Source organism: Helicoverpa zea, chromosome 14, assembly GCF_022581195.2.
Source record: "Helicoverpa zea isolate HzStark_Cry1AcR chromosome 14, ilHelZeax1.1, whole genome shotgun sequence".
Taxonomy (NCBI): domain Eukaryota; kingdom Metazoa; phylum Arthropoda; class Insecta; order Lepidoptera; family Noctuidae; genus Helicoverpa; species Helicoverpa zea.
The window spans coordinates 5,977,131-6,038,437 of record NC_061465.1 but is presented as its reverse complement, the minus strand read 5'-3'; the positions used below and the strand labels follow the sequence as shown (position 1 = coordinate 6,038,437).

Genomic DNA, 61,307 nt, shown 5'->3' with positions numbered 1-61,307 from the left:
GTAGCTGTTAAGGTGGTTTCAGTTGCCAGAGGACTTGAGATTACAGAGAATTTAATACACCAGTTTTGGGTATTGGTTAGTGGATAAATTCATAATTAGTTAAGTGCCACGCGGGTCTTGCTTGGGTAGTTAATAGGTATTTTTTGCATAAGATAATTTGCTCTTAACAACTTACCATCTTGCATTAGTCGCGAAGGAAGAAATATTCTATGTCTAATTAAGCTACACTCTGATGAAAAAAATAACAGATCTCAAAACGATGCCCCCCGAAACGATAAATAAAAGCCGCTTACATCACTCTCACACTTTATCGGTAAAAAAACGGCGACATTTTTAACAAAAAATATCGAATGTGTCCTCGTTACTAAAGCTTTGGCGTAAAGCAATACTTGAGCTGTAAATCCCAAAATAAACGTTTCCGATGTCCCTTTGGTTGGTAAGCAAATCCGGATTAAATGGTTCCGAGAGCTAATTGAACCTTCATGCGGAGTGTCCGTATAAATTTGAAAAACATGACCATTGATGTTGGATACACGAGTATCGAGACAATTTATGTATACGCGATATTGATTTATATTTATGGCGAAACGTTTCACATTTTGTAAATGTGTTTTTTATTTAATGCTATCGGGTTTTAGATCTGTTTTGTACCATAATTTGTTGCTCAAGATATGCCTATTGCTCTGCCTACTGATCTTGATTTTACTTTGCAACTAATATATTTTAGAATATGGTACCAATTTATGAGACGTAATGTCTTTGCCATGTGCCATGCAATGCCTAAGACCATACCAACTACAAGTCATCAAGGCTTTCAAGGCAGCATTTCCAATCAATTTACGTGTAACGGAGTAGCAGAGAATAGCTTTTCATGTCACAGTGACTCGGAACGGAATGACAACAGAAGGAATATACAACTTCAGTTATTGCAACAATATTTCCCGGAAATCATGATCTCAAAGGAAATAACAATTATTTAATTACGTTAACAATAATCTGGCGATTAAAGTAATAGACTATTCGATAATTTTCAAAGAGTCTTATTTCTAATCGACTATAATCAAGACACGTTTCAAAAATAAATAAATAAGATTGAAGGAAGACATTCGTACTTCTCGACGTCGACGTATTTTATAGGAATTGCAAGAGAAATAAAAGCTAGCTGAAGTCAACCTCGAATCATAAAAACTAAACCCGACAAGGACGACACTAAAACATTTATTATCCTGACAAAGATTTTAATAAAATAAGCAAATAATAAAATGCAGTGTTGGTTGACCTAGAAAATTGTCGGCTCATCCTTAGGGAGCGGTCTTGTCGCTTTGTTACCCGATTCTGTACTGTAATTTAATATGAAACGTGATGTAATTTTAACAACGCTTTTAAGTAATCCTCACAAGACTTTTATATTTGAGAAATTGCGCTCTATTGTTTAACGTTTGACGCCATTATCTTTGAAGGATGTTGCGATGTGCTTTTGTTTCTTTACTTTGTGACGCTTTTCAATATGGCTTCACATTTTGTTTTCTGTCATATCATCATCGATTTTGTGACCACATAATTATAAAAGAATAAAAATATACGTTATAAATATACAGTTGTCATGTGTGTTTTTTTTTCACGTAAATATTTCAAAAGCCTTGTATAGGTATTATATATTCAGTATTCTCTGTCACTGAGATTTTCAGTATTCCTGAATCACAGCTGTTCTAGTAACGTAGCATTAATATTTTATTTGCGTAACGTTTTTCGTATTTCCTACATCACTGAATCGTTTATACCGTATATAATGTTTATTTCAGCCTGGATCACGCTCGTAAAAACAACATTTTTACAAATATTCCTTTTCGTTCGTCCGTATCTATTTTTTTGCTTCGTAATGAAATATGCGATAAATTGAGACATGAACTGGGAAATTTAGCGTTTTTTTGTTGCGGACAAAATTAAGGGATCTACTAGGTTCAACCTTTATATCGGGTCTTCGGATTTCTTTAAGCTTTTCCTAAACATAGGTAGCTTCGTTGGGAAAATCGGATAGCAATGGTTTATAACAAGGTCAGCGATATCTTGCTTGTTATGTATGGATATTGTATGCTTACTTATTGCCTATTCTTATGTCTATCCGCTTTGGGCTTATCTGTATCGCAGACTCAGCTCATTATTTTTTATTCTAGTTTACCTAGGTATATAAATTTTATATTTACGCTCCTTGACTGATGATCATCGGTGATCTAAGATTAAAACTAACGAACATCTTTTACATGTTCTATTAAAATAAGATATAGCCCCTGCATGGGTATGCTCAGGTAAGTACTCGTACATCACACCGTGAATGTGTCGGGTAGTTCACAGGGCAGTGGCCGCAAGAGACCGCCGTGAAGGTAGACGATAACAAATTGCTAATGAAACGCCATCCTACGTACGAATAAATGGCTTCCATGCTCCCATTGAACATTTCGCCGACGCATCGTCTATGGCGGTGTTCATTTGTTTTGAACGCCATTGTTTGCAAAAATTCTAAACCGAATCACTGATAGCTACGGTAGACAATACATAAATCGAGCTCTGTTTTTGTTTCGCGACTATTCACACCTGGCGCGCAGTTTAATTTTTCATTGTGTATTCTGAATTTACGCGTCTATTGTTATCAATGTTTGTTTGAAAGTTCTTGGTGTTAAATGCCTAGAATTCTGGAAAATATGATTCGCATAAATTTTAAGGGGACTTTTATACGTTTTTTATTATTATAAGCAGGTGCGTTCAGAGAAACCAAATGAATCATAAGTTGACACGCTTGGAAATAAATCCATCATGTTCGTGAATATTTTGAATCTGTTCGACGACCCCATCCACAACATTTGAAACTGAAAATCAACTTATCGGCTCTTGCCGTGGCATAAGGCATATCCTGACTGTAGAAGATGAAACAGATTAAAACATTGAATTTATGTTCAGTGGTCCCGCTTTACATTCATAAATTATTATTTGCATAGACAGACAAACCCACGGGCGGCTCGACGTTAAATGATGGCTAACTAAGTACTTATAAAATGTAAAGGCAGAGCGCCGAGATTGCCCCAGTTGGAAACCGGCTCGGGCGGCGCAAGCGGGCGGTACTAGCACTCATCTTGCAATCGCTGTTGCATTTTATTACTTTTCCATTTCCACTGGGGTTTCAATTTCCTTTCTCATAATTAATAGCCTTTCTGCGAGTTGCCTGACGTTTTCTATTGCCGCACCGCAGAAACTTTAACGTTCAATTTGCGTGCCATCTAGGACCTTATTACGTCATCGTTGCCACAACTTTTGCTTTACAAGTTTTTGTAACGGTTTTCTGGGAATTTTGATAAATATAGGTTAGACAAGAAAGTAGGAAGATTGGATTGGAAGAAAGTTTTGTTTGAGGCTGAGATACACGAGAGGAGTATAGAGGTATATAGATGAATTTAATTCGATTTTGTAAAAGAGTACTGAAACAATGTATATATCTAAGGTCACCATTACATCGTCAAAATTCCGTCTAGTGACAAAAATGAAGCTAATAAAACAATGGAATTTTACGGTTTATTAGAAAATTTATGGGTCGTAAACACATTGTCGTTATTCGGTGAGATATGACGTGAAATGTGAAAAGAAAGTTCAGACTTTTACGCGTTATGTACGCTTTTTGATTCCGAATGCGTTATAATGTGATTTATTTACCCCAACGTAAATGGCGCATAAATTGTTTGTTTTTCTTACATTGGCTTCTATTTAAGTTATTTAATTTGATATCACGAAGAATACCTGATGTTTACTTTTGAATACTTCATAATATTTAGTATCTATCTAAATATTTATTTTTTAAGGAGATAAAAAAATATATGCAAAATATCTTCCACCCCAAGGAATAAAATGGGGACGTGATTGTGCACCAGTGAATACTATTATCAAAATATTATCAATTACGTGTAATTCGAGTTGCGCCTCAATAAAGCTTAATGGATTGATAAATTGCTATCGGAGGATATATTTCACGGGAAATCACATTATTTGCACGGTTCGTAAATAATCTCGCTTGATACTGTAATTTACGTCATATTGTTTAACAAAAGTTAATTAAAAACTAAAGAAATATTTATCGCAGATTTAAATTATGTTGACGAAATTCGGAATTTTGTTTAATTTACGCTGATTTTGAATGAGGTTAATTTTCACTATAAATTCGTTCCCGAATAAAAGCACTCACCTTTATATGGGTGTTTATTTTCACTTGAATAAACAATTTTCTTGTTAGGCAACAACGCGTAATCCTAGTATTGATGATGATGATGATGTCCTCCTAGCCGATTATCGGCTACGGCGGCTGTTCTCATGTAAGGAGATTAGCCAAATGCGCAGGACATATTATAGTGCACAAGCATTTGCGCAGACACAGGTGCACTCCCTATTCCTTCACTCTCATAGCCCGATGGGACGGCAATCCGACACGACCGGAAAGAGATCAGGCGCAGGACCGACATTTACGTGCTCTCCGATGCACGGGTGAATCAATCACCAACTTCCAGGCTTCGGGCTGCTTTGTGAAAGTCTTCTAAAACCCACAAAGCGATTTCGGCCCGACTCGGGAATCGAACCCGAGACCTCGTGCTCAGCAGCCACACTTGCGACAGCTAGACCAACGAGGCAGTTAAAAATCCTAGTATTACTAAGTTAAGGTCATTAGTATGTAAAGTGATATATTAGAAATCCAAGCTACACAGTCCAAGTTAGACGGAGCTGTGTAAGTGAATTAGAAAACTGAATTCTAGCGTAATACAAGTTTGTTGATGATCTAAGTAAGTGAGTAAGCATATGTTGAAGTACAAACTGGCTGTGAGCTTGAGAACAGGCGCGTTCCTATTAACGTAACTCCGTAGTCGTGAATCAGTTGGAATGGGGGGCTATTCCACCGGCTTTTATAGAGTTCTCAAGCGAAGATCGCACGCCTTAATGGAATTTGATCGCGTTGATATTGACACGAGGTGCCGCGGGATATTTTCACACGTTATTGGCCCGTTTACACGAGTGTGGGCAGACGAGATAGAATCCTAATCTTTGGTAATGCAGTAAGATGTGTCATTTCGATCTTTGACGCTTTTACACTGAATTATGAGTGTGAATCGGAGGTGAGACGTTATTAAATTGATGTTAAAACACATTAATATACAAAAAGCACAAAATCATAAGAAGATCAGAAATACTTTGTATGTTTTTATGTAGCGTCATGTTAGCTTTCTATATTTTAGTCAAGATAATCTGATCACATAAATACCATTTTCCCAGAGCAAGCAAGAGCTCTCGCACAACGTCAAAGAGATCTAAATTCGTTTTTATTTTAGATGTTGATATGCCTCCATTACTCCGTGTTATTAGGAACACGGCGAAGAGGAGGAGATCCCTCGATCTACTCGAATATTATTATCTACTAATAGGACGTGGAACGGTGTAATTTTTAACGAACATAACGCTACATATCGTTATCAATAATGGCAACAACTTCGCTTAAAATTGAACAGCAACTTCTTAATGAGGCCAAGAAAATTCGTGCGCGCTGAGTGGTAGAACTTAAGGAGCGTGTAAACTTTCATTCGTCGTCATTAAAAGTTTCGAGTTTGAAGATTTGTGCCAACACTAATTAGCTAGACACTTATGAAAAATTCTTACGTCTCGGGTCTTAAATGCTGGCCAAATAAACGAGACCGATGATGGGATGTCCCCTCCCTAGTTCAATTTAAGTTTCTTCAATAAAAACCTCTCTTTGTCTAGATGCGCTCGCTTTTTGTCCGACGCTACTTATAGGTTCGTGAAATAAATCGCTTTTTATTATATTTGACATCTTCCGCCCTGCTTCCTATTATTTACACTTCCGAATTTATAACATTTTATTGCTATCTCGAGTCTTTCGTTGTTCAAGTGTTATAATTTCGTAAACGTTAAGGCATTTTTTTTCATTCGGTTAGAAACAATCACTAAAGTTTGTGATTAACAGACTATGATTCAATATGAGCGAGAGTCAATTTTAAGGTCAAATAAAAACATAAGGATCCTATTTACTCTGACGAGAAAAGAATTTGATGAAATAAATAAAAAATCAAAGGCCAGAGAGAACATTTCCTACGTTCATCGACAATATTGCGTATGAAGTCCATCGACAATATTTTAAGATAGCCAATAATTATCCGAAAATATTCATGAAGTTTTCCCAAGTAAACATTAAAGAGAATGTTGAGTGCGATGGTACAGCCACGGTCACGACCGCCTCATAACTCGAGCACGTGCTGCGGATGCACTTCCCGAAGGAACGCAAAAACTTTAATTGCGACGCACGCCGCGTGGTGGCGCCACCAAAATATTTCTATGAAATTCGTAATCGTTGTGTCTTTCGCTGTGTGAATTTGTTGTATTTTGGATAATTGTGATTATTTGTTTGTGTTAGTGATTTAAGATTGTAATTTGTGTGTGTGTGTAACGTCCAAGTGCTTTAGAGAAAATAGGAAGCATATTTGATGTAACTACATACTTATGTAGGTATATTTTCACAACTTATATGAAATAGTTTCAAGATTTTCTCTTAAAAATCATTTTCGAGATTGATAAATAAAATTATGTTATGTTACTTGTAAATATCATATTGTATAGCATCTGAAAATCGCTTACAAAATACTTTTAGTTATATCACAGTCCAAACACTAGTTAGAGAATGAGAAAATTCTTAATTTAAAAGCACTGAACTAACATTTCTACGTTAAAAATCTCGTTTGTAACACAGTCGCAGCATTTCAGGCGTTCCAATAGTCGTTAGCGCAAATGGTGCAATACCGAAATGCCGCAAGAAAACAATTTAGCGACGCGAGGGGTAAGGATGCTGGGGTAACGCAGGGAAACTACGGGTGTTTCCCAAGGTGCAAAAACACTCTGTGAATGCGACAGCTGACCATCTCGACAGGGATGGACTTGAGACTGTTTACGACCACACACAACTTAAATCATCCGAGTTCCGACCATTTGATAACATCGTTTCCAGAATACTCGCAATACCAACTTATTTCAGCGAAAGTAGTAATTACTGTACAGCAATGTCAGATCGGAATATGCTTCGAAAGAGGAAACGGAAAATTATATGAAAAGGGGACAATAATGATCTACGATGTAGCGATATAAAAATATGTACTTCATTTCTCTTTTATTTAATGTTGTCGTTTGGAGTAATAGCGGTTAACATTTAAGAAGACTACTAAAGTAGACTATTAAGTATAATTTTATAATAGTTTGTTAGTAGTTCGCTTTGTCGTCTAAAAGCAGTTATCTGCAATCTTTTCCGCTCTACTGAGTTTTATGCTAGTTGTTACACTTCATATCTCTTGAATCTAAGTTATAATCTAGGTCAATTTAATTCTTAATAATTCCGGTTTTTGCTGATACTGGATATAACTACTTTGCTACTCCCAAATGGTGTTTATGGAGTTCAATTAGTTGAACTCCATAAACACCATTTGGGAGTTGTGATTAGTCACACATTAAGTATTTAGCCTGAAAATATAAGTAAGTAGACTCGTTAATGAACACGAGCTTACACGAAACATATATATAATGACTTGTTAGTTTAACCCAACACAGTAAGTTTCCCCTTTAAAATTACGAAACCCGCCTTAGCTAGTCGCTTAACGAAGCGCTTATGACCGGGCCAATGATTTATTGTCGTTATATTTTCCATGTTATCGCGTATTACCCACATTCCGCGCCTGAGCGTGGCCCAAACGACGGGGATTAATGGCTAAAGCAATTAAAGTAGTAAACAGAAGGTGCAGTGAGACGTCGGTGCAAACAAAATAGTGTGGGAATCCGACCGTTGGCGCTGGTGGGGCAACTAAATGATATCACATATGGCACCCCCGTAGTGCCAGCGCGCTGTTCTTACGGTGGCTGGCTTACTGCCAGTTAAACGTCGACCGTTCCTTAGTGCTATCTATTTCTAAGATACTTATTGGTGTTCCTAGGTAAATGGATTATGGAGGGCTTTGATAGAATTCAGCTTGGGAAAGAGCAGCGTTAAAATATTAAGGCAAAGCTAGACTTCTTTTAGAATTAGTTTATGGAAATTTTGCTGGTCCTAATCACAGTATTTGTACGTAGCCTATAGTATACATATTATTAGGTATACTCGATCTGGTTTGGCGTTATTGGTTTCGACACAGTAATACAGTTATGTAGAGAGTATCGTTTACATTTTAGTTGCTTTTGTCATAAATAAAAGGGGTTTTTACGACATGTTTATTTATTTGCTCAATTCGTAGTTACCTCTTCTTCCTGAGTGTATACAATTGAGTTAGAGCGTCGAACCAATTGCAGTTTTCTTAGTTGGCTATCGGTCCAGGCACTGCGTCACATAGGAAAGTAAAATGAAAGCGGAACAAGTAGGTAATTCCAGTGGGGTTCAAACTACGTGTGTCGTGGTAAGACGATACTGTGTGCGCAAGGAAATAATCTCCCCGAGTAAACAAACGGTGCACTTTATTTGAACCCAAGTGTACGTGCAGTGACTTGCACTGTTGCGTAATGATGAATATAAACTGATCTAAGTTATGAAGTACTTGCGTCGTGTGTGGGCTGTTGTATTTACGTACTGGATATTGTAGTGGGTGGGTATTGGTTACCAGATATTTGACTCCCGCAAATACAATACCTACATAATAAATGTGTTTGGTTTAATGTTCTTGATTGTTCCAAAATCTATCAGCCTTACTTATAATCGTGAATTAAATAATAAGTAATACTTAAGGGCTGTTTAAGAAAATTCTTACTTATAAACGTTGCTTAAGCAAGTCTTAATTAACATTTTATCACTACTTAAGACTTTAAGTAGTGATTAGTTAAAATGTTGCTTAGAAGGTGATTAAAGATTTTTATAAGTACCTAACGCTGTATGTTTCTAAGACAAAGATGTCACACTGAGGTTTTTAAATGCAAGTTCTCAATACTCACATGTTAAGTATATCAGGTGTGTCGTTCATAATCACATTAAATTCTATCATGTACTTCATGATATTCTATAGCGAATTGTAAAAAAAATAACATAACCCATTCAGTGGTTTAGCCACAGGACTCATTTTTCGTTTTCATAATTTACAACATCATGTGTAAAGCAGAGATAAAGTTAGGAGTATCGAATGTTTTGATCAGTTGACAGCTGTCAGTTTTCAAGGGAGAATTTCAGCTGTTTGTAATGACTGACTTCTATATGGTGTTCTAATTTTCGCACATTTTTGTTCTATTTACTTTGTTTGAAAAATGCATTTTTTTATTTTCACGTATTTTTCTTTTTTCTTGGTGTTAATCGACATATACATATTAACCAGTATATTAACGCATTTCATTTAATATGATTATGAACGACACACCCGATATATAGAAAATCGTAACAACACGATGCATAAATAAAAGTATCACATAAGATTTGAACATAAAAATAAATCAAATCTTTAATATTCATGTTTTAAGAATTGAATTAATACAAAAATTAAGCTGCAGCCACAATTATTTTATTACTAATAGAATTTTCAGAACCGAAGCGTAATTAGAGTTAATTATTTACAATTCGTAACAGACAGCTCAGTGAAGGTGAACTGACTCAAACGATAGCTATTCCAAGGATTGGTGCGAACTTGACTTTATACAACATCTCATTAATGAATACCTGGACTTAATAAATGGAATTTATTTACAAGATTATTGAGGGCTAGACCAGTTGCAGCTAGATAAGATGTAAATCCAGTATTTATGCGTATTTCTGTGTGATACTGCATATTATTGCCGGTCTAAATAATAATGGCGTCCACGGAAGATTTCGGCCACGGCGGCTGTTCTCATTTAAGGAGATCAACCAGCTGCGCAGGACATATTATAGTGCACGTGCATTTGCGCTTGCACAGGTGTACTCCCTATTCCTCCACTCTCATAAGCCGATGGGACGGCAATCCGACACGACCGGAAAGAGATCAGGCGCAGGAACGACATTTACGTGCTCTCCGATGCACGGGTGAATCAATCACCAACTTCCAGACTACGGGCTGCTTTGTGAAAGTTTGTCGAACCTGAGACCTCGAGCACAGCAGCCGCGCTTGCGACCACTAGACCAACGAGGCAGTTAAAATAGTTAAGTGATATAACTGTATCTAACTAAAGATAGGTAAGGTAACTGTTTGTAATAGAGGTTATTGGTTATAAAAAGTATCAATACTTAAATGTGTATTAGTTTTTTAACCAACTCCCCTAAAAAGATTGTGTTATTTGAAAAACGTTTTTACAAAAAGATATCTGCTTCACAAAACACTGAAAAATTTGTTATTTTAATGATAACTGCGTACGTATAGCACACATCACTGCAAACACTTAATTTTGACGTTGTTTACGGTATAATAGTTATTTGTTAACACAAGAGTGCAAAGTTGCTTTTTAACTGCGGGCTTAATTTTGATGACCGAGCAAGCGAAGGATTCTAAAATTGAAACACGAGCGTAGCGAGTGTATATAAATATTGTACGATGTTTTTTTTATAAGATAGTACGTAAGAGAGTACATAAGAGAGTACATAAGATAGTACATAAGAGAGTACGTAAGAGAGTACATAAGAGGGTACATAAGAGAGTACATAAGAGAGTACATAAGAGAGTACATAAGAGAGTACATAAGAGAGTAAATAAGAGAGTACATAAGAGAGTATATAAGGGGAGTAATATAAGGGGAGTACATCAGAGGAGTACATAAGAGAGTACATAAGAGAGTAAATAAGAGAGTACATAAGAGAGTACATAAGATAGTACATAAGAGAGTACATAAGAGAGTACGTAAGAGAGTACATAAGAGAGTACATAAGAGAGTACGTAAGAGTACATAAGAGAGTACGTACGATAGTACATAAGAGAGTATATAAGGGAAGTATATAAGGGGAGTACATCGGAGGAGTACATAAGAGAGTACATAAGAGAGTATATAAGGGGAGTATATAAGGGGAGTACATCAGAGGAGTACATAAGAGAGTATTTAAGGGGAGTATATGTAAAAGGGGAGTTCATCAGAGGAGTACATAGATATTGTAAATAAATGTATATAAAATGTATACAAATATTGTACGATGTTTTTTTCTTTATAAGGGAGTGCAAAAGAGAGTACATAAGACAGTACATAAGAGAGTACGTAAGAGTACATAAGAGAGTACGTAAGAGTACATAAGAGAGTATATAAGGGGAGTATATAAGGGGAGTACATCAGAGGAGTACATAAGTGAGTATATAAGAGAGTACGTAAGAGAGTACATAAGAGCGTACATAAGATAGTACATAAGAGAGTACGTAAGAGAGTACATAAGAGAGTACATAAGAGAGTATATAAGGGGAGTACATCAGAGGAGTACATAAGAGAGTACGTAAGAGTGTACATAAGAGAGTACATCAGAGAGTATATAAGGGGAGTATATAAGGGGAGTACATCAGAGGAGTACATAAGAGAGTATATAAGGGGAGTACATCAGAGGAGTACATAAGAGAGTACGTAAGAGAGTACATAAGAGACATAAGATAATACATAAGATAGTACATAAGAGAGTACGTAAGAGAGTACATAAGATAGTATATAAGGGGAGTACATAAGGGGAGTACTTCAGAGGAGTACATAAGAGAGTAATACACATAAGGAGTACATAAGATGGCTTGTATAATGTGAAAACGATTGGACCGTTTTCACAGAGTTTTCTGAAGTTTTTATTAGGTGTTAAACGTAAGAAATAAACGGATCTTGACCTCATCTCAATTCAGTAACACTCCATAAACGAAACCTCAAGCACATTACCGTTCTCATAAACACTCGCAGCTAAAAAGGAAACAACAAAAAATCGGATCCGGTTCAAGTGACGTCAGACCCGGATGGCGCGCTAATTTCCCTGTTACCCGGTTCTTGGTCCGGATATGTTAGGGATAGCGCCGGTATCCCCGTCTACCTCCCGGCTACGGGCTGGATACAATACGTACTGTGTCATAAGCTGTCGTACCTAAGTATGGTATAATACACCCGTTTGTGGAAAATGTTCTTGCTTTTTGAGGAGTCATGTCGTAGGTCAATAATATGATAATTTGGTACGTTAGTACTTTGCTTATGAGTATAGAAACTAATACTAAAAGTAACTAAATAAATATATAAATATGGTGAATAGAAAATTCTGGGAAATAAATTCCTTGGCGTCGAACTGTCGATAACATTAGGCTTGTGTTTGAACACCACCCAAAAAAGTACCTATTTTACTACCAAAAAAATTCTAAACGGTTACCAAAATGGATAAATGGTCACCAAATAACGTTTCCAAAAATATTATTAGGTAAAACCATTTTTTCGTATTATTGACTACTAAAAAAATATATGGACGCCTTTAAAATACACTTTAGACCAAATATTATATATTGTCACTACTTAGATGTTACCAATTATGTAATACCATGACTCCTAATTTGGTCATTTTTGTTAGACTAAAAAAGCTAACGATCGCTAGAATATTTCCCAAATACCAATTAATATACTGGGGTTCCCAAACGTACGTCGCTTATTTATTGTCATATGAATTTGTGTGTAACTCAGTAGTAAAATGTAAGCACGCAACATGCATGGCTTCTGTCACGGCTCCGGCACTGCGGGGCTCCGGCGGCCTCGCCCCTCCGCGCCTACGCGGTTTTGAATTGCACTCTAGGGGTAGGGCAGACAAGACTACGTGGAGTCGGTTTTGCAGCGATTCGTTTTCGTCACTAACTTTGATTTTGGTAGTAATATTAATCTTTTAGTTGGATAGAATTTGGTGACCATTAATCCATTTTGGGAACCAAAAATAATATTTGTGCGAGATTTGCGATTTTTCTGATGTTATTTTATTTTTTTTGGATCATAATATTATATACTTTAGTGCCCTTTTAATAAAGTCAATTTATTTTTTTTGGAGTTGTTTATTTTATTTGGTGGCTCAGCTTAGAGTCTTAAAAATATTTTTGGTGATCGCCTAAATTATACCCATAACATTATTGTTTAGACAAACCTTGGCAGTTATGAATCTTAAAAATGTGTAGGAGACAGATTTGTATTAAAATATCTTCGTCGACAGAAAGAATAATAAAAAAGACATGGGAAAAGCATTGAATAATGTAAATTAAAATCTATTTCTTGTTAGATTCTATAAATTAAATTAGCTAGTATTGCAAAAAGAGATGTGACTATTTCACTATGCAAAATTCAGGCTCAATTTTTTACTGGAAACCAATAACAAGGTCTTTTCAAGCCAAGGACTCTTGGTCAGCAGTAAGTCGGAAGTCAGGGTCCCATGTTCAACAGTAGATCTTGTGATCGCTAGACCGAAGCGACAGCCAGATTGGCACAATTACGTATACTTTGTAATCAAATTATAGTCGGAGATATGCCCAAACGCGTACACTAAACTTAACCCTGAACTTCTTCATCTTCATCGGAGCGATTATAATTGTTAGAGTTAGATAAGAGAGGCAAATGTAAAGTGAACCGTGCTACAAAAAGTAACATATAAAATGTTTGTCAAAGCTTATAAGTAAAGAGCACCAAAAGCTTGTGATTTTTTCTTCATTAACATTTGACTTTATTTTCATTACGGCAGACGAGAGAATATTACAGGCAGATGATATTAAAATAAAAATAAATTATGTTAGTAAGGTATTTATGAGTTAATGAAGTAGACAAAGCATGCGAGCATAGGAAACGGAGCCTCGCTCGCCATTCTTCTGAACTAATTAAAGCTGTCATAAGTCGTACTGTGGAACGCCGGAGATGCCGTCTTGCGGCTTTTTTATTAAAATATATTTACATGGTATTTATGAGGAATGCTTGTTAGCTGAAATGTTTATTTACAGTCAAGCGAATATGATGGTTCATCTAAGGTTTGAGAAATGTATTATTTTTTGTATTTTATGCTGTAGATTTTAAATGGATATCTTTGAGTTTTTTTTTAATTTGATTTAGTATTTAGATGTTCAAATATTTTTTACATTACATCATTTCCTACTAGATCTTACAGTAAGTAATTAAAAAGTCTGTTTAAAGTAATTATTTTTTTATTACCTAAGTAACCCACGCCCGGCATCGAGGTTAGTATGCAAGGATTCCAATTTCAATTGTGAGCATTTGCTTAACTCTCATACAAACATTCTCTCACGCTCTGAGCTCAGTAAACAGAACTGAAATTGCCTCTAGGCTCACCTAAGACCGTGAGAATAATGTAAATAATATGATTCTACTGATTTGAAAATAGAAAAAACATTGTCCTATAATTCTGTGTTGGTTTCATAATATACTGTATTTTTTCTAGTTTACATCTAGGTAAGTAAAACAACTGACGGTAAACAGATTCTATTAATTACACCTTCTGCACCTACAAGCAACCAGTTCAATGCGCCAACAACTGAAGTGTTTATAGAAAATAACTAAGCCAGCAACGCTCGCCGTTGAATGAGCCTTCCATAAAACGGCACTATCGAACAGGCAAAGAGAACACTAGTCATAAAAATAGCATAGAATAAAAGAACCTAAGAATTATGAACTCTGACGAAGTTACTTGGAATAGTACAAGTGTTCGCACGTTCAAAGAGGAATGAACACTAAACTGCATTATTGGCCCGCTATAAAAACGGGACATTGCTCGGAGTTAATTTTTCGTGTGGTGAGGCACGTCCCGTCCGGATTTATATCCGGGTCGTGAGGTGCACACAAACGCTCTCAATAAAAACGTCCCACTGACCGCTTGTAATAGGCGAGTTTGCTTAGTGATGCCTATCTGCGTGATGTAGATGCCAGGTGCACAGCGCCTATCGGTAATTAAGGGGTAACGCTACTCCTTTAAGTTTTGTTGTGCTTTCAAGATGTAACTTTTCTATATTTCTCTGTTTCATCTGCAGTTTTTCTTTTCATGTTTATGATTTCATGAAATTAAATAAATTTGAACCTGTGTTCTATCGCTGTGTGAAAATCGTTTTAAAACATTCAATAAGATTTAAAATATTCTAGATTCAATTTTATTTAATTTCAATTTTGTTTGTTTAAAAAAATACCAAACATTTTTGAAAATACACTCTCAAGAATTTACAAAACTCATTGAACAGAGCCTTTTCAAAGCCTTAAAAGTCCCCGGTAAAATTTCCTTTAAAAATATTCTGGTCGTAAATTAAACAACATAAGCTTTTGATGTTTTCAAAACAATTTGAAAGAGCGTAAACGTCTTCCCAGTCGGAGCAGTGCGTCGGTAATGAAGTTAGACAGTTATGTTCTGACGGAAAGGCTCCCTTTTACAGCCCAAGCGTTTACGGCCACTAAACCTGACTTCCACTTAACGACTGCTAAACGATTCCCAACTGTGCTCGTTCCAATAATGTGCGCCCAACAGTATTTTACTGTGTTCGATTGTAGAATAAAAATATGTTGCGGTTTCTTCTAGTCCGACTTTTTCGAATTGTTCAAGCCTTCTCAACTTTGGACGAGTGCTGTTTCTTGGTACTTGAATCGTATTTGAGGTCATTTTATGAAGCAAATAAAGGAAAAATATTCCTTTGATATTTCTACGATTATTTAAGCAACGTTTCTCTCCATAAATGCTACGAGAGAGGGCTGCGTTCTTTTCATGTCTGATTATTAACAAAATATTTCGAGAAATATTAGTTTCAAGACTTTAGAGAACGATTTATCAAAATAGTTTTAATAAAATGCAATAGTGAAGATGAAGCGTCGGGGCGAACAAAATGTAAGGAGTAACTAAGGAAAGTAGACCCCACCAGGGGAATAATAATTCTCAGGAGACATAAAAGGGAACACGACGAGATTACGTATGGTTTAACTTATGTACTTTATCATTTTCTCAATAAAATAATACTTGGATAATATCCAGTAGTAGTACATTTCTTCTTATTATCTTTGAGGACATTTTAGATTAAGTTTCCGATTGGACAAGATCCGTTTATGTTCGCAGCGAGATTACTCTATCCTAAGCTCAGACGCAGGTCTCGTTTATTTGAGGCCGTCGTTGTAAAGTTCTAGGTACCGACGTAGTAACTGCTAAATTATGGCGGATCGGTAGTTAACGCGATACCGATCTATCATTTCGGTTGAGTGACGGCACTGTAATGAGTAGGCTTCGGGATAGACTCGTTCAGTCATTGACGTGAGGGCTAGATGAATCATACATAATTTGCTATGATAGCCATGCATTGCATTTAAGTTTCGAACTTCTGTTCCTAGTGTGAATATTCGTGTGTGAACACAATTTCAGCCTGATTATGGAAAGCTAAATGTGAATTTTCATTGATCATGAAATCACAAAGCTTAGGTAGGTTTAGTGATTATTTACTTTCTTACAGTAAGGGACTAAATTTTTCAGGGATATCGGTACGAAAGATAAATTAAGATGTAAAAAAAATACCTCCTCAAAATGAATTTCACAAATTGTTTACAAGCTACCTAGGAAATACGTTCATCTAGCTACACAATGTTACATAAAAGGAATAACATTTTATTGATCTTGTCTAGCAGAAGCTTCTGCATTATTATTCCCGTGGAAAACCGCTCCTTACCCGTGGCAGAGTCCCAGGGGACGCGGTGTCCGGCTGTGGGTACTTGCATGAACCTGGATACACGATACCGCCGTCTTAGCCCCATTGTCATGAGAAATACAGTAGTTCCACTTTTGTAATGAAGGCGTAAGTGTATACTGCACACCTAGACATTGCAATACTTCTTTGTCAACTATCTTGCAGGTCTTGATTGCCAATTTAGACGTTCGTGTTTTGTTTTGTGTATCAGGTTTCTAGGTGCCCGAAATAGACCTTCTGTAGGTTGTCAAGCTTGCGGTATTACGTTTTACGATAGTAGCTATCTTTATTGCAGTGTAGCTAGCTATAATTTGATTTTTGCGATATTGCTCTAAGAGGTATCGTGACTGTACTTGGGGAGTGGGCAATGAAATGTCAGTAAGCGGGGCGAATTCTTGCTGCGGCAGTGAGGCGTATTCGTTGTTCTCAGAATGTGTCAGGTAAACTAATATCTGGTAACCAATATCTAACCTGGTATCTAAACTACCCTTACATAACTTGTTATGTCCACAAATATTATGACTTCTTCGAGAACTATACTCATCTGTCATTTTATTTACGCGACTACATTTTCATCTGTATAAAAATTATAGGGTCCGTCGGCGATAATTAATTGCATTAAGTAAATAATTTGTGAACTTTACATTTAGAATTGCTGTAGGTAAGTTGACACAGCGCACTGCTACCAACTAGTGTTCTTTGTCATTCAAAGACCTTACACCTGACTAGATCTATTCACACACTTCACCGAATCTCATCAAATCCAATATCTGTATTCGAAGTCCTTAACAGTTCAATACTCCGTAGAAATGAGCAAACTGGAGAATTCCTAATTTTTTGTTCCTAAATCCAATACGAACGGGGTAAAACAAAATCACGAGGCGAGAGTTGCCAATTGGGGAGTGTTTGTCGTATTGGTACGGAGTGTGTGCGCCGGGCCGTCGTGATCTGCACTCGAATGCATCGAAAGGGATGCACAATGCATACAAAGTGAACTGCGGATTCAGTCAGTCGTGATTTTTCCTTCCTTGGGTATATCCTGCCTCAGATTGTTACGGGAAAGGGACAAGGACTGATTCATTCGAAGATTTTTATGGACGTGAATCTGTGTTTCGGTTTGTACTCCAATATTATTTGTTTCGTGGTCATCAAAATTTGGAATTCCTTTGGTGTGTTCGATATGTATTGATGATTGATTATTACGTATTAAAATTCGTAAACACTTCCTTAAAACTCCGCATGTATATAGATCAAATAATATTTCAATCCAAAAAGGTGCTTTAATAAAATTCTGGAACAGTTAAGCTTCAGATAATCTAAACTGATAAAAATATCGCAGAACTTGACCGGCGCTTTCCTGAGCATAGGTTAAACTTTTCTTCTACAGTTCACTTAGCACGGCTGAAACTGGTTTCAATTAAAATGTTATCGATAAGTTCTAACTTATGTGCAGCAAAAAACGCACACTTCATTTTAGTTTCACATAAAATGGGGACCGGTTATAAGTTCGATAAAATACTTTAGTAATATTAATATTTTTATAGCACTCTAAAACTTGTTAAGTTTTATAGCAATGGAACTACTATTAAAACTTATTCGTCCTGACTATTCGTTTTTTTTTTAAATAAAGCTTTTTCAAATTTCTAGGTCATGGATAAAGATTGTACATAACATAATAATTAACTCCTTACTAAAGATATTAATACGTATTTAGACGCAAATGACTTCAAAAATATCAGCATAAAAAACCTTACCTAATTAGTAATTTATGTTCATCTGGAGCACTTCATTTTATTAGCAGAATAGCATCGAGTTAAAAAGCGACTGGCTGATGTCCCGTTTATGCCTGTTACCGTTCAAATAAATGAGTTTATAGATTGGCCCACTTTCCGCTTTTTACTGCGACTCTAGATTGACTTTTGCATTTTATTCCTTACCAGGTGCATTTAGATTTCCATTTCCCATTGTAATTAAATTGTACAAGTTTTTTGAAGTAGCTAAGAGTTCTTCGTTATCTTGTAGTTCGTTCGCTATATTTTTCTTGGACTGCAGAAATTAAGTCAAGAAATTAAATCCTGGGTCTTAGTTTCAACTGGATAAAGTTTGTAAATATTATGTTATTGTGAACTTAATTGTTTGAGCATTTTACTTCTACTGAACTTTTTTATGGAATATGCACACTAATTGTAAACGAAATATTTTTCATTGTACCTATCTACTGTTTTCTAGTCTTTATCCCAATTTTAGTACCTTTTAAACTTTCGTTATCATCCCCATTTTTCTTCAGAGATAATATAATTAATGAAACACAATCACATCGGCACTTTTAATACAATAAACAAATTGTATTTTCCATTATTGCTTAATTTAAACTCTGTACGACTATTTTATATTTCATGCTCGCTAAGTTAATTAATTATTGTAAAATGTTCGCACATATTTAATAGACTTGTGTCGTACTTTAATTTTGCAATTTACGTTATAAAATAAAGCAATGCTATTAAATTAATTTGATTGACCTTACCTTTTTATTCATTTCTTAAGATTTTGCGTTTCTTTGTACATTCTTAATTGAATTAAACTCTTTTTAACATTGCTTTGAAGAGAGCCTACTTTGACCGTCTTTAAAAGTATTAACATAATTTTTCAAGTGTAATGTTGTTATTATATTAAGTATACTTGTTTGCTATTTTTTGTTATAATAGTATGAAAAAGTTATGTGAGAAATGGCACATACCTGGCTTATTTCCGCAAAAACCCATTAACCTGTTTATTTTCATTTGTTAATAAATGAAGTCAACACAGACATTATTTACGATTAAGCAGTGCATTCAATGATAAATGTAGTTTTAACAATCTCGTGATTTAAGACAATGTGGCCGCTGCGGTCAATTTTACAAATTGATCGTCAATTGTGTTTTCGACAACGAATTGGCGTCGGAATTGTTTTCGAATAACATGCGATTGCATCATTGTTCTATTGTGGTTGGATCCGATATAAAACAATGCAATTATTCCACCAATATTACACCAATACAAATTGTTAGGTCAACGCAGATTCAATAATTGATACGTATGTAATCATAGTGTCAGAATTTAGACTTTAATTTCGTAAGAAATATTAACAATGCAATCGCTGTGAGTTGAAATAAAACACGAATGAACATTCGATACAGGCGTTTTTTTGGTAAGAGACTGACAAAAAATAAAAGTAACGATAATAATTTCATGAAACGTATTTATACGATCAATTAGATAGAACAAAGAGTTTGGTTTCACTTTGAGCTTTTAGAAACCGAATATTTCGGCTTTAGCAATAACTGTAGCATTTGTGTAGTTTTAATAGGCATCTGTTTATTGTATAAATTGAACTGTTCGGTATTTGAGCTAATAATAAAGTCGGTAAATGGAAAGGAAGGCGTGGCAGGGCCAGACCGGTTTGATAGCGAAATATCCTTGTGTTAGCGGTAAGGTGATCTAGTTGGTCGAGGCTTGAGGTAGTTTGTGCAAGTACTGCAGAATGCGGACGCTGCCCACACCCTGCCGTATGCCTGCGTACTAGGAAGTCGCCGCAGTGCTTGTTTTTTTTTATACCATTTTTTATTATAAGCATTACGTTGAAGGACGCAGTAAAAGTATGACATGATTATGTAAATATGTACTCGAAGTGTACTATTACATATATCTGACGTAATGGATTTGAACATTATTCAATAATTGGCATGTATTTCAATAAAAAGCAATACTTGTTGTGTAAATCTAAGTTTATTTACAAAGTTCAGTTAAGTGAACTGACGCACATTCGGCCCGCAAACCTTCCAGCGAATAACAATAACGAACCACATATGTATACCTGTCCATTAACTCACAATATCACAGCAAACAACAATTAAGAAATGCTTTTGAGCGGAGTTCACACACAGCCGCCCCTCGATGACTCGGCGAGTTGCTAATTGATGCGTGCTTTTTACGTGTTTCAGCCTTTACAAATCGCCGGAGCCCTCTTTATAAATTAGATTTATACTTTGTGGAAGGAGTAGGTGTAGCCGTCGGGTGCTCTGTTCAGACTGAACTTGCCGGGGGGGAAGAAGCGGGTGGGCTGCTGCGTCGTGGGCTCGTAGTATTGCTGGCGAGCGGGCTGGGCCGGCTGCGAGTACTGGATGGGCTGCGAGTACTGGGATGAGGGCAGACCGCTGTACTGCGCCTGCTGCGTGCCCGGGTAGATGTTGTTGCTCTGGTATTGAGGCTCAGCCTGGTACTGGGGTTGAGGCTGGTACTGGGGCTGCGGCTGCGGCTGGTACTGCGCCTGGGTCTGGTAGTTCTGCTGAGGTTGGTACTGTTGCTGGGGCGCCTCATAGTTCTGTTCGTACAACTCTGGGTGGTACTGACCGTCATCCTCGTTGGGTTTGCCGCCATAGTTGCGCACTGGCTCAGGAGCCACGTATTGTTGGGGAGCACTGTACTGTTGAGATTTGTAATCCGGTGAGTTGTAACGGGGGTCCGGGGTGTATCCGGGAGTGGGCGCGGCTGCTTGGGGCGCGGTCGGGATATGGTCACCGCTGGCCTGGAATCCGTTCTTGCCCGCAACGTAGTTCACTGTTTTCCTCTGACCACTGGGGTCGATGTAGGAGTAGCTGCCTCTCCTGTTGCCGTCGGCGTCAGTTTCCTCTTTGAAGTTGATTCCATCTTCCTGTTGGTAGGCGGCACCGAAAGCTCCGTTTCCACTGAGGTATCGCGCTTCCTGCACGATAGCTGCTGTTTTCGGGTCTCCCGCGTATTTGGGGACTCGTCTGCCCCCCTCTTGCTGTTGGCACGTTGCGGCTGCGATCACAAAGGCAAATATAAAGAGCCTGTACATTTTGACGGTTCAAAATGTGCACTGCTCGCGTGAAAGTAACAAAGTGTGTCGTTGCGGGCGGGTGAACTTATTATATACGGCGAGTAGAGGCCTTGACGTGTATTGGAAGGGCTCGCGGGTTCGACCGCGAAAATCTTATTTATACAAGCTCCTGCCAGGCTCGGATGTATGGTACACATCGGGGAAGTGACATTAAGGTGAAGAGAGCAGGTGGCGTCCATCGGAATGGGATCGGTCCTGTGTAAATGTCAACCAGTAGGCCGTTGATTTTATACCGAGCTGAGCTTTTGAATATTGGAATGCGTCGTTGCATGATTTAGTGTTTAGGAAATAACTTTTGACCTGCATCGCCCAAATGAATATTGCACTGCAGAATGTATGTGTTTTGAAATGTGAAAATGTATTTGAAATTTCAAGTTGCAGATGAAATTGTCGATCCGTAACAATTAGCGTATCCGGTGGTGGCGTGGCTGTCATATAATACACGCCTGTGGTCGACCCAATTAATGTTTTAAATGTAATTCAGTAGGTAATTAATAAGTAAGAGTTTACAGTGTGAAATCCGGTTATATAACGGTAAAGAATAATTAACGAGCCTTTATTATTGTGTTAGTTAATTATTGTTTAGGGTGTCGGGCATATGACTTAATAAGTATTGTTGATATCTTATAACTGCTTTATTAAGTAATACTTAGGGCAGATCACACAAACTGACCCAAAATAGGCTAATTATTATTTCTACAAACAATAACATCATTGAAAAATTTATTCTAAGACAGTGACTGAGAGATGAAACATGTAGACATCTTAATGTAGATTACTGTGAGCTTGTACCTAATATAAGAGCCAGCTCGGCGATCGATGTATGATAAACACGACCGATTCACACCGATACAAGAGTGCGATAACATAACATATGTACCCAACTAGAACATTACTTTCGCAATTTCCTTCAAGCTTCTTATGATAACTCCGTGGTTAATTCTTTTGTTCTGCATGGAGTCCACGCTAAATCTATTTCAATTCTCACAGCATTTACGTAAGTCTGACAAGTTGGTTAATATGAACAGTTATTTTTTATACTGTTTTTGTTTCTTTTCGCTAGTTAGCGCATTAGACGTATAATATAAATGAATTTTAACGCTCATTACGTTCAAACTGCATTGTTGAGATTTACGTAAAGTGACCGGTCAAGGGCGAATGGGTTTTTAGATCGATTGTCCGCGCTAATTTTGTGATCGGTGACTCATATAAAAATAGGGGACTTATTTATAGATTTAATGATTATATAGATACTCCGTGGCTTCAGTTTGCGTACCTACAAATCAATTGTTTTTTATTCAATCGATCGGAAATCTAGGAAAATATTAACCTCAAAGTAGGTATAGACAGGCTATTTTTAGTAGTATTAGGTACATTATAATATTTCCATTTAAAAGGAAATTTAGTTTATGTCTATCCATATAAAAATCGATTGTGTTTTGTTTACACCATATAGCAATGAAAACAAGCGTGGAACTATTAATATTCATGGGCAATAGGCATAATTGAAGTTTATTTATTTATTTATTTATTTAGTACACTATGGAGAACTTACAGCTAAACAAAAACAAAATAAAAAAGGAAGTCTTAGTCGATAATCGAGCCAATTAAAAGTCCTCGCTTATAATAACAGCCTAGCAATAACGTGATCACACATCAGTGCAACTTTTTAGAGATAATAATATAAAAAAAAAAACAATAGCATTTTAAACATAAAGAGAAAGAAAGAAAGGTAGATCTAAATTTCAAAATAATAAACTAAATCTGGGATACTAAACTACTTGAAGAACTTAAGGCTCAACGACCTTCTGGCTGCCGCCACACTTGTTGAGAAAGGATCCAAATCATGCTGCTTGCAAATCATATTGAAGTGCCTGCCCGCACGCACAACATAACTGTTTTGCCTATAATTCGTGTATGAGTGGGGTACATATATGGGAGGATTAAAACGTAATACTCTACTCGGCACGTTGAATTTAAATTTAGATAACAACTCCGGGCTGTCAATATCATTATGCAATATCTTTAACAGAAACAGACAATCGGCAATATCACGTCGGTCTTTGAGTGGTAATAGATGGTGTTTCTTACAGAGTTGGAGATAATCGACTGAATGATATGTAAGATTTTGACGAAAGCAGAGAAATTTTATGAATCGTCTTTGTATGTTTTCAATGCGGTCAATGTACTTATTGTAATGAGGGTTCCATATCTGAGAAGTATACTCCAGGTGACTCCTAACATAGGTGCAGTATAAAATTTTTAGTGTCTTGACATTTCTAAAGCACTTAGAAACCCGCATTATAAATCCAAGCATTTTATATGCTTTTCCTACAACAGCGTCAATATGAGCTTCAAAAATGAGCTTATTATCATGGTGAACGCCCAGGTCTCGGATAGAATCACACCTTGGCAGAGGTTGGCCCGACAAGGTGTAAGTTGTGACTATTACTGCTCGTTTCCTAGTGTAAGTAATTACTGAACACTTTGATGGATTCAAGTCAAGTTTATTAGTCCGACAGTAGTGTTCAAGACGATATAGGTCAGCCTGCAGTGCTATCCCATCTTCAACCGAAGATATCTTGGCAAACACCTTCATATCGTCAGCAAAACATAATAATTTCATGTTACATAAGATCTCACGGTATGTGGGGTAGACTAGCCATTCATACCTGTAGGTACGTACATCGCCAAGATTATTGATTTGAGATAAAACAATGCAACGTTGCGAACATAACTGATCTTGTTGATAACGTGTTATCTGTAATGGAATCATTGCTATGGTGAAATTATTGCATTTTCTTTAAAAGTAGAGTACCTACTTACTTACATGTTGGGCCTGTGAATGTTGTAAAACTCTTATTGAAAAGAGTAATTATAATTACAAAACATAAACAAACCAATAATTAATATCAAAAAATTATGTCTGAAAATTAAGTAATTATCTGATATGCATTTGAGCAAGTAATAACACAAACTTCTAACTGCGGTCTAACTGCGGTCTACTATAAGTAATATCTAACTGCAGCATTGTTTACATTATTGAAGTAATTTACACTCTTTAGGCTTTTGTAATATCAATTAACTAAATTTCACTAAGCTCTCAAATAATGGCACTACATATCCTATATTTCAATTTCAACTATTACATTCGGCTTCGAGAAAAAACAACTAGAATAAAAGCGTCAAAGTGTGATATTTTTCTTTTCTTCTACTAAAATTACATCAGCACAAAAACTATTAGTTTCTGTAATCCGGCCTGTTACCTAGATTACTCATTTGATGTAACATCAATCTCCATTAATGATTATAACTGCATAAGTATAGTTGCAAGTGTGACCAATGTGGGTGAGATCCTAAGTTTAGCAAGAACGTGTTGGTAATAGGTTTTTGTTTTTAGGTTGCTTGTGTGTTGTTGCTTGTTGTTTTTTCGATATACTTTACTTAATGAATGTTAGTATTTTTTTTATGTAAATTATTTAGCTTTATGTAGAAATGTAAAGAGTTTGTCCATTTGTTTGAATATGTGCTAATCCTGGGAAATAATGGACCGTAAGAGGATACCCATTCATTCAAGAATACTAATCTCTATTTTTTATCCGGGTGTGCAGAATTGTGCCCAGAGGACATAGATGAAACTGCTGGCAGAAGCTAGTAGCTGATTATTTCTCAAGTTAAACATATTTAATGACTGTGATAAATTTGAGCCTCCAATACAATAACACTTTTTTGCTGTCGACTCCCTATTTAAACGAGGACTCTCAAATTAACTGCTAAGTAAACATTATACAAAACCATCATTTTAAAGTTCCCGTCAAGTTAAATTACATTTCCTAGTACGAAGCGACCTTGTCTGCGTGTCCTAAGTTATGAGTTGCTTATGTAAGTGGACCAATGTGAGGCAGTTTATGTATTCTGGTCTAGCTCGGTGACGGCGCATGGCGGCGTGGCTTTGATCGTAACGCTGCATAATTTGCACTGGCCGTTGACTTGGAAATTAAATACTTTCTTGCTACATTCGTCCTTGCCCCAAAAGGAAATGTCTATTGTTGTGTCTGTAATGATGTATCTTTGTATATGATTATTTCTGAATTTTGTATTCATGTATTGTTTTTATGCTGATCCTTTTCTTTCTAAGCATGTTCCAAAATGAGGTTCTACATATTGCATTTATATAAGGCCATCTGTTTTTCGTCATCAAACATATAAAAAACATTCCAATCCTTGATACCTACACATCAAACGCTTACTTCGTACGCCAATGGCAGCGACAAATTATAATCTAAAAATAAGCGTCTCTCCAATTCTATATCTAAATTTACACGAGTCGTTTGAATTGAAGCAGCTTGAAAATTCAATTACAGAACCGTATAAGAAATCATTAAAACTTTATCGCACCTCTTTACTAACTCTAAACTTTATGTTTATCTATGCGTTTCAAGACTTGTTCTATAAATTCTGGAGTAAGTATTCAACAAGCTAGTAATCCAAGTGGATTAAGATTTAATCTGCAGTTATATAACGAGTAGTGAACTGCTGGACAGTTAACTGGTTTGCCTTCGGTTAAGCAAGAGATGCAATGTCGATGATCTAATGTACTCGTATTGCACTTTACAAAAGAGTATGAACTCATACAAGGACTAGAATCTTAGATGGTTTTCAATCGTTGCTTGCTGTGACCGTCATACGAAACTACACTCGCGCACTAATGTCTCAATGGGTTAAGAACAATCATTGTGTCAAGCTTGATATGTTACCAATTACGACCTCATGGTTTGCCCCTTGGACTCGTTACTACATTTAATTTTCATTGTTACCTTATTCATATTATTCACTTTTCAACCATGATATAAAAAAAAAATGTTTTCGTTTGGTAGTCCTTGGTTTGACAAAATATTCAATTGTGAAGGATATGAGCGATGGTAAACATTAAAAAAGATTATTAAACATGTATGGCCTTACTACAAAAACTTTAACCACTGTTTTACACTTGTCTAAAAAAAATGTGGCTCCAAAATGAACCATATGTCAACGTCATAATTTGACATTTTTTTAGACAAGTCTTAAACTGACGTTAAAAAGTTTTTGTGGTAAGACGGGTACAGTCTAGGCAGTAAATGAATTCAAATTACAATACTACGTAATTTTCCAAAACTACTTTATTCTAAGGTAACTTTAAACGTTGTAGTCGGCCCTGACGAGGTATAATCACCCGCATATTCTATCTCAATAAGCAATTCAATATCTCTGCATACACTTGCTCTAATTAATATGAATCTACGACAAGTACCACACGTACAAGTCGAGTGTTCACCAAAAGGTCAGTGGTTGCCCGCAACCAAGGTTGCTCTGAACCGAGAAGGCATGCGGCTCAGAATTCCGCCTATTTAACTCTGACGCATTGATTTCTTTCGGAATTTAGACTGTTTATAGCTTGTACTATTGTCAACAAAAACTTTAGAGTACATTCATTCTCATTTTACTCTACAAAAAAGAATTCTCTAAGTCGAAATGGACGTTCTGATGAATAGGGAACAAAGGGTAAGCTACGCTAGTGCATGTTACTGGTTAGAATTGGAGATCAAGAGTCAATGTTTTATTTCTTTTTCCAAAGTCAACGCTAGATCAGTGGTAGATCTGCCGTAGGCACTGTAGGCAGGAATGTCGACAACTCTAAGATTTTTTTAGAACTGGTCGAAACACTTATTCCTAAAGTCATCGAGTGAGAACTCAATATGTTCAACTGAATGACTTTTGTTATTGACTGTTCAGTGACAGACAATAATATAGGTATGCATGTAGAATTATATCGAAAGTTGTCCATTAAAAGTATAGCTACATTAAAAAGTATATCCATTGCGGATGCAAATGACTCACATATTTCACGGGTATTGCATACTTATTGGGACGTTACATGTACCTAATAGGTCTAGTTATAGTTAGCAAAGAGTTACAGAAACAGACGTAATAATAATATATTTACGTAGGTATTTAGGCAAGAGTTTTAAGGTTCGTTTTCCGGTAGTTTTATGAGACTGTTTTAATTAATTTTATTATGCTGCTCTGACATTACATAATTGGAGTAAGGCTACGCAAAATTAGCTTAGAATGACGAACAGTTTTGGTACCTGTGAGTTTAGCTAATATATTGCTTGAATGTAGAATGACGGTGTGAGGAAATGTTTGATGGAGCAAGTGGTGACATAATTTAACGCCGTATTGTCATCGTCGTTAATGATACTGTTGCGCTTGAAACAAAGAGGTAGTTTAGACAAATAAACACACGCTCAATTGTAAAGCGGGTATATGGAGGCCATTGATTTACAAAATCCCTAAATGCGCATAGATTAAAATAGACGTATAACTTATTTTCTTAGAAAATGCACACTTTTTGCACATTTTGGGTCGTTTATTGTGAATGTTGGGTTTTCATATATCAAGATAGAGGCATAGATTTCCATTCACTATTTAGTATTACTTAGACTTTGATTCAAGTAGTTCTTAGAAGTAGAGCTCACTTTTTTTTTCCAAATAATGATAACTTAAGAATCTATAAATCTACAGCTATGTTAGCCAATCATAGATTGTAAGACAATTTACCATAAATACTTGGTAAGTGAGTGCGTGGCCCAGTATTTGTTATGTAGTTGTTTCACAACGTTCCGAGGCCTAGTAGGCAAAAACACTGCAGCATAGGATGTAGATACGCCTTTCGAAAGGCGCTAGCTAGTTTTATAAGGCTTCCGATTTATTGCTAGCATTGTATTTCTATTGTAACGAGACCAGCAAATGCAAATTTTGTAGCAAAAGTTCAATAACTGTTCAGTGCACTGTAATAGTTCACTAGTTTCCTTTTCTTGATTGTTCCTGTAGATCTACTTTCGCTGATATTGCCGTGGATTGTAAATTAAGTCTAACACTGTCGCGTTTTTGTTGAACCAAACTTTGAGTATTCAACTTCATACTAAGTAATTACTTACCCAATAAACACAGACGAAAAGTTTAATAAAACCTTAAGTCCTACAAGTGCCAACTCAAAAATGAAATTGGCACTATGTTACTTGGAATTGTGAAAGGAGTTTTAATTCCAAAGTTACTTTACGATCCAAGATTTTACGGCAGGTAGTTTTAAAGAGGACGGTGCGGCCCATCCTTCTTTGTGAAAATAAAAACGTTGGTGTTTTCCTTCGTCCAAAAACGAGTTTTGCTATATAACCAAGTGTTAGTTTTACTTCTCTCACGAAATAAGTTTTTGCGTGTCCGTGAGTAGTTTTGTTTGCAGTACATTTTCTTTGATTAATTACGTCCGCACAGGCTGGTGTCCAATTTAGGTGACAGGCTCCTTTATTTTTTTATAGCGTGTATTTTTTCGCAGTGATTTGCGATAGGATATCTACTCATTAACAGCCTTACTTATAAACGTGAATTAAATAATAAGTAATACTTAAGGGCTGTTTAAGAAAATTCTTACTTATAAACATTGCTTAAGCATGTCTTAACTAACATTTAATCACTACTTAAGATTTTAAGTAGTGATTAGTTAAAATGTTCCTTAGAAGGTGATTAGAGATTTTTATAACTAAGGGGGTATATAACTGCTAAAATTATTACCTTCATCGTCGTTTAGAACCAAACTATGTATTTCAATAAAATATACTATAACTTTTTTACGTAATCTCTCTCCTCTCTCTCATGCAAAAAGCCTATTTTTGCTTTTTTGCTTTATTCACAGACATTACTTATGTATACAACATAGCATAAAATTACACATATTGTTGGATATTTCTATAAAAGAATCTGCTGACCTCACTTTGATAAATAGACAGGCTCGCCCGTTATGCAAGTGCTATGAGGAAAAACGTCAGTAGGCATAATAACTGCGTATACTTAGGAAAGAAACATAAAAGGAAGAAAACTTTTAGTTGCTACTCGTAGTTACTTGCATTACTGTAAGACCCAGTTCAGATGAACGCAGCATTTACAGTTGCTGTGGCAAGCAAGAACTCAGAAGTAGTAAAATATGGTGCATTTTAATATTACCATGACATATGCCACCTTAAAATAACACAGGTTGAACAATGTGTTTCTGCTTTATCTTTTGCAATCCTTAAATACAAAGCTCTTACTTGACATAGAATTATCAAAACTTATAAATATCGTTTACAAATTAGCCTTGCCTGTTTGTATGCACCTGTGTGCTCTGAAGCTAGGTATCAAGCAGTAATAGAGCGCCCTGCATCTGAACATATCCTTACTATTCCTAAACAAAAGGAAGGTTAAGTACTTCCCAGTTTTCCATTTTGTTTTGCGAGGGAATAAACCTCTCGATGCGAATAGGTGTTAGCGTCAGGACCGCCGTCACAATTCTCCGATCCTCTCGAAATACATATAGAGAGTTGCTACCTAATTGCTACCAGCTACCATTAGTTGCTACCAATTGCTACCCTCGTGGTTTTGAAGATATTCAGCATCCAAAGGTGACAGCCATTCTGATATCAGGATGGCTGTCACTTTTCCCAGTGTGAAGAAACGGCGCAAAAGTATTGAGTTTTTTTTTCACCCAGAGTTGCTACCTAATTGCTACCCTCCAGAATTAAATTTTGGGCCACAACGATTCCCTGGATAAAAATATATTTAAAAAATGAGTTTTTACGCCCTGCCAAATTAAATTAGCAAGCTGTCAGTTAATACAAATGAGTACTTTTGACGTAGGCGCTATCTATTATAATCCGACAGGTGATATAAATGCGGCCGAAAAGTGAACTAAAGCAAGCCGCCATCTTTGAACATCATTTTTGATTAGGTGTATTTATAAATGTTACCTGTTGAATGAAATTTCCCGAAATGCATGAAAAAAGTATTTATTATAATTACCTCAGCCTTCGATTATTAACACGAAATAATTTAAAATTTATTAAATCATGTCAGGGTATGATATACACTCTTTTGCAAAAAAAGCGGGCACCTATGCGAAATCTTAGTTTTAAGGACTTTATGTGTGTTTCAAAGGGTTGTAATGATTGTAGTATGTTTCTAGCATCAAAAAGGTTAGCCAAGCATGCGTGAGAGTGTATTCTAAATTTGAATATTTTAAAATTGCTAAAAAATTTGTAAACCTTGTTTTGGACTAATCGCTTGCAGAATGTTCGTCGGTGTTTTGAAATTTTTTTAGTCCTTAAAACTAAGATTTCGTATGGGCGCTTTTTTTGCAAACGAGTCTATTTTAAGTCAGTGACTGAAATAAAAATATTTTTTAATAAAATCAATATTGTTTTACTGTGACCAAATCAGTTCATGTTTTACGTAGAGTTGGGTATGATTTTTACACGACTGGCCTTACTGGATGTTTTCGTGTTAACAATCGAAGGCTGAGGTAATTATAATAAATACTTTTTTCATGCATTTCGGGAAATTTCATTTAACAGGTAACATTTCTAAATACACCTAATCAAAAATGATGTTCAAAGATGGCGGCTTGCTTTAGTTCACTTTTCGGCCGCATTTATATCAGCTGTCGGATTATAATAGATAGCGCCTACGTCAAAAGTACTCATTTGTATTAACTGACAGCTTGCTAATTTAATTTGGCAGGGCGTAAAAACTCATTTTTTAAATATCTTTTTATCCAGGAAATCTTTGTGGCCCAAAATTTAATTCTGGAGGGTAGCAATTAGGTAGCAACTCTGGGTGAAAAAAAAACTCAATACTTTTGCGCCGTTTCTTCACACTGGGAAAAGTGACAGCCATCCTGATATCAGAATGGCTGTCACCTTTGGATGCTGAATATCTTCAAAACCACGAGGGTAGCAATTGGTAGCAACTAATGGTAGCTGGTAGCAATTAGGTAGCAACTCTCTATATGTATTTCGAGAGGATCGGAGAATTGTGACGGCGCTCCTGACGCTAACGAATAGGTGAAGGGTCGTACATCCGTACTTACCTCTGCTTACCTGTGTTCTGTACTTACAGTCAAAGGCACATAGCTTTAGCCTTTTACACTGCTTGCATGTGAAACTTCTCCGCAGTATTATTGGTAGTTGGTTCGTGTTACGTGATTAATTGGGATTTAGCTGCGACTTCGAGAAAGTGACTTTTATTATTGCTTTGTTTCAACAAAGCAATAATAAAAGTCACTTTCTCGACGGGGTGACTCTAATTCAGAATGTTCATATTGAGTAATTAGGAATAAATAGTATTTGTCTTGTTATCACGGTCAAATATTCAAAGATTACGATTGATACGAACAAAAATGCTTCAAAGTGTATCTGTGTGCTCACGAATTCACGAACGATACTTTTACCTAAGTAGGTATCTATCTACATTACACATATGTATCAAACATAGCCAGTCACTATTACTATCATCCAATCGAGTATTATAGCAATATTAATAAAGCAGGTTGGCCATAAAACACCATTATCCTTTGAAGAGTCCAGCATATTGTGTTCACGCACGCACTGAGCGAAGTGAGGCCACTAGCTGCAAAGTTAGTGCCCCAGTCCATTGTTTTGTTTGTTGCCTTTCTTAGAGGAAACTGCGAATGGAGATTAATTTATTACGTCGCTGAGAAAACATGGAAAGCGGTGGAAAGCTCTCTATTAAGACGAGCGGGTGGGGAATAGAACGATTAATTATGATTTCTTTTAACGCCGTCGGACGTGGCCGGTCGTCTCGCATCCTTATTACGTGTTCCGATGGGAATTTTAATGTATATTCAGTGCAGCGCTGCAGGATTTGCACTCATTAATTTCTGCAGTAACGGGTTTTGATAAAAGAACTCAAGTTTGCTTAGCAAAATATCGTGTACATGTGTGGAGGTAAAGACTATTCATTTACGTTGAGGCCGCTTGCTGATGCCAGATATTTTGTTGAGACGATGTAATATTGAGATAGTCACATTCCTTTTATGGACTTAAGTGTTTATTTAGTAAAAGACTCGTTTATGTAATAAAATATTTTGCTTTTAATTAATTATGAGTAAAAAGATAGATACGGCTAAGTGGCTTTGACCTCTATGCCAACGGTCATTTAGATTTATTGTGATAACATTCATTACAAAATCCTCGAGATTAGCAAAGAGACAATTTGGTGTATAAAAGAGGTAACATAACAAGGTATTTTTCAGTTATTGGGCACTTTTTGGCAACTACGATGTGCGTATGCCTTCATTTTTTAAAATCATTTAAATAACATTTCTCGCAATAAAACTATACCCGCTGACAAGCACAATGTCTTACTGTTTCCTATCTCTATGAAGACACAGAATCCGAGCGCGTATTTCTCGAGTTGTCCGCAAGACGTCATCGTCATTTCTTATAATTACTTTTTCCCTACCGTGAACAGGCTCAAGATTAATACCGCCTAATTGCCGATCTATTCAGTGTGCTCGTTGCTTTAAGAGCTCAATTAATATCTATTAGGACTTTTTGCGACACCTTACCCATATTTAAATTCATTATCTTTTAGTCAAGTGCCCTGATTAGATGAGGTTCATTTCATTACGATTTTTCCTATGACTGCGTTTAATTGAATCTCCGAGCATTTTGCTTAGCTTTGATGATTCGCATGAATCAACCAAAACCCACTTACCTGTACTCGAATAATAACTTAGAATTCCTTATGTTTGGGATTGAATAAGACCAGCTGTGGACTACAATAGATAGGATGATCAACCAAGTGATCGTTCTTGAATGAGTTCATTGAATAGAGGTGAGGTGAGGTCTGACAATCACACTGAACGACGCGACGTAGCAGTGCATAACAAAATGCTCTATACGCAACCGCAACCGCAGAATCACACCTTTGTCTAGTGCCTCGGGTAATTAATTTGCTGTTTATACAATATTTTGATTGAAAATTAATGCATTTCGGAGCTAGTAACTCAAGTTGGGAACCCAGCAAATATGGTAATATCTTAACATCTTACTATATCATACTACCAAACTTTTGACTCAGCTAACCAATTGACCACAGGAGCAAAAGTCTTTAAGCTGCTAGATAAAAAGTCTTTTCTGTAAGATGTAGGGCTTGCAAAGTGATATCAACAATACTAGAAACGCTTTAGGGTCTATACACACCACGTTTTTTAAACGCGCCATCGACGCGCGTTTTGGGAACGCGCGTCGCCGGCGCGTTTTTATCCTGCAGAGCAGTTTGTTGTCGTTTGTATCGATACAAACGCGTGGCAGCGGCGCGTCTGTATCGATACAAACGCGCGTTTGCATCGTGTCTGCATCGCTACACACGCGCGTTTGCATCGCGTCTGTATCGCTACACACGAGCGTCTGTATGTATACAGGTGTGCAAAGGTCTACAGGCTGCGTCTATCTTGCGTGCGTATCGCGTCTGTATCGCTACAAACGCGCGTCGACGGCGCGTTTAAAAAACGTGGTGTGCATAGGCCCATATATACACTTTCACAATGACCACCAGTTGACATATTTCAAAGAGACTTAAACGATTTCAAATATTTTCATTTCAGCGTTTTATTCTATTTTCAATGTAAGTTTTTCCCTTTGTTTCAATAGTTGTTTGTCATTTCATCCGCAGTTGCAGTGTATATCTAAATTATTTTCTATTCGTCCGTTGGCTATCATGCACCCGTGACAGGCTTGGCGTGATTGCGTTGTAGGATGCATAGATTGCAATGCGGTATGCGGTTGTGGCAAGGACAAAATTTATATGATCTTCTGACAGTTTTACGCATCAACCTAAAGCCTAAAAGACCAAAAGGGATTAAAATATAAGAATTGAACGTATCATAAACGTATCTTAGAGTGTATTTTCTGTTTAATAAGATAGCAATAAACTAAAGTCAGTTTTACCTTTAAAATATTTTTATTTTGTAAGTAGTCAGCAGTTTTCATAAAAATATAACACTTATAGGTACGTACGTGATGAAATTGGGAACGTCTCCTCTTTTTTGGTTAGTCGGTTAGTAAATAGTGCTATCTACAAGCTTGCTTAGAAGTATCCTTTTTCTTGGATGTGAAGGTCGGTAAGGCAGTCGCGACAGTAAGCTGATCCCTATTTAGTTCGAGAAAGAGTAGGCAAAAGCATTTCAAATGTCTCATCTCCCGGATCCATGCTAGAAAACTGAAGTAATGGCTGTACAGTAGGTATGAATGAATGTTTTTTTGTAATACCTGTACCTACGTCGATTCTATAAAATTCAGACAACAACTCGCATTTCACTTCGCTATTCACTCTCACTTCGCATTCGGTTCAAAACCCATGACAATACAACGTCTAAAAGTCATCTCATACTTAATTATCTGTCAAAATCTCGAGTTTAATTTAGTTCAATTCGCAAACACGCTCGCAAGAGTGGCGCTAGTGTAAACTCACGGCGGATTCAGATGCGAAGTTTAGAGTGAAGTCTTATAGAATCACAATAAACACAAAATTACAATATCTTATTTTTCTTATAATTTCATACAAAAAAAATCTTATTTCATCATTCGTCTAACATTTATTCATCTCCGTTTTGGTTCGGCCGTGAATTGACATTTCCGGAGTTCCGATTCCATAAAAATACTTCCGTGATGAATATTATATAGTGACTACTACGTAGCTTTTTAGCTGTATTCATGTAATTTAAATAAAAAGAGGTAGTATTTACGTACATACGCGTTAGTAACATGTAAGTATTTGAAGATATATGCTGTTAAATTGTAACCGTATGTCTTGAGCTTTCATAGCACTGTATAAAAACAATCCATCCATCCATCCATCACAGCCCCTAGGTTGTCCGTCTTCGGACGTAGGCCTCCTCCAAATCTTTCCATTTCTGCCTACTTCTTGCCACTTTCATCCAATTTGGTCCGGCTATTTTGGATATGTCATCGACCCATCTCATAGGGGGACGTCCTCTGCCGCGACGATTCTCCCACGGTCGCCATTCCATTAGCCTCCTGGTCCACTTGAACTGCTCCATTCTGGCAATGTGTCCTGCCCATCTCCACTTCTGTTGCTCTATTGCCACAACAACGTCTCTAACACGGGTCTTTTCTCGGATCCATTCGTTCCTCTTCTGATCCCTCAACGATATGCCGAGCATTGCACGCTCCATCGCTCTTTGGGCTACACGCAGCTTTTCGGCCGATTTCTGTGTTAAAGTCGCTGTCTCCATCCCGTAGGTAAATACTGGCAGGACACATTGATCAAAGACTCTAGTCTTAAGGTGTTGCGGAATTTTCTTTGAGCGGAGTATTGCTTTGTTCGCACCGAAGGCAGACCATGCTTGTGCAATTCTTCTGTCGATCTCTGCTGTTTGGTTCTTATAGCCAAGAGATATTTTATGGCCCAAGTACACATAATCATCAACAACCTCCACAGGCATGTCACATCTACGAGAGTCAGGTATGTTCGTCATGATCTTCGTCTTTCCGACATTCATTTTCAATCCTATGCGTGATGATTCTTTACGCAGATCTTCCAACATTTTAAGCATATCATCAACGCTGTCGGATATCAGGACTATGTCATCAGCGAACCTTAAGTTACTCAACCTTTCTCCGTCTATGTTGATTATTTTTATGTTTATCAACATAAAAACAATCAAAGAACCATATATCAAAACTTTTAAAGAACTCTGAACTTTGCAGTTTTCCCGCTTTCTTCAGAAATATAAGCGTTATTTGTCTAAATATTTTCCTTGAAGCTTTACCAAAATGTTATCAATACCACAGTGTAATCGTAGTGGATAATCTGGGAAAATAATGACTCATTCTATCGTGTTTTATTGCGAAGCCATTTTTCTCTGGTAAATGGGCACCCGTTGGGAGTTCCCTCAATTTATAGAGAATCGTAGATAGTAGAGTTATTAACGAGCCACGTATTTTATATCATTTAATTATTGTAATTACACGTGCGCGAGTGGTTATATTAAATATCGTTCTGTCCGTTAATTTTATGCATAATATTTTCGTGGAATGTTATGTTTTGTTGCGTTGTATTGTCAAGGGTTTTTAATTAACTAGCATTGATTCATTGGTGATGGAAAGAGCCTCTAACTGGAACTGTACTGCGATTCTATAAAATTCGAACAACAACTCGCATTTCACTTCGATTCGAAATGTCATTTCATACTTTAGGGGAAGTAGGGGAGGAATGGGCACTTTTTCACTATTTATTGCATAAAAAATCAGATTTTATAGATAATCAACTTGTATTGCCATTGCTTATGTTTGGCTAGATATAATCAAAGAGCTTTCCTAAAAATTACAATCAGTTTCAGCATTACGAGATATTTAAACGGTTTTATTTAGCTCACCCCGTTTGTTTTATTATTTATTCTTGGGTCAAATTTAGTAATTCAAATTTCACCCTCTTCCTGTCATAATCAAAATCAAATTTTGTATACACCTTTAATTCCGATGACAATACAATATAGTAATATCAATAACATTGTAAATCCAATATGGCCGCCGGCACAAAATGGCACAACCCCCTCAATATGGGTATCAAATGAAAGGGCTACACAAGTAGAATACTGACAGCAACCCCAGCGGGGCCCAACAGGGCCAAGGCCTGCCTGGGCTGCGGGATTGTTCGAAAGAGTTACTGTGGCCCTGGTACATAAAAGGCCTACGACGAAACATAACTGTTTTTAGTTAGTAAGAGTCTGGCATTCCCTTACCGCTGCTGACCCAGGGAGGGGTCACTAGATGATTTTTGACATCGTTAAAAAAAATAGACTTTTTTAAATTAGATTGTAATAAATTATCAGGTAAGAGACCGTGTAATAATGATGCACTAAATGAATTAGATAGAATGAGGAATATTCGGTAGGCATTTTCATTAAATACTAAAAACTAGAAAATATAAAAAATCGGTAAAAAAACTTTTAAGTTAAACGGTTTTATCTTATGTGCACTGAAAACTAGAAAATAAAAAATAGTTACTTACCTGTCAACCTACGTAGGTGGTCCCGGTCATATTAGACTAAAATAAAAACGTGGGGCCCATTAACTATTGCTGTAGTACTCTCTTCTAGAGGTATAATAGGTGTGGATTGCATCGACTTACTATAATCGTAACTGGAGATTTTGATAATCAATAATTAATAATAGAAAATACACACACCTTTCATTAGTTTTCTCTTTATAACGATCCGAAACCGCAACAAAATATTTAAGTAATTTTACGAGTGTTTGTTCTTGACAACTCACAGAAATGACAGATAGTCTATGGATGAACACCGTTACCAGTCGGTAACGTAAACTACCCAATAAAAAAAAAAACAAAACTATGATCAAATCAGAATAAAAGGACCCCCCTTTTATTCTTATTTGATCATGTCTCCCAACTGCCCATCTCTCCCCTACCTCCCCTATAGATAGACAGATTTTGACAGATCTGTCAAAATCTCGAATTTAATTTAGTTCAACTCGTCAACACGCTCGAAAGAGTAGCGCTAGTGTAGTTTGACAATGTCAATCACGAAACTTTAAGGTAGAATTCCGTGGGTCGCGATTGTCGCAGCCGCGCGCGACAATTAGTCAACCTATGAAAATGTATGTCACCGGTGCCGAGGGCCGCGACAGTCGCGCGCGGCCGACGAATTTCGTGAGCCGCTCGTGGCCGCACGCTTCTCAACATGGTCAAGCGCTTAATAACATCTATAGAAGTTTAGTAAAACCAGAATTAAATTGTTGACAATGCCGCGAGCGGCTTACGAAATTCGTCGGCCGCGCGCGACTGTCACGGGCCTCGGCAACGGTGCCATACATTTTCATAGGTTGACTATTGTCGCGTCCACGGAATTCCACTTTTAGAACGAATGCGAAGTGAGAGTGATGTCGAAGTGAAATGTGAGATTTTATAGAATCGACGTACTGGGTACAGATGGCTACATCTGCAATCACGTAAAGTATAACGTGTTTTTTTGTTAAATAAATGTTTTATTATTCAAGTTGAACTAGGTAATATTTGTTTTGTATATAAGTAAGTATATGAGGTTATAGGTTCTTAAGCCCGCGGGCTCGAAATAAGTGTTTTCCTTATTACCTGCGTGATAGCAAAATATTCAATACCATAATTTTATACTTAGATTAGTTGGGGATAAAAAATTGTTCTATTCAATATAAAAATATGAAAACATTCGATAACTAATCTCAATAAGTGTAAACCGTATAGTTATTTTTTAAAATTTTTCTCTTCGTAGTAAATATAGCCAAAATACTTACACAATGAATGTTTAAAATTAGGCGACACACAAGCTAATGTAAGCCGTCAATTCACCTACATTCACCCATTGTTCAATAAAAGCCTTCTCAGTGCTACACTTAAAGCGTCTGTATGTGCCCTTATTTACAGTCGCCTTTCTTCAGAACAAATAAATACAAAGGTAGTGTAAAACCCAATAAAAGGCCGAAGTTACACAACAATAAGGTCTTATGTAGGGTACGAGAAACTGATAAGGGGTATCGTCTCAGACCATTTATTTAATTAACTATCTCCCTCAAGAATGTCGACGGAAAGGTCGCCGGTGACTTCTTTTATCTTGCACTCGAGTGTCGCAGTAAAGAACCTCATTGAATATTAAAGTGAGGAAGTACATGTTTTAGGTGGAATAAATGTACAAGCTGGTTAGTGTTTTTCTATGACGTGATAGAAAATGGAAATAATTATGTGCTCTTTCAAATCTAATAGTTATCTATCTAATAGTAGTTTATATAGTTTTTTTAATCGACCATGTCGTCACAATTTCCTAAACGACATTCACACAGGTGTGTTCCTTTTATGTCCTCTTTTTTCTGAACGACATCGGCTATTACTTTTTATTTTAAGGTCCAACTGCTTCCGTATTTCCAAACGTCCTTTCGTTTTCGATCAGGATAATATGGGAATCTGAAACTATATAAATGATTTGCTGGTATTTAAGTAGTATCGTGCATACCATTGACCTGTCAACTCCTACGCACCTACGCTATGTTTTGCAATTGAGATACTCTGTCTAACCGAAAGCTACGGAAGCTTATTGAGTCTACGATGTTGGGTTTATTTATTCCTAGATGATGAAAAGTTTCATAGTTCACTAATATCAAGGGAAATAAACATGCGTGCTTTAAATATCTCATTTTTTATCAAGTCAACACATTTTTGTTATAAAAACGCACATTTTACAAAGTCAAACACAGAAACTCGTGTATTCTGATAGAAAAATTAAAACAGCATACACATTTTTGATAAGGTTACGTTTAAATCGAGGATAGCACGCAATCCTTGTTTTTCATACAAATTCGTTATTTTTAACAACGTGAGTGCCGCATAATAAATAAGCACGTTAAGTTATGTGTGCTGACATGCTTAAAACTTGGTTATACACCCTTCATAACTTTATAATTATGTGTCTAGTGCTACTTACTTTATTTCGTTACTGTAGTTAATTTTGCTAATGCGTGTAAGGAAACAGCAGTAAAATGTCCCATATTTTGTGGTTTGTTTGTGAATTAAAATTGTTATCTCGTATGTTTTATGCGTTTACTGTTTGACCTTTGGGACTAGACAGTAAGACGGTTCAATATCACGGTCCACAGGTGAAGTTTACGTGCATAAATTGCGAAATTCTCCAAGAGAATTTAAAAATCGAGCTCTACATATATTGAAATAGTTTGGAACCATCTCGAAGCTTTCGAAATTCAAATCATTGATTGACGGTTAAGACCAACATATTAACCGATTACGAGTAATTTGGTGGAGCAAATAAATCGTCACACAATTTATCTAATTACTGGGGCGTAACATTCCAATTATCCGAAGCGCCTATCTGCTGGGGTGCTTAAGACGCGGTTCAGACGCGACTGCCACCAAATATTGATTTACACTTCTCGATACAGAAATGGAATAAATTGGAATATTAATTTCGCATAACAATGGTACAAAACAAATTAAAGTGTGCCAGATGTCTTGCACAGATTCACCCTTGTTCTCATTTTGTTTGTCATAGTTGATTTATTTTAATTATTGTCGTTTTGTTCTCGTTATTTCGAGATACTTTACGAAAGTGTGTGTAGAACAACGGCAATGTAGACTTGTGGTTTAATTTAAAAAGTATACGTTAAATAATTTTGTTTTCAATGTACTTATCCATGCAGCAGCGATGTGATGTTCCTTTGCTATCTTAAAATGTTTCAATTAGAATAGGTACTAATCACGTTGGTTCAACACATACCTAAACACAGCTCAGTATTGATTTCGGATAGCCGAATAAATACAACGTTAATAGGTGAAGGTTAAAACACGTTGTGTAAATATGTATATGTTTTGAGTTTGGTACCAACAAAAGGCAATTTACCAGCAATACATATCAGCATCGAATTGCGGGTATCAAATTGTATGTTAAACATGGCTGTAATCTAAATCTGTTTGACCAAATTAATTCCGCGTCAAAACGCGTGCTACGGAATTTCCGAGATAAGCTTTGGTAAACTGAACCGCGAATGTTAATTAGTACGGTAAAAATGCGGGATAATCGGCCAGTGGGGGCAGACACGGGAAATAATTACATTATCTCACAGTGGACGTGTTATAAGTAGGAATCTTTGCACATGCGGGGCGCGCGGAGGAGCGGCTTCGCGTGCCAGCCGAGCTCGCACTATTGTTATGAATATCTTGCCTTCACACTACCAAAGTGTTGGTTCACCCATTTACATTTTTATGGCGGCTATTGAAAAGTGCTCTCCTTTAATAACATTGCGCGTGTAGCTTCATAATTTTCTATTAAGGAGCCTGGAATGCCAATTTACTGTTATGCATATAGTCGATTTTCTTTTGCTCTGTTTTGCTTTTTCTTTGAACTTCTAATCATGGATATAGGTTCGATTCATCTAATGAATGGATACGTAAACATTTATTATAGTGATAATTTGGCAAAAGGCATGTAACTAGTTAGCTAGGATACTTAAGAAGGCTATTAGGAATAATGAATAGTGCAAGGTTAGCATGAACTTTTCCTAGTGCTCCAGAGTATCTTCAAACCAATGACTGGGCAACAAAATACTCTGTTAGTACTGTTTTAGGATAAAATATATCTAGCGCAAATAACTAATAGCTAAAAGTCTAAACATTAGTAGAACAAAAAAGTTTCAGTGTAGCCTGTAACTTGGGATATAAATCTCGGCGGTAGCAAATCCGACATACTAATGGATTGTTGGCCAGCTAAGTGTGGTGTGTGCCAGTTGGACTGCTGCCTATACATACTCGCGCACGCGGCCCGCCTCCAGCCAAGATAATCTACTAAACTGAACACCACCCATTCTTAGAGCCATCGTAACTAACGTCGCTCACATTGAATTATCTATGCTGTGCACCCGCCAACACACTTTGTTATACAATTTGCCAAAATTGTTAACTCCCTATTGGAATCAATTCACATTTATGACCAAATAAACTTACCACTACGCTATCTGGGGCACAGATTTATAGATAACATTTTTCAAAACCAACAGAGTATCATAAACACTATATACATTTTGTATCAGTAAACTTAAAAGCGTAGTTGTGCAATATTCATGTATGAAATTCTATGAAAATAATAAAAAAATAGATGTTCGACGCCGCTGCCACCCGTGCATCCGACATTCGCATTTTACTTGCAAATTGCTTATATCCATCGATATCGGGATGCCAACGGTCCACCTCACAGCTACAACATAAAATATAACAGCACACAGAGTCTTCGTGTTAGCAGTTATATAGCGCGTAACTCGCTGTCAAATTCGGTTTGGCCAGATTGTGTTTTCAACGTCTAGGCGTGTGATTTTAGGGATAAATCAACAAGTACATTTTCACATAAATCTTCACGTTAAATCTGTTATCGCGGGAAAGTGTTCGGAATTTTATTTATTCTATTAGAGAAGGTTTAAGTTTGAATTTCCTCGCTGTCAAGCAGGGGCGGGGCGTCGTGGCGCGTCGTGCGTACCATCGACAATTTCTTATTCAGTTATTTCTTGAGAAGTGTTTGGGATTTCCTTTTGGGAGGAAGTTTTAAGCCGGCAGTAAATTATTCCATCGACAGGTGAGGCCGTAAAGGCAAGATTTACGCCTACGGGTACAGCGGGCGAGCCTCCCTTTTGATCAGATGTATATTACCTAGCGAATAACGTTTCCTGTAAGTATCCATCGGGGATTGACCTGCCACTGGAAAGTTGAGATCAGCGATAAATTGGAAAACTTAATACTTTGCCTATCAGTGACGTGGGTACTGTTGACTAGTAACCTTAGAGTATCGGGATAAAGTTCCATTCTCTTGTTTTCGAAGCTAATGGATTACTCATGGCCACTCCGTAGCTGTCATAAATTTTTGCGCGAACATCCCTAACAGAAAAATATTTCAGGAATAATAAAATACGCGCGGCATTATCGGATGTCGTGACGTCAGAAATATAGCATACCCACTCGCTCAGGCGGCCGTATGCTTTTATTTCGCGCAATGAAATTCGTTTAAAACTTGGAGAGGGTTCAAACTGTTCAGCAGAGGAGGTGCTGCCAGCGCAGTCTTAATCATTGTTAGCATTATTGCAGGCTCAAGAATTGTTTTATTTTAATACACATCTCTCTGCATTTCCGCCTTAAGTTCTTTATTTCATCTTGTATTAGCATTTCCTTATTTCACTACCGTATGCTTGACTTGCTGAGCGTTTAAAGCCAAAAATATTAACGGCCAAAAAGCTAAAGAAAAGCGGCTCTATATTAACGAGATCAAGTGATCCGATAACTACGTCGGTGCAGCTTTGAGGTGCAGGCAATTTTCCTGGAGGTAGAAAATTGGGACGCAGTGTGTACTAAGGTTGCTTTGAAAGGCAAAACTGAAGTTCGTTAAAACTAAGGAACCGTCGAATTTTGTGAAAGGTCGCATCGTTAATGTGGTAAAGTAAACTGGGGCGTGTCGGGCACAGGTCAGCTTCGGAATCAAAGCTTCGCAACTTGCCCACTCGATTACCATAAACAAACGAGAAAGACGCTCCTATGTTTTAATGACACCGTTTTAAAGCTTACGGCTTGGCTTCGTTGTCGAAAGCGACGCAGTAAATTAGTGAAGCCGGAAATTACTAACAAGCGAATGTTTTGTGAATTGTTACGGCCCTCGTGTTTTGTGCTGTTTTCATATTAAAATTTGTTTGACGGTCCAGCTGACGTAGATAATGAGCCCTGTTTTTGGGTGTACTTTCGTCTGTACTGTCATTTGTAGGTTTGATGGTAACTTAGTTGGAGATTTCATTGGGGACAGTGTGTTCTTGCTTAACAATATGGTTATCGAAGACATTTTTTTTTGTTTGTAAACTGACTGCGTCATCAATCCTTACAAATAAATACAGCTCGATGACATAAAATAAATTGCGTGTCCGTCACTTTGTTTTAACATTGTCTTTTTTGTAGCCATTGCGTGCGGCCTATTACGAGTTGCGGATGTAACATATCATATCGTACAGCGATACCGGTGATATACAGCTCATACATACGCGTACCACGAGTACACGCGTACATGCGTACGCGTACATGCTAACACATATACGCGATCATACGCCCAATACGGCTACACAGGCTATGCTTCAAATATATGGGGACATTGAACATTTGATGAAGTAATAAATTGTTTAAATGCATTGACAATAAATTTCTCAGTATTGAGACTTTACAGGTTAATAATATGTAGGTACGGGGCGTGAATATCACGACGTGAATTTATTATTGAGTGTTGTTTTCTTTGATGTATAAATAGCATATTGATGTGCATGTACAGATAATTGAGTTTGGATATTCTAAATATACGCAGCCGAACATTAAGCTCAATGTATGCCAGCCGCAAACATCTTGTATTCTTGTAACAATATGATCCTCAACCCCATATTATTCTAAATTAAACGACTATCGATAAACATCTAGTAACATTCAGCATCTCGGAGGATCAACTATAGCTAAGCGATCCGGCCACAGGCCTGATTTACATAAGCAGATAAGGGAGTTGGCGCTAATCCACTATTGTTTCAATTGCAAGACCATTCATTAGGAGCGGGCCGGGACCGCCTCGTTATGCTAATGTCCTGCCAATTGTACTCGTGACGCCATCCTGCCACCGCGGCACCGCGGCTCCGTGCGGCCCGCCACCTCGCGTCAACGCGTCATATCGCACACAAGTACGCTCCAACACTCTCATCTTAAATTCTATATGAGAAAGGAACGCTACGCAATTTCAGTACCTCACTCAAACGTCACTCTCACTAAAACGCCTTAAAGAAAATGAACCCAGATAGGTACAACATTAACTTGAAACGTTGAAGACCTAAATTTGACGCAGACGCTGAACGAATTTGTAAATCCTTGAACACAGCTATCCAGTTTCATAGTTGTATTTTAAACATTTTAGCATGGCCTCCACAAATTTTACTTATTTAATTTATTAACTAGGTGACACGGGAAGACAATAGATTCACTCCATTCACCCATTTAACGGGTTAAATTTATAGGTACAAATTGTCAAGTTGGTTGGTTAAAACGTGCATTTGTTTCAATTGTATCAGCTTTGCCAACAAAAGCTTCGTCTCTTTATGTAAACGGTATGAGTTCGTATGATATGTGGGTCGTCTGATAAATGGCTGAAATGTTTGGGATTTAAAAAAAAACTTGGGTGCTATGTGCGATGCGCGTTCAAGGCTTGTGGGTTTTTTATGACGTTGCGTGAGGAAATGTTGAAAATTTAATCGTGTAGGAAGGCTGCACGGCCGCATTATTGCTGCCGTCATATTGAGCTGACGCGGACCGATTGGGTCAGCCTTCCGCTCGCTCGCACACCGAAAGGACCGCACTATTACATACTATTGTTTACGTTTTCTATTACACAATGCATGTAAGCGAAATTCGGTTCATTCCTTTGTTTTTTGGCAAACTCAGCGGTCGCTGTGCCAGGTAAATGTTTATGTTCTTATTTGGGGAATAAGCTTGTCTTAAAGCTCACAATAAGACCTTTATAAATATATCTTAGGGTCTCTCAATGAAAGTCTCTAAAAATGCTTCCAATTTCTGCCTACTCGTTCGCAGAGTTACAGTCAATTGTGCCGAACAATACAATGAAATAAAACCTAATATCTATCAAACTGCTATATAGGTGAAGTACTGACACAGTCACCCCTTTCTATTATTGCTAACCCAATAAAGACAATCCTATGTCCGATGAGGTCCACAGTTAAAAATCCAATTGTATGCGGGAGAAGGACGCCAGCTGTGACCACATTATATCGCGCCGCGGCTTCGGTCGGGCGAATCGGGTCAACTGGCCTGTTTGATACAATGCCCAGCCTCGCACACCTCATTTTCAATACCGACAGATGTACATTACTCTAGATGGAATTTATTATATTGGACCCGATGTTGCTGTCTCTGGAGTTAATAAAGATGGATTGAGAGTAGTTGATATAGATAAATTTCGTGGTAGATTATGAGTATCAAGGTTAATATAATGTGTTTAAGAGATTGCAAATTACATCAGTAAAATTGCGTCATTTTAAACAAAATACAACAAAGACAATTCTTATGATTGTCCAAGCCTTCTATAAAACAAAAGAAATTAAAAACACGAAGACTCGTCCCTCTCCTTGAATAGAGTAATCTATTCAGCGAAAGTTTCTTGGATCGGTTAGGTCTTTAGACTATTGCATAAATTAGGTTCTTTTCTTTTACAGAAATCGGAATAGTAATACTCTTAAATTGTAGTCAGTTTTGGGTACAACTTAAAATGAACACGCTTTTTTTTTTCGTTTAGGAAAAACTTATTTATCGATTAGGAGAAACTATGTGATTTTGAATATTTTGTTAAGGCACTATAAATACTAGAACAGGATCAGTTAGAAATTATGCTCATGTAAAGAATCAATTATTATTAATATTTAATTCTTAGAAATAAATATAAAAAATATGACTCCGTTTAGAGTTATCTAATAGTGAATTGATCTGTCATTGCAATTACAAAACGAATTCAGTTGAAGTTTGAAATATTTTATTATTCTTATCAAACTATATAGGCACATAATTGACTTAGTCATTAAATTATGAGTGTCAAGTATTATTTGGAAAATTACGGCATTTCAATTACGGGAAAATTTGAAGTTCAATCCAAGGATCATTGTGAAAACTAATTTGTTTGATTTGACAATATGATATATCTATTCGTTTAAAAATCGATATCGTACTAAAATAATTATTAAAAATTTAATTATGTATTTAATTATGAATGAATTAAAAAAGCTCGTCATTGCCATTTTCCGTTATTTGTCGGTCGGTTTGTCAGTTCAAAAAATATTAACATGTGTCGAGCAAAGCACAGAACTGGGTAACTAGGCCATCAGTACTTCTTCAACCCGTGCAAGGGTCATAATATACATTATAATATATTTTAATTAATTATTATATTTAATAAACCTTTATGTTTCATAGCCATAGTTCAACATTGTAAAATTTGTGTGAAACAAACTTCATCATCATCCTCCGAGCCTTTTTCCCAAACTATGTTGGGGTTGGCTTCCAGTCTAACCGGATTCAGCTGGGTACCAGTGCTTTACAAGAAGCGACTGCCTATCTGACCTCCTCAACCCAGTTACCCGGGCAACCCGATACCCCTTTTTTTTTTCCGACCCGAAATCATTTGATGATTTTTAACGTCGCTGTGGGTTAGCAACGGTGAGGGAGTGTCAGACTCTTACTGACTAAAAACAGGTCTCTCAGGTACTCTCAGGTACTCTCAGGTCCACCCCAGTCACCTCGGGGACATCGTCGTCGTCGGAAGTGTGGTCCGTACTTGACACCGCGGGTTGCAGAGACATGGGCGGGGGAGAGTGTTCCCCGCGCGAAGGGAACAGAGCGCTCACCACCTCCTCCACCAGCTGAGGCCGAAGGCTCTGGGTCAGCGGGGGGGCCCATGGGCGGAGCTTGCCCCGCACCATTTTGTACGGGCGCCCCCACGGGTCCCTGTCCGGAGACCCCAGCAACTCCGCATTGGCCACCTCCTTGGCCTGGATGATGGCCAATTGGAGGGCGGTCTTCGCAGCTCTGTATCCCTCGTGCAGCTCTGCTTCCCTGGCTTCTGCATCCGGAGGGCGGATGCGCAGCCTGCGGTGTCTGGTGTACAGGTGCCTCGCAGCGACGCACGCCTCTCGAAGGGCGGCGATCTCGCAAGACCACCAGTACACCTGGCGTCGGGCGCGTCCTGGCGGGGCTCGGGGCATGGCCACGTCACAAATATCGGACATGGTCTCCCGGAACCACTCCGCCTCGTCGTTGATGTCGACGGGCCTGTCCGGTGATGATACCCAGGCCTGCACGACTGAGGCTTCCAGGAGAAGCTCCCGGTCAAGATGCCTCAGCGCCCAACGTGGACCACTCGGGGTCTGCAGGACCGGCGCGCTAGGGTTCTGGGCGGAGACGTCAAACCGGATGTACCGGTGATCGGAGTAGGTCTCCACCCTCTCCTCCACGCGCCAGTCAAAGATACACGGTAGCAGAGCGGGGCTGGCGAACGAGATGTCCACTACTGACTCGCCCCGTATCCGTACACACGTGGGGACAGAACCCCGATTGAGGACGACCAGGCCTGCTTCCAGCGCCCAGTCCTTCACCATCCTAACCCGTGCATCTGTGCGTCGGGAACCCCAGGCCAAGTCTTTGGCGTTGAAGTCCCCTAACACTATCACGGGGAAGGAATAACTTCCGACGACGACGGACAACTCCAGGAGGGAGTTGTGGAACTCGGCGAGAGTTCGGCTCGGGGAGAAGTACACCCCCACGACGACTATCTCCCCGAACCGTGCTGCGACGCAACCCCTTCCACTCTTCACTCCTTCGAGGGAAGGAGTACCAGCGGCGGCCGACGATATGATGGTCACTGAGCCGCTAAGGTCCTTAACCCAGTCATCCCTGGGAAGGACAAAGTATGGCTCAGCGACCACGGCGATGTTGATCGACCACTGCGCCATGCTTTGGAGCAACAGATCCTGGGCACGGCCGCAGTGGTTGATGTTCGTCTGGAGGAAGCGTAATGGAGCCAGACTAGCACTCCATCACGTCTTCCTCCTCTTGAGACGCAGAGACGGGCGCTGCGACAGCAGCAGTGGCAACGGCGTCGACAGCGGCGGCAGCGTTGGAGGCGGCGGCGGCCGCAGGAGCTGCGGTGGTGGCCACTGCGGAGGTGGTGGTGGTGGCGGCGGCGGACGGCCGGCCCTTGCCCTTACCCTTGGTCTTGGCGGGTGGGGCACAGGATTTGCTCCCTGCCCGGTGTTCAGCCGGCTTGCCAGCCGCCGCGCACGCAGTGCAGTGCGGCGCGGCGCTACAAGCCGCGGCCTTGTGTCCGGGCTGACCGCAGTGGAAGCAGAGGGCGCTGCGGTCGAGCTCCGAGGTGCAACGAACACCCACATGATGCCCGACGTGGCATCGGAAGCACCTCAGGGGTCTAGGGTCCAGCAACTTGACCTGTGCCGACACCCAACCAACGAGCAACCTACGGCCGTCCACTATGGTCTTGGCCGCCACCACGGGGCAGCTCACCGTGACGGTGCACGTGCCCCTCAAGTCGGGACGTATGGTGCCCGCCTTAACATCGTCGGCGGAGCACCCACCCGTCCTAGCCACCACCTCCTCCGCAGTAACTGAGTCGTCCAGGCCCATGATGCGCAGATCCGCGCACTTGTAGGGCCTGGAGACTCGGGCATCGTCCGCACTTATGGACGCCCTGAGCCTCTCGGCTAGAGCGTCTGCAACCCGATACCCCTTGGTTAAACATATCAGCATGTGTCCAGTAATATACAGAACTAGGTAACTGGGCCATCAGTACTTCTTCAGCTCTTGGAAGAGGCTCAATATGATAACTCGTGTAGTACAATGCGTAACAAGTTCGTCAGTGCTTGTTATTATTAAGTTAGAACTTTCAGCACTTGGCTACTAGTGTTTGTGGATTTCAAGGTTTATTGACTTAGGAAAATGTTTGGTTATGATTACTGACTTCTGTACCTATTGTCTTTGTTATATAGATTATTTTATATAATGGAATCCTGCCATTTGAGAAAAGATAAGTTAGCATACCTATTGCTGATTATCTTGTTCTGAGGATATTCAAATATATAGTATAATAGCTGTTGAATTATTGGAATTTTTTCACACAGCATGTCGATTCTATAAAATATCACAACTCACTTCGACATCACTCTCACTTCGACTTCGATCTAAAGGTAGAATTCCGTGGACGCGACAATAGTCAACCTTTGAAAATGTATGACACCGTTGTCGAGGCCCGTGACAGTCGCGCGCGGCCGACGAATTTCGTAAGCTGCTCGCGGCATTGTCAAAAATTTAATTCTGGTTTTACTAAAATTCTATAGATGTTATTAAGCGCTAGACCATGTTGAGAAGCGTACGGCCGCGAGCGGCTCACGAAATTCGTCGTCCGCGCGCGACTGTCGCAGCCCTCGGCAGCGGTGCCATACATTTTCATAGGTTGACTTTTGTCGCGCGCGGCTGCGACAATCGCGACCCACGGAATTCTACCTTAAAGTTTCGTGATTGACATTGTCAAACTACACTAGCGCTTCACTATCGAGCGTGTTGACAAGTTGAACTAAATCAAAGTCGAGATTTTGACAGATTTGTCAAAATCTGTCTATCTATAGGGGAGGTAGGGGAGAGATGGGCAGTTGGGAAACATGATCAAATCAGAATAAAAGGGGGGTCCTTTTATTCTGATTTCTGATCATAGTTTTGTTTTTTTTTAATTGGGTAGTTTACGTTACCGACTGGTAACGGTGTTCATCCATAGACTATCTGTCATTTCTGTGAGTTGTCAAGAACAAACACTCGTAAAAGTACTTAAATATTTTGTTGCGGTTTCGGATCGTTATAAAGAGAAAACTAATGAAAGGTATGTGTATTTTCTATTATTAATTATTGATTGTCAAAATCTCCAGTTACAATTATAGTAAGTCGATGCAATCCACACCTATTATACCTTTAGAAGAGAGTACTACAGCAATAGTTAATGGGCCCCACGTTTTTATTTTAGTCTAATATGACCGGGACCACCTACGTAGGTTGACAGGTAAGTAACTATTTTTTATTTTCTAGTTTTCAGTGCACATAAGATAAAACCGTTTAACTTAAAAGTTTTTTTACCGATTTTTTTTTCATAAACTAAGTCAAAAGTGTCCAATGCTCTCTATGGTAGGGAGGCTTTTCTTCGTCAGTGAAAATTTGTGAGGTTATAAATCTGCGCGAAAAATCCTTTATAGAATCTTGTTTCAGGTACCGTTGCCAACTTGATCTAGAGACTATTATATTTAAAATAGTGTTTAAATAAAGTTCTAAGTGTTTTAAAGTGATTAAGTGCCTACATTTAACGATGGCTAGAATGTTTTTGCTTAAATCTTTATTAGAAGAAGCTCATGCTTTAGATAATTTAGAAAAGCGTCAACAATCTGCTAGAATTCGTAGTTTACCTTTATTAACTCGCGATGATGACTATGTGAGCATATATAGATTGTCAAAGGAGCTAATTGACCAACTGGAGTCTGATTTACTGCCCCTGATAAAGCCCACAAAACGTCGAGGCAAAGGACTTACAACTCGTGTAAAAGTAAGTATTGACACAGTTTATAGTTGAAAAATTGTAATCAAGCACACAATAATAAGAAAAACACTTAGTTCTTAATAAGGAGTATTCCCTTTATGTGGTTTCCCCGCCAGCTGATATGTTTTCAAAAGCCTCTGTACTTCAGTTATAATATTGGTATTCTCTTAAGCATGAAAATAACCAAATTGGTCTCAATTTTGTTTTCACTAAATCCAGATAAAGTAGGTATTACATTTTTTTTGCGTTCTCACGAAACCCTTCGCCAGGCCAGGGTTTTGCTCCATAAACTCAACCAGAGTTTCAACCTGAGCCGACGAAGGGTGAGACGACCTGTCATTTGGACTGAAATTATTGTTGGATTAATAAAATAAACACTTCTTTAATTAATATTATTTTTAACTTTATAACAAGAAATATAAAATTACTTCATGATTTTATCACAATTACGGCGAAAACCGGCGAAAACAAACAAGCTTAAACACAATATGAAGACAGAAGATACCCGATATATTACTTTCCTCTATGACAGAAGAGAAGAAAATATTGTCCACAGATTAATAATGGTATTGGCGCTGTCTGTATTTTTTTTCGTAGGGTAAGCATAGATTATATTCACAGCACGAATTTAGAGATTTCCGTTTATTTTATACTTAAAAGCTGCCTCAAATTCCTTACAATAACAAATTATAACTAAAACATCATATTTAGCTAAAATTCTGTGTCAAAACTGATAAAATTAAAAACTGATTAATCTCGGTTGACATTTTGTCGAGTGGGGAAGTCACTAGCACAGCATTGGTCGATGTCGAGCTCACTTCACTTCGCAAGTGATTAGGTGATGTTTACAGAATGCAAAATCAAGGTCGTTCTGAATCGAATGCGAAGTGAGAGTGAATAGCGAAGTGAAATGCGAGTTGTTGTTCGAATTTTATAGAATCGACGTGCAGGCAGGCCTTGGCCCTGTTGCGCCCCGCTGGGGTTGCTGACAGTATTCTACTTGTGTAGCCCTTTCATTTGATACCCATATTGAGGGGGCTGTGCCATTTTGTGCCGGCGGCCATATTGGATTTAATTAAAGGTGTATACAAAATTTCAGACCAATCGGTTGACAGGAAGAGGGTGAAATTTGAATTACTAAATTTGATCCAAGAATAAATAATAAAACAAACGGGGTGAGCTAAATAAAACCGTTTAAATATCTCGTAATGTTGAAACTGATTGTAATTTTTAGGAAAGCTCTTTCATTATATCTAGCCGAATATAAGAAATGGCAATAAAAGTTGATAATGATCTGTAAAATCTGATTTTTTATGCAATAAATTGTGAAAAAGTGCCCATCCCTCCCCTACCTCCCCTAAAGTATGAAATGACATTACGAATCGAAGTGAAATGCGAGTTGTTGATCGAGTTTTATAGAATCCCAGTACAGTTCTTCAGATTATAACACTTCAGAAAAGGAAAAATGTATAGACAGAAAAGTACACGTTTTCCTGTTTCGTAATACTAACGTATTAAAGCAACAATTACGCTATTATTTAGATAAAAAAGAGACATCGGATTAACGCCGCGAGCGCTGTATTTGTTCCGTCTTATTTGTTTCAATTGATCCTCGTGAAATTTGAGTAACAACTCTTTGTATGCTGCTCGCTGTAAGTAATTTGTTTATTTGAAGCCATTTTTGTACTCGTGTTTCTTACTTCTTTCTGTTAATGGATGACGACAATTTCATGTAAATGATTTCTCTTATTTAGGAAAAAGTACATAAATACTGTTTCTTTTTCATTTCCCTAATGTTGTTGAATCAAATACTGGTTGCTTAAAAACCTCTTCTAATATTCTAAATCAAGCTTTAATAGATATTTCCTAAATTAGATCACGTTTATACGGGTTATAGGCCGATCTATGAGGAACACGTAAAGCCGCAAGCCTTTCAAAGCCATTAACTGTAACAATACATAAGTACAGGCAAACACGCAACACTGGTGCACCTAATTTAAATAGCTTTTACATCAACAAACCTCGGACATGTAGCAGACATGTTATTATTGTATCTTTTACAAAACAGAACGAGCCCGTGCTTCAAAACTACGGTGAACAAAGTTAGAGACAAAATAACGTTCGTGTGTTCGGGTCTCCGCGGCGCGCGGCACGGCGGCCGAGCGAGGCAGGGACGAGGCCCTGTCGCCGTGTTTGCACTACACTGTCCGCCTTCAAAACTTCCCCGTGTATGTTAGGCTTTTGTCACAATATTTGTCTTCTCTGAACTCAGTGCCTGGGACTACGTCCTCACACAACAGTTCGACCGTGCCCTTACCTACCCTATAATCCTCTTTTCAGCTTAGAAATGTTTAAATTTCAAATATTTTCCGGAGCTTAGATAGGCGCTCAAGTTTTAATATTACGTATCGCTGCTGTTGTTTGAGTTGAGACATAAACGTAAAATGAATGTGGGAAGCATGTTTATTTATACATTATATGACATTCTTATAAATATACGGAGAAGTATTAGCTTTTTCCGAAATGACTTGAAAGGAAATATTCGCGAAATATCTACAAAGACGCTTTTCATTCTGCATAACCGGATAACATTTTTCCGAGAAGACATCGTTTCAGTTACTTATAAGAGTGTCTTATTTCGACGTGTAATTGAGGAATTTGATTTGAACTGAAAGTTGGTTACAAACTTTTTCATATCACATCGAAACTTGTTAACCGGAAGTCAACTTGGTGAGTTGCTTTAACGACTCTATTAAAGTAACAAACATTGATGTGAAAACGTGGTGTTGATTAGCGAACCCTTTATCGTTAACAAGATCCGTCTAACTTTCCCAATTCGGGGGTCGACAAATCGAAATCGCTTTTAGGAAAACAAGTATTAATTTTGTATCGGCGTCTCGGACTGGGCGGGCGGCGCGCAGTCTGTCGGCGTGCTCCCCCGCCCCGGGTGTCAGTCGCACCCGCGCCGCCGCCGCCGCGCCACGTCGCCGCACCGCCGCCGCACAGCGCGACGACACGATCCTCTCGACAACACTGGCCGGTGCACGTCGAGCCGCCTCCGTGTCACCCCGCTCTCACCTTAACAATGTAAATACATCCAACGTACCGTAAACATACCGTGACGTCTTGATGTAGTATGTGAAATGTCTCAGTGTAGTTAAAGTATTTGATTGCTGTGGATTCTTGTATTGTGGATACTACTGAAGCAGGCTTCAAGAAGATGTTCCAGTTTATTCATAAGGGTAAGTTTGTCCTACATATCAGAATTATTGCATGCTCCTATCTGTTGTTTTCTCTATTCCTTTCCTTCCTATTCTAGGTGTCAATCACTACCAAGAATCTTCCTTATTGACACTTTTTCTTTCTACAGCTTCCTGGAACTGTAATTTCATTTAAGATCTGTCTTTCAAGAAAGCTTTTTGCTAAATTAAGCCTTGCCTCTTTAATTTCTTGAATGTGTAAATTACGGGGCATCTAAACACAAGATTATTTTTTATTGGGTCAACTTACAACTAGAATAGCCTACAATGGATTAAATTGTTTAGTTGGTGTGAAGATCAATCATAATTGGATGCTGTTTATAAGCTTCTTACACATAAGATATGTTACAAGGTATACCTATTAGGTACATATTAAGGGTATGCAAAACAGCTCGAGGTTTTCAAGAAATAAATAAAGACCATATTCTTCATGTAAGAAATCTAAGTAGTACATATATTATTATGTAAGCGTTTTATTCATTCATACGAAAACAGAAGCTACTTCTCCAAAAACCCAATACGCAAATGTAATCATGATATAAGATTTTTATTCAAGATACTGTCTGAAGGCGCTGTAAAGAATTACAACGAAGCCTACGATACTAACACGTTTTTCAGGCTTACATTGCTGAAACATCGAGTATCTAACACGCTGGAGTATTGAACATCTTAATTGAAAATGTGTGTTATTTTTTGTATCAGATAATCAGATTTTCTTTGATGGAAAATATATGGAAAATTAGAATCTATAGCATTAAGTATAAGGATTACGTGCTAAGACATTTACGCTTTATTATTTCCCGCGGTTTCACCTGAGTTCCGTGGGAATAAAATATAGCCTGTGTTACTTGAGGATAGTGTAGATTCCTATTAGTGACAGAACTTTGCAAAAGGGTTCTGCAGTTTTGGAGCCTTTGAGGTAAAACAAACAACATATTTTTTTCCTCCGTGTTATATTAATGTAGATAGTACATCTTTTACATCATGAAATGATTTTCAAAGAAAATCTTATTATTTTCAGGTTTTGTAATAATATTTCTGGTGCTACCGGCTGTTAGTGACTCATAATTGAACTTGACCTACCTTTACGCACTTCGAAGGTTTAACGTAATACTAATACTTCGGTATTTTAATAGACCAAAGTTTTCTCTATAAACCTGAATAAAAGATGACTTACTTTGAAGTCTGAAGCTTTATTTATAGACCAAAATTACATCGACGTCAATTCTAAGAGCGCTTTCACACTGGCGATGGCGGACAGAAACAATTGACAACTACCTGTTTAAAATGATGACACCTGGAAGAGCGCGGCATGTTTTTTTTACCACTAGTGTGACAGCGCTCTTCATTGAGTTATGTAATATTTTCTTTTTATACTTATGTACTGGATATTTTTAATACTCGTTAAAAGAAACACAGACTTTTGCTAACTCGCATTAACCGTTGGTAATTGATATACGGTCAATATGGTCAACTCACACGGCACTTAGGCTTCTTATCAAAGCAATCTACTTAAATTTTTTTCCTTAGAGAAGCTTGAAAGTATTTGTACAAACTATTTAATTTTACTCTTCTAAAATTCAAAAAATGTTTGCTTAATACATGTTAACTTTAAGTCAAGGAAGGGTTGTTTACGTTTCTTTACATGCATATTATAACATACAATTTTTCCAACGGGGCTTCAGTTCGATACCTTTTCGTATTCACAAGTACACGTCTTCGCTTTCATATCACGACGGGCACCTGCTATGCAATGCACGAAGCCCTTTAGATATGCGCACCATGTTACGAGAATACAATAAATATTGCTCATAGGCGATGTGCCGCACAGCCAAGTAACGCTAAGCGGTTTTGCCTGCGAAAATCTTTTTAAATCACAAAAGCCAGTCCTCAAGATCGCATGTCGGAGAAGGAAAAGAAAATATTCTGTAGGAATAGCGCAGCTGCTCGGATTTGGCGCCAACTTCGAGTAAATCCGAAATGAAAACACGCCCCGACGCAGGATGTAGGCCATCGAGTTTCGCTGCAAGATAAATTCGAAAAGGATTCTCTGCACACATATTACCAACTCAATAAGGATTAAAACTTCATTCGCAGGCGAAGGCTTTAAACTTTGCCGTAAACGAGGTTTATCCCTTTTAATTTTAATTATAATATTTACATGACAAGGCCCTTGCTGTCACTTTCGTACTTAGCCTTTGAGAGTGAGACGGCACACATACTTCCGACCTACAAGTATTTGAAAGACCACTTTTTGCGTTTAAGCCTTATAAATATTTCCTCGGGTCGACCCACTTACGGCATTTAGGTGTAGGGTAACTTAGTGACCGGGGTAGATTAAACTTTACTTAAAAATTCACTTTAAACCCTCGTGTGAATTACGAGTTGTATAAATGTACGTCCTACTGCGTTTTTGTTTGCGGGATTTGATAATAAGATAATAATGTAATTATGGATCCAATCCTCAAGAAATACCTACGTTTGGCTTTGCATTGGTAATATAATCAATCAAACCGATATTTGAACTTAAAAATTCAACAGTAACGCATATTGACTTTTATATTCGTTATTATCGCGCAAAAAAGGGACTATATTCAGCACGTCCATTAAATAATTAAGCTGGGATAGTTGCAAATGCCTAATAATAGAAAAAGCGGCGATCATGGCCGATACATTTTAAATAGCGGGGCGGTACTACTGACCAGGGCCCGACAATTAGCCGCACGATATAAAATGCGCTGACGATCGCGTTACAAAGGATATTGTTCATCATTTTATAAACATGCCGTGTTATGAACATACTACCATGATTATGTTTTGTTTATGCTTCAATAAGTTGTGCTTTAGAAATCGTCATCATCATCTGCCTTTTTATCGTTCCACTGCTGTGCACTAGCCTCCTCACACACAGAGAAAGATTGAGCGTTAACCACCACGCTTGCTCAATGCAATTGGTCTTTAGAAATAATGCTCATATTGTGATAAAATATAGGAAAACCAGAATCTGCAGAGAGATTTTTATGATGTATTCAAGAGAAAGCTTCTGTAGATATTTTTTTAAATTAATAACTATTAGATAAAGGAGCTTGAAGACTATATTAATCCGAAGTCTAGTTTGAAAAGGGTTGACTTGTCCTGAATTTTGGGAAAATATTTCATAGAAAAATTATTATATCTCGGTTTTACAGGTAATCTTCTTAGTGTTACTACGCGAATGTCTGTTACCATGCGGTCATATTAATAACGAAATATATGCAAAATAGGATCAAAAACCTAGGAGAAAAGAGAAGTCAATAATTATAAGCCATAAAAAACGAAGTTCATTCCTTTTTAGTTACAATTTGCCCACAACTTAACACGTGTTATTAAAGCATAAAAATATACACAGCAGCAAACACGAGAGATAAACGTTATCTACCACACATGTAGCTTACAACGTGCATTTGGAAACAAAAAACTAAAGTGTAAAAACTTAATTGAAAAAAACACAGCAACAATACACACATTTTCCGGGTCGATGATTAAAAATATCAGTATTTTTCATCGCTCCGTTATTCGAAACTAGAAAAAAGAATATAGGTCAGCATTGGAATCGCAGTAATCTTCAAACAAAATGTAGAGCTATAAAATTGAGGCGACTCCATCCAATGTTGGATGCAGTACTGGCAGTTACGTTTCAATTTGTACGGGAACCTTTCGATCGTCCACAGTCCCGTTAATGTAATTGGTCAAACGTTAAACATGATGCCTGAAATAATTTGTCAGTGGCTTTCAGAAGTAGTCACGTGAATAGTCCTTTTTTGTGAAGAAGTGCTATTAGTACAAGGATTTTAACATAAATATGTTTGATAAGAAAACTGTGCCTTCATTATGCTGTTTTTTAATTCATGTCATATGTCGCTAGTGAGTTATTTTTGTACTGTATCGTATCTAACAGAGGAGATAAAAAACGAGTCTTATAAGTCGGTCTTCAAAGGCCTGGAATTGAAAACACTTGTAGATGATGGTGATATTTTTTGTAAAACACTAGCCTTTGTGAGATTTATTATGATTATTGTATTTAAAAAGGTTGTACCTAGTTTTTCTTGCGAATTAATTAGCAACTTTCCAAAATTAGTTCTGAAGGTGATAAGGGTTGTTAGCAAATTATTTTATATTTTCTAAAATCTCCTACAGCATAACAAATTGTTTTCAATGATTCCGTAAATAAGTAAAAAAATAATGTATTTATTATTATCGGGTCTTCTGAAAACCTTTGAAGGAAGTTTGATGAATAAAATTACGAACTAATTTGAACTTTAACTTCTCTTTGATGTCACTGAAATCATCTTGTTTTCTATTATTAGGGATAAAATTTGTTTTTATTAATCTCGTGGGAAACATCAAGTTGTTTATATTTACTTGAAATCTTATCATCGTGGTCAAAGAAGAATAAATAGAAGCTTAATATTAAAACAACTAAAAATCATGGTAAAAGAACGTAGCTCTGATATGAAAACTGAAATTTACGAAAGTATAAATACTTTACGCACTACACTAATGATATTGTCAGAGATTTTGAAAGAAAACCTCAATTACAAAAATAATTAAATATAATTTCCTGCCCCCACCATGTGCTTAATTAAAAGGCTTTCAATTTGAAAAGTCACTGGCAGTTTCAATTTCTAAAAAAAGGTCTTGGAAATGATGGCATCCGCGAGTGGCACTTGAAACAAACGGCGTTATCAAATCAGTGCACCCGAGTTAAAGTGCCGGTGAAATAGAAGGGGGCACTTATTGCCCCGCTGAGCCACCGCGAACCCCGCGCGCCGCACCCCGCACCCCGAGCCCCAATGTTCTTTAAATGCCCACCCAAAACTGAGAATGACAAACTTAGGAAATTCCGAGAATCAATTTTCACGAAAACTGTTTTCCACAATTTCGTTGTTTGTAATTTTGAAACGTTCGCCGAGTAGTTATTTCTCTGTTCGAGTACTTCTTGTAACAATATGTAGTTAAGCATTGTGTTGATGAAAATGTTCAGTTGTAAACTTAGCAAGATATCAAGTTTCTTCTAGAAGTGACGTAATAGAATATATTGTAACAATGCTATTAAAACTTTAATGTGTTAAAGTTTTTGGTCCTTTTGTTTTCCACTTTTGTAACCATATTTTACTGAAAGTAGGTTAAATTAATTATCTATTTTCAGTAACAGTTGAAGAGACCACTTTATTACAGCTTCGTTAACGCGATTAATTAATTCGGTTATTATATAGATAATTTTATTAAAATTCATTATTAATGTAGCATGCCACGGTACATTGTGAGGTAAACTAGTGAGAATCGGACACCGTAATGAAGTTTCATAAAAACCAGAGTATGTACATTACAAGAAAAAAATATTTTTTGTTACGTCGAACGGCTGTTTTAACTTTAAGCTGTTTGTAGTAAAAACAGTAGAAAGTTTTACCTACAAGTTTCAATATTATTTGCACACGCATTTTGTTGGTGATTGTCCGTTTTGCTGGTGAAAAACGGATTAAAAGTTTTTGTGAATTTGTTTGTATACAATTTCATTTATAAATTTTATTGTGTCAGGATTACTGATGACTAAATGGTTTTTTGCTGATACGTTATAGTTAGTTTTTGAACAAAATATTGTTTTGATATTTTAACTGTAAAGTTCGTATATGGTTCGTATCTGTCTAATTGATAAATCCAAATGTCAAAGTCAATCTGTATAGATCTGAAAAGTAGTGTTTAAATACGCAACTAACGGTTTCACGCAATATTTGTTTTAGGTTATTACTAAAACAAATACCTATAATATTCTAAACTTGTTCTTTCATCGTTAAATGTATAAAATGCATGCCATTAAACCTTGTGCTGGCAGGGATAATCTTAGTTTCATTACAGCTAATGCCATTAACTCGTAATACCGTAATAATTCCTCCATTAGGTGGATTATGTTTTATGCATTATCTATAGGTATGCTATTTCCTTAAACGGATTTTATGTTCTTTGCCTCGTGATTCAGGGAAATGTTGATATTATTTGGTTAACCTTTACTATCTTTCTAATATTATACCTACTTTAGAAAATCTTTTTTAATCTTCATTGCTGTAACTTACGCAGCTATTTAACCAAAATTCCTGATACAAAATCGAACAGTCACGTTTAGGGCCGTTTCAAAAACAAACTCTAAAGCCACGACGTGATCTACGCATACCTACGCGTTTCCCGACATTCCCTATACATTTATATTGATGGAACTCCCGACTGAAACCGAGGGGAGCGCTAGTCTACGATATATTTAAGAAATCTCTTAGAGCGCCGCTTATGTTAACGCTTGAATCTTCGCACGGCATTGTTATTGAAATTGAAAATTAGAATTCAATTTATTCCGTGTACGGAACGCGAGTGATCGACTCGAGAACCTCAACCTGCTATTAGTTAGGGAACCCTGCTCGAATTATTACTGAATCTCTTTTACATTTTATACAATTTTTCTTTGTGTACTTGTGTACAAGCTATGATAGCTGTTGTGATGTTTTGTTCAGAGTTGAACGTGCTGTGATGGGTACATTGTACTTGAATTAATAGAATCTTTGTTTATGTTTAGATTTACTCGTCAATAGAGACAGTTAAATAATTAAACTCCATATTTTTTTTAATAAAATTAAAATATCATATTTTTATTTATAGTTAGGCGTAGGTCTTTTTTTATTTAAGTAGGTATTTTTATATATCACGGAGTCAGTATTTCAAACACGGTACTAGAACTCCGTAATAGGCAGCCAATTGTTGGAACACGAGAAAAAATCCCGGCTAATAGGAATATCATCAGGCAGTAACATTTCACTATGCGGTCCACAAACTCGGCCAGGAATATTTCTATAGAT

General features: G+C 37.5%; 1 protein-coding gene across 1 annotated transcript; it reads right to left on the bottom strand.

The window, feature by feature from the left end:
• Nucleotides 1-20,404: 20,404 nt before the first annotated feature.
• On the bottom strand, nucleotides 20,405-21,562 carry LOC124636585 (activating signal cointegrator 1 complex subunit 2 homolog). Its single transcript, XM_047172740.1, has one exon. It carries the CDS (start codon nucleotides 21,514-21,516, stop codon nucleotides 20,677-20,679), a length of 840 nt encoding a protein of 279 aa, XP_047028696.1. The 5' UTR covers nucleotides 21,517-21,562; the 3' UTR covers nucleotides 20,405-20,676.
• Between the last annotated feature and the right edge of the window lie 39,745 nt (nucleotides 21,563-61,307).

What these genes read in the sequence shown, in the direction of transcription:
- LOC124636585 (XM_047172740.1), bottom strand. Translation starts at nt 21,516, where the DNA reads ATGTACAGGCTCTTTATATTTGCCTTTGTGATCGCAGCCGCAACGTGC.